General features: G+C 35.7%; 3 protein-coding genes across 3 annotated transcripts; 1 reads left to right on the top strand and 2 right to left on the bottom strand.

The window, feature by feature from the left end:
• The first annotated feature begins 2996 nt into the window (after positions 1–2996).
• mc3r (melanocortin 3 receptor) lies at positions 2997–7312 on the top strand. The gene has a single exon (XM_007231153.3). The coding sequence runs from the start codon at positions 4040–4042 to the stop codon at positions 5189–5191; it is 1152 nt and encodes a 383-aa protein (XP_007231215.2). The 5' UTR covers positions 2997–4039; the 3' UTR covers positions 5192–7312.
• Positions 7313–16816: 9504 nt separating this feature from the next.
• Positions 16817–33277, bottom strand: LOC125806141 (uncharacterized). The gene is made up of 5 exons (XM_049486084.1): positions 33173–33277; positions 27037–27188; positions 23505–23721; positions 21980–22191; positions 16817–16899 (listed from the first exon to the last, which is right to left on the bottom strand). Exons 1-5 carry the CDS (start codon positions 33201–33203, stop codon positions 16852–16854), a joined length of 660 nt encoding a protein of 219 aa, XP_049342041.1. The 5' UTR covers positions 33204–33277; the 3' UTR covers positions 16817–16851.
• Positions 33278–50185: 16908 nt separating this feature from the next.
• LOC111192748 (protein turtle homolog B) lies at positions 50186–61119 on the bottom strand. The gene is made up of 4 exons (XM_022670999.2): positions 60971–61119; positions 55316–55648; positions 53093–53238; positions 50186–51250 (listed from the first exon to the last, which is right to left on the bottom strand). The coding sequence occupies exons 1-4, from the start codon at positions 60987–60989 to the stop codon at positions 51146–51148; spliced, it is 603 nt and encodes a 200-aa protein (XP_022526720.2). The 5' UTR covers positions 60990–61119; the 3' UTR covers positions 50186–51145.
• Between the last annotated feature and the right edge of the window lie 10970 nt (positions 61120–72089).

Below are 72089 nucleotides of genomic sequence, written 5' to 3'. Positions count from 1 at the left end.
AAGCAGTTTTTTAATTATTTAATTTAATTTATTTTCATTGTATTACTATACAAAGTAATCCACAGTGGGATACTGTAATGTCACTATCCTTAATTTAGATATTTAGACACATGTTGATCAAAAGTTTACTTAGTAAAGTCCAAATAAAATAGAAAATGGATAATAATAGTACTGATCAGCTCTTTATAATCTTTTACAATTTTATGATCACCAACAGCTCTTCTTTTGAGCTCTTCAGAAACCAGAAACGTGTGCGCTGTGAAGATCAGACTCTGATAAATCCTAGTATTAAAAAAAACGGCAGTGGACAAATAGCTATTTTATTAAACGTGAGGAGACGAAACTGTGATGTGAGATGTGGATCTGGATGGGACTAAAATTACCGGAGGAGCACAGAGTTCTGAGAAAAACAGTAGATAATTCAGCCTGTAATTTTCTCAGAGGACGCTTTGAGAAAAACACGTACATGGTCGCTCTGGACGGGAGTAAAATCACAGAGGATAAAAACCCCCATAAAAGAGAAAATTACCCCAGAACCCCCTGATAAACATTTTCTCTTTTGTCTAATTTTTGTGTGAAAATCTCAAGTTTTCGGTCACATTTATAATATATAGATATAATATATAATATATAGAAAGTTCAAAAGGGTTCACAAATGATTAAGCACCACTGTGAGGTATTTTCTTCTCAGAAGACAATGTACCACATGTCCACCTGTCAGAGATGGTCTATTAATATATGTATCTAGATATCTTCCGTCTTTTAGATGGAGTAATTGTCCTAATTAGTGAAAGGATTTCACAACTGTCTCCACGTACACTGCCCTGAGGGATTAACAATGTGTCCTTGGCAACGCACTTACACTAGTGAACTTGTGTTTAGTTGTAGAAATGTATAATTAACTAAGTACAATTATAGCTGCATATACAGCTCTGGAAAAAATAAGCAAGCACTTCAGTTTCTGAATCAGTTTCTCTGATTTTGCTATTTATAGGTTTATGTTTGAGTAAAATGAACATTGTTGTTTTATTCTATAAACTACAGACAACATTTCTCCCAAATTCCAAAGTAAAATATTCTCATTTAGAGCATTTATTTACAGAAAATGAGAAATGGCTGAAATAACAAAAAAAGATGCAGAGCTTTCAGACCTCAAATAATGCAAAGAAAAAACATGTTCATATTCATAAAGTTTTAAGAGTTCAGAAATCAATATTTGGTGGAATAACCCTGGTGGTTTTTAATCACAGTTTTCATGCATCTTGGCATCATGTTCTCCTCCACCAGTCTTACACACTGCTTTTGGATAACTTTATGCTGCTTTACTCCTGGTGCAGAAATTCAAGCAGTTCAGTTTGGTGGTTTGACGGCTTGTGATCATCCATCTTCCTCTTGATTATATTCCAGAGGATTTTAATCAAAGAAACTCATAATTTTTAAGTGCTCTCTTATTTTTAGATGCTCTTATCTTTATTAACTTGCGTTTTCTGATTCTGTTAACTCTGATTAACTTTTCTGAGGTCCTGATGAGTGCCAGTTTCATCATTGTAATGTTGTTTGATGGTCTTTGCAGTATCTGCACTTGAGGATACTTTCAAAATTCAAAGTATTTTTTCCTTTATTTAGTTGAGTAGTTGTTGCTTCTCATAATCTGGATTCGAACATTACTCAAATATTCACTATTCACTGTATACCTGTAACTCTACCTCTTCACTACTTTACTTTAACTGATGCTCTCAAACACTTTATTAAGAGACAAGAAATTCAAGTAATTAACTCTTGATGAGTTCAGCACAGCTGTTAACTGAAAGCCTGAATTCCAGGAGACTCTACCTCATAAAACTGACTGAGAAAATCCAGCAGAGATGTTCAAAACTGATCATCTAAACAATATAAAATGTATTCTAAATAAGTCCATATGTTTTTCTTAATAGTTTGGATGGGTTTAGTATTAATCTACAATACAGAACATTTTAATATAATAAATAACAGCAAAATGAACAATACAACAAATGAGAGACCAGCAGAAGAGACATCACAGAACGTTCCGTGACGTCACAGAACATTCCTTGACATCACAGAACATTCTGTGACGTCACAGAACATTCCTTGACATCACAGAACATTCCGTGACGTCACAGAACATTCCTTGACATCACAGAACATTCTGTGACGTCACAGAACATGTCATACAGAACACTTGCTGTTGTGTTTTTAATGGGGATCTCCGTGGAAACGCACGCCCAAAGTGTAATTACAGTGCGCCTCAGTGGACAAATAGCTATTTTATGAAAAGTGAGGAGACGAAACTGTGATGTGAGATGTGGATCTGGACGGGACTAAAATTACCGGAGGACCACGGAGTTCAGAGAAAAACAGTAGATTATTCAGCCTGTAATTTTCTTTTTCAGAGGACGTCTGAGAAAAAAAACACATACATGATCGTTCTGGATGGGAATAAAATCACAGAGGATAACCCCCCCCCCCCCCCCCCATAAAAGAGAAAATTACGCCAGAACCCCCTGAGAACTTTTTCCGTGACATCACAGAACATTCCTTGACATCACAGAACATTCTGTGACGTCACAGAACATTCATTGACATCACAGAAAATTCTGTGACGTCACAGAACGTCATACAGAACTTTCTGTGACGTCACAGAACATTATTCCATTATCCTGATGAGAGCCAGTTTCATCATCATAACGTTTTTGATGGTATTTGCAGTTAGTTGAGTAGTTGTTGCTTCTCATAATCTGGATTAGAACAAATATTCACTATTCACTGTATACCTGTAACTCTACCTCTTCACTACACAATTTTCCCACCCTGCATTTATACTGCATTACTAAACTGAATTAATTGAAAAGCTATAGAATGTTTGACCTTCTTTCACTTTTTCTATTTTATCTGTATCTTTATATGTTTTACTCCCACACAATCTCTTTCTTTTACACACACACACACACACACACACACACTTTTCACTTCAAGGACAGAGACACACAGAGAAACACTCATTCACCATCAACCCAAAACACACACTCACACACCTGCTCAGACACACAGATCCACATGACCACACACACACCCACACACACACACACACGCACATTTAGACAGAGAGGAGAGCTGTGGAGGCAGAGCCAGTCTGCAGCTTGACAGCATCACTGCATCACTACAGGAGGACCTGATAGAGACCAGCGTGAGGGGACTTCTCTACTAAACCTGTTGACCACTGGCTGATCTTCATCCATTCATCCGTTCATTATTATTTGTTCATTTGTTCATTTATTGATTCATTTATTTGTTTGATAATTGATTTGTTCATTCATTTATTATTTATTATAATAACTCATCAGCCTCCTGTTTTATTTTTCTTTTATCCTCTTTTCTCTCTCTCTTTCTCTCTCTCTCTCACACACACACATACATACTTGGACTTGCTCTCATTCTTTCGTTTTCTCACCTATCTGTGTTTTTCCATCTCTCTTCTTGCTTGCTTGCTTTTTCTGTCTTTTGCTTTGTGTTCTTCTCTCGTTTTGTCTTGTTTCTCTTTATTTTTGACTCTCCATCCTTCTTTCTTCATTTATTTTACCTTTAAAAGTAAGTTTTTATTCTGTTTAAAACTCTTTATTCTTTCTATTTTCCTACTAATAATCTTACTCTTATTTAGATTTCTCTCTCTATTGTTTAGTCCATCTCTGTCCTTTCTATTTGTGTCTGTTTTTGCCTTTAAGTTTCAACAATCTTCTTGTTTCCTTTCTTTTTCTTTGTATTGCTTTCTCGTTTTGATTCTTTAGTTTCTTTTGATCCACCTCTTTGTCTCTTCTTTTACACTCTTCTATATCTTTCTTTCATCATTTTGTTTTTTTTTTAGTCTGCAACTTCTCATTGTGTTTAAAACTCCTTTTTTTCCCATTGTTCTCTCTTTTGTTTTCCTAACTATTGTTTTTTGCCCTATCCACTAGTTTTCTCCCTCCATTCTCTCATTTTATTTTCTTGTTTTCCATCTGCCTCTCTCGCTCGCCGGCTCCCGATGAACGGATCTCACCACCCGGTGCTCCTCCTCCTCCTGCAGGAAAGCTCCAACACCAACCTCACCGAAGAATCAGAAGCAGCAGCAGCTTCAGAACCGAGCAATGGAACTGCACCAGCACTGGTTTCCAACAGCAGTACCGCCCCTCCACCAGCGGGGGCGCTGTGCCAGCAGGTTCAGATCCAGGCGGAGGTGTTCCTCGCGCTCGGCATCGTCAGCCTGCTGGAGAACATCCTGGTCATCTCGGCGGTGGCGAAGAACAAGAACCTCCACTCGCCCATGTACTTCTTTCTCTGTAGCTTGGCGGCGGCGGACATGCTGGTGAGTGTGTCCAACTCTCTGGAGACCATCGTGATCGCGGTTTTGAGGAGCCACCTGCTGGAGCTGAGCGATTATTTCGTGAGGCTGATGGACAATGTCTTCGACTCCATGATCTGCATCTCGCTGGTGGCGTCCATTTGCAACCTGCTGGTGATCGCTGTCGATCGATACGTGACGATATTCTACGCTCTGCGTTACCACAGCATCGTTACGGTGCGGAGGGCGTTGAACGCCATTGCTGCCATCTGGCTGGTGTGCATCGTTTGCGGGATCGTCTTCATCGTGTACTCCGAGAGTAAGACCGTCATCATCTGTCTGATCACCATGTTCTTCGCCATGCTGGCGCTGATGGCCACCCTGTACGTGCACATGTTCCTCCTGGCCAGGCTCCACGTCCAGCGCATCGCCGCGCTTCCCCCCGCGGCCAGCGCTGCAGGAAACCGTGCGCCGCGGCAGCAGCACACCTGCATGAAGGGGGCGGTGACCATTACCATTCTCCTGGGCGTGTTCGTCTGCTGCTGGGCGCCGTTCTTCCTGCACCTCATCCTGCTGGTGGCCTGCCCCCAGCACCCGCTCTGCCTGTGCTACATGTCCCACTTCACCACCTACCTGGTGCTCATCATGTGCAACTCCGTCATCGACCCCATCATCTACGCCTTCCGCAGCCTGGAGATGAGGAAGACCTTCAAGGAAATCCTGTGCTGCTTCGGCGAGAGCTGCCAAGCGCCGCTCTGCGAGAGAGAGCGCGAGAGAGAGCGCGAGAGAGACACAGAAACCGAGCGGTCGAGAGAGAGGCAGCACGAGAGGGAGAAGGAGAGCGAGACGGAGTGAGAGAAGGAAAAAAAGGACTGGACTTGGTTGGCGTTTTCACACCAGCACAGTTTGGTTCAATTAAAACAGACTAAAACAGTGTGATTTTGAACAGTAATCGCACTTGGGGAGCGGTAAGAACCGACCAAGGTAGTTTGGATGCAAATGCAGGCAGGTTTTATTAATCCAAAACAATCACAAGGCAAAGTCGTAGTTCAAGAAATCAGGCAGTGTTCAAAACCAGGAATTAATCACAAGGCAAAAAGTGTAGTCAAGGACAGGCAAGGATCAAAAAAACAATATCTCGCTACTAGACTAAGCAAGAGTCCTGGAATAAATAGTCAATTTAATATATATTGTCTGACAGGTGTGTGGGAGGGCGGAGTCAGCTATTAGTATTAGTAGGAGAGGCTGATCTTAAAGGTGCAGTGCGTACAGGTGTGACAGGTGCGGCTCAAAACAACCGGTCCCAATCCGGTCCCAGACGAACTCGGTTCGCGGTTCGCTTGTGGTGAGAACATGATCCAATCTCGATCTGACCCAGTATCAAAAATATTTATTTTTATTTGAGCTAAACTGCTGAAAACACGCATTTTAATCTGATATATTAGTCAGATAACACTATAATTACCACAGCTATGAACAAACGCTGTCTCTGCTGCTCCATGCTGTTTACACATTTGATATGTGCTGTGTTCACTGCACTCTGTGTTATTTTATTCTGTATATTTACTTTTTTTTGCTCATGCATCAGACAGCTCTGACCAATCAAAGGAGAAGTTGTGCAGATATACCATTAAAACACCCTAGCAATCACTAGCAACACTTTAGCAACCACCAAACAACACCTTATCAACTTATAACAGATATACCACATGAACACCTTTACAACCCCCTGGAAAACCTTAGCAAACTGCCAAAACAACATCTTAGCAAACAACAGATATACCATAAGAACACATTAGCAGCTGCCAGGCAACATCTTAGAAACCAACAGCTATACCAAGGCAACACCTCAGCAACACCTTAGCAACCACCTAGCAAGACCTTAGCAATCAGTAGCTATATCATTGAAACAGCCTAGCAACCACTGGCAACACCTTAGCAACCAGCAGTTACGAAATAGAAACACCTTAGCAACCACCTAGCAACACCTAAGCAACCTCTCTGACCTTAGCAATCAGTAGCTATATCATTGCAACCACCCTAGCAACCACTGGCAACACCTTAGAAATAGAAAAACCTTAGCAACCACCTAGCAACACCTAAGCAACCTCTCTGACCTTAGCAATCAGTAGCTATATCATTGCAACCACCTTAGCAACCACTGGCAACACCTTAGAAATAGAAACACCTTAGCAACCACCTAGCAACACCTAAGCAACCTCTCTGACCTTAGCAATCAGTAGCTATATCATTGCAACCACCCTAGCAACCACTGGCAACACCTTAGAAATAGAAACACCTTAGCAACCACCTAGCAACACATAAGCAACCTCTCTGACCTTAGCAATCAGTAGTATCATTGCAACCACCCTAGCAACCACTGGCAACACCTTAGAAATAGAAACACCTTAGCAACCACCTAGCAACACATAAGCAACCTCTCTGACCTTAGCAATCAGTAGTATCATTGCAACCACCCTAGCAACCACTGGCAACACCTTAGAAATAGAAACACCTTAGCAACCACCTAGCAACACATAAGCAACCTCTCTGACCTTAGCAATCAGTAGTATCATTGCAACCACCCTAGCAACCACTGGCAACACCTTAGAAATAGAAACACCTTAGCAACCACCTAGCAACACATAAGCAACCTCTCTGACCTTAGCAATCAGTAGTATCATTGCAACCACCCTAGCAACCACTGGCAACACCTTAGAAATAGAAACACCTTAGCAACCACCTAGCAACACATAAGTAACCTCTATCAAAGCAGGGCCACTGACCACACGTGCAGCAGCATTGCCGTAACAGGTTTCTTTTGGAAAGTTTCAACTCTTCTTATTTTTCCTGGTTTTATCTCATGCTAATTTAGTATTTATTCTCTTCACAGTGTATTTAACTTCATAACTTAAGTGTATGTATAGTGTATAGAGTATATAAAATGTATATAAACACAATGCCAAATTGTATTTTTATTTCATTCAATATTTTGGAAAATCATGATTTTATTAAATGATTAATGACATTTAAAGCAGTCACCTTTTCACTCTTTTTTTGTTATTTTATTTTTGCTATCATTAGTTTTCAGATTTCCACCTCTTTTAGATTAATTTTTTTTATTATAACCTAATTTCTAATGTTATTTTTTTATGTCTCTAAAGAACCATAGAGCATCAAACTGAAAAGTCTATCAGATAAGGTTTAAACGATGAAATATGTGAGATAATTAAGCAATAATACTCGAGATTTGTGTTATAACGTGTCATATTGGCACTGCTGTGCTGATCTACACTACTCCTACGACCACATCACAGCAGTGCCAATATGAAGCGTTATAACACGAACCTCGAGTGTATTATTGTGATTATACCACAGTTCCATTATCACTGTTTATTGAACAATTTTAAAGTTAAAGAGGAGAAAATAGGCTCTGTTTGGTTATAAAAACTCTGCCAGTTAAAATAGTTCCATTGCTGCTCTGTTTGTAGCTGCTCTGTTTGGCTTGTAAGCTCTGCATCGTTTCTAGGTTACCTGTATGTGGCGGAGTAATACATGGAGAGCTTTGATTAGTTACAGTGCATTACCAGCTGATAACGGTACAGATAGAACGCCTCTCAGCCAATCACATTGCAGGGTCTGAACTAACTGTGGTGTAATAAGAATTATTTGAAACCTGAGCATTTTTCTGCAACTGAATTGGTTTTATATTATTAAAAATATGATCCATTTGTTAGTTTTTTTTGGTGAATAAATGAAAAATCTTTGTTGAATTTCTTCATTTCTGCTTGTGACTGATGTGTGATGGTGTTAACTCTGAAGTGTAATGCAAAAATAAAACCTGCATTCTTTTGTTAAATGCTACAGTGCTGTTTTATAGAGCTGTTTGTGCCTTTCTTTGAGTAAAACAGGCCTAATTCATTAGGAGCTCTTATAATTAATTCTATATCTTAATTTCAGCTATAGATGATCTACCTGCTGTAGTTTTACGTGTCCATATAGAGCTCCGGAAAAAATGAAGAGATCACTTCAGTTTCTGAATCAGTATCATGTTTGAGTAAAATTAACATTGTTGTTTTATTCTATAAACTACAGGCAAATTTAAAATAACAATATTGTCATTTAAAAAATAACAAAAAAGATGCAGAGCTTTTAGACCTCCCCAGTTTTAAGAGATCAGAAATCAATATTTGGTGGATTAATCCTGGTTTTTAATCACAGTTTTTTTTCATGCATCTTGGCATCATGTTCTCCTCCACCAGTCTTACACACTGCTTTTGGATAACTTCAAGCAGTTCAGTTTGGTGGTTTGATGGCTTGTGATCATCCATCTTCCTCTTGATTATATTCCATTATACAGCAGTAATGCTGAGACAATTACAGTCATTTATAACACATTAATTCTTAAATCATCCAAACTATGAAGAAAAAACATATTTTATTTTACATTATTCAAAGTAGCCCTTTGTTATAGATGACAATTTTGCACATCTCAGTCAGCTTTATGAGGTAGAGTCTCCTGGAATTCAGGCTTTCAGTTAACAGCTGTGCTGAACTCATCAAGAATTAATTACTTGAGTTTCTTGTCTCTTAATAACGTGTTTGAGAGCATCAGTTAAAGTAAAGTAGTGAAGAGGTAGAGTTACAGGTATACAGTGAATAGTGAATATTTGAGTAATTTATGAGAAACCAAAAATACTCTAATTATTAATTACTAAAGTAAAAATACTTCAAGAAAAAATGGTCAGTCAATCTGAAAAGACGAATTTCAAGAACTTTGAAAGTATCGTCAAGTGCAGTTGCAAAAAAGACCATCAAAAACATTACAATGATGGAACTGGCACTCATCAGGAACGCCCCAGGAAAGGAAGATCAAGAATTTCCTCTACATTCGTTTTTTTTTTTATATATATATTCTGGAAGACTGGAAGGTGTGCCCAATATTTTGACTGGTATTTTATCATTAAATTCAAAAATCAGTTTTTAATCCAGTTTAAGGTCACATTATTTCTTTGTTTAACGGAGTGAATGATTTAATAATGCAGTAAAGATCTGTGGCAGCTGACAGTCTTCAATAGAGTACATGTGGCTTTAATATGGAAATAATGCTGTAGTGATTAAATATTAAATTTCTCTCAGTTGTCAGCAGGTACGGCCTTGACCATCACCTTCACTCTTTCACTTTTTCTGCAGTGTTTAAAAGTGAGATTTAATCTGTATGAGTAAGTATGAGGAGGCTGAATGTTAACCTTTGAATTTTAGACTGTTTTGTTGTGTTTTTTCTCCGTTTTTGTTTTCAGTTTCTCTTTCAGGTGTTATAACACAGTAATTATATCAGACAGACACATGCCCTGATCTCTTTTACTCCAGAAGTCATACGGCTGCTCAAAAATATAATCATTTAAGATGTAAAAGGAAGCAGAATTGTTATATTTTCCTGGGAAATTTTACCAAGCGCCTTATTTTTTTTAATTATTTTTAAATGTATAGACTTTAAATATATTCACACCTAAGATCTAATCTTTTCAAAAATGTTTAGACTAGAGTGTTTATGAGTTAAAAGTATAACAATATTGATGACTGAGTTCATTACATGGCTTATTAATTATTACTTTGATAAAATACATGGAGAAACAGCTTCAGGCTGATTTATTTATTTTTCTTGATAATCAATAATCACACCTCTAGGATACATGTAGATTAAATTTATAAAAACCTGACACTCAGAGCAGCCTATACCTTTCAGTATTTTAATCAGGACACACAAAGAAAAATATATATACAAAAAATGTTAACTTTTTTTAGTTTAAATAAATAAATAAAAAAGATACTATATGTAGTGCGCACACCATACCTTTAGTGCTTTAGTTTGAGTAAAGCAGGTAGTTTCACACTGTTTTTTTTTCTGTGAACACTTTTGAGTCTTTATTTACTGATATTATTTGGTTTGAAACATCATATAAATATGTTTGAAGCACTAAAGGTAAATAATATTGGTTGGGGAAGGAGATTTTTCACTTTTTTAGGTGTTTCAATGGGTTTCTTGTAGATTTAGCTTTACCACACTGGGATGTGATCACTATTTTTAGAAAGAGTAAGCTCCGCCCTTTCTAACCATACAGTCATATGAAAAAGTTTTGGCACCCCTATTAATCTTAATCATTTTTAGTTGTAAATATTTGGGTGTTTGGAACAGCCATTTCAGTTTGATATATCTAATAACTGATGGACACAGTAATATTTCAGGATCGAAATGAGGTTTATTGTACTTACAGAAAATGTGCAATATGCATTAAACCAAAATTTGACCGGTGCAAAAGTATGGGCACCCTTATCATTTTATTGATTTGAATACTCCTAACTACTTTTTACTGACTTACTGAAGCACAAAATTGGTTTGGTAACCTCATTGAGTTTTGAACTTCATAGCCAGGTGTATCCAATCATGAGAAAAGGTATTTAAGGTGGCCAATTGCAAGTTGTTCTCCTATTTGAATCTCCTCTGAAGAGTGGCATCATGGGCTCATCAAAACAACTCTCAAATGATCTAAAAACAAAGATTGTTCAACATAGTTGTTCAGGGGAAGGATACAAAAAGTTGTCTCAGACATTTAACCTGTCAGTTTCCACTGTATATGGCTGTATGACTGTATATGGATTATGTTTATGTATGAAGGGATTCCTGAGTAATTAAGCTGAGAACACAAGGTGCGATTCTGGAGTAAAATCCATCCGTAGGGTTTTAAGGGTTAAAGGGATCTATGGAAGAGGAGATCTGAGTTCGTGGATTTCATTTTTCATAAGTCTTGATGAGTCTGAACCTATCCCCCGGATTTTTCACTCAATAAACAGCCGAGTACATGGAAAGATGGACCGTGTTAAGCATTGGTGATGACGCAGACGGTCTATTCAGCTCGCTCAGCCCTAATGAATCATGTGGGTAGCCCATTATGTGCTGATTCCACTTCTGTGATTTTTCCTGCCTTGTTTTTATGAGGTGAAGCATTTCTGCTGCTAAATTAGATAAAGAAAGACTCTAAGGTTGTTTATCTCGTACTTATTTCTATATATCCTCCAAAAAACTCAGGAAAAAGGTTTTGAAATTTAGATTTTTTTTTAGATTGAAGTATGTGGTTGAAAGAACACAGTGTATTTTTATCAGGTACATTGGCTTGCAAAAATATTTGTTTCCCATTAACTTTTGAACACAATGTTCCCTGTACAACCACAAAGTGATAGACCAACAAGAAGTAGCATATCATTGTGAAATGGAAAGAAAATGATAAATTGTTTTAAAAATTGTAATCAAATAAAATAACAGTTGTTTTGGGGTTTCTGATTCATCAACTGCTGTGGTTTTCCTTATTCTATCTGTTCGACATCTGTTACTCAGTACACCACTGACGACTTTCTTCTTCAGGTCATTCCAAATGGCTGTTCTGAAACATTTCTGCTGCTACATTAGATGAAGAAAGACTCTACAGTTGTTTATCCCGTACTTATTTCTATATATCCTCCAGAAACTCAGGAAAAAGGTTTTGAAATTTAGAATTTTTTTGGATAATTGAAGTATGTGGTTGAAAGAACACAGTGTATTTTTACCAGGTATATTTGCTTGCAAAAATATTCGTTTCCCTTAAACACATTTTAACACAAAGTGATGGACCAACACGACGTAGCGCCTCATTGAGAAGTGGAAAGAAAATGGTATTTAAAATGTTATTCAAATAACATAACAGTTGTTTTTTGGGGTTTCTGTTTCATCAACTGCTGTGGATTTCCTTGGTCTATCTGTTCGACTTCTGTTACTCAGTACACCAGTGACGACTTTCTTCTTCAGGTCATTCCAAACTGTTGTCCTGTCTGCGGCCAACATTTGATTTTTAATCTTCTCTCAGCTTCACAGTTGCTTGTTTTTCACCCATAGACTCTCACAGATCTCTGGTTTTCTGGTGTTGGGTGTTGATTACTCTTATAACTATAAATGTTCAGTCTGCACAGATAAAACACAAATCTGAAACTAAGCGTTCAGATATTCTGCGCTGTTTATCGTTTGAATAATTAAGTTCTGCCAAATTAATAAATACCCTGGAACATTTTTTTTTTTTTTTACATTTTTTCACCTTACAACCACAAATTTAAATGTAATTTATTAAAAATATAGGTGATGAATCAACACAAAGTGCCACACAAGTAAAAAGGTAAATATATGCATATATATATATATATATATATATATATATATATATATATATATATATATATATATATATATATATAGCTGAAGCTCAGTCAGGTTGAATGGAGAGTATCTGTGAACAACAGTTTTTATGTCTCTCCACAGAAGATTTTAGGATTTTAGGAATGACAGGATCATTCTAACACATGAATATTCTCTGATCTAAACCATTACAGCTCCACTGTAGCTCTGGCTGTATGTTTAAGGTCATCGTCTTGCCGGAACATCTCAAGTGTTTTGCATCCTGGCGGTTCGTGTTTATGTTCACGACTGAACCGCCTCGTCCTGTAACGACCACTACAGCATCTACAGACTTTTGAGAGATTTTAACTCCATTCTTCTTTGTAAAACAGCTGAAGATCAGTCAGGTTGGATGGAGAGCATCTGTGAACAGCAGTTTTCATGTCTCTCCACAGAAGATCAATGAGATTCAGGTCTTTTAGGACTTTGATTGGATCATTCAAACACATGAATATTCTCTGATCTAAACCGTTACACTGTAGTGCTGTATGTTTAGGGTCATCGTCTTGACGGAAGGTCTCAAGTCTTTTACAGCCTCCAACAGGTTTTTTTTTTTTCTTTTTCCAGGATTGTCCTGTATTTATCTCCACCCATCTTCAATCCATGAATTCTGTGTGATACCTCAACGTTTGACTTATTATAAGTGGTTTCTTGTAAGGGCTCACCCAGAAAGAGAATCAAACTTAGGTTATTTGATCACAGCACAACCACCTTACTGGGTGAGCTACCTAGTAAAGGCAGTTAATAGGGCAGTGTAGACAAGACTGAGAGCAGATTAAGTTGGAATAACAAAATAAACCAAAGTTTAATTGGTAGAGGAGTGCTCTACCACTCTTTTAGCAAAAGCAGCTGTGGTGAGAAATGGTTGGGATTGTTTTAGAGGAGGTGGGTCCAAAAAGGAGGTAGAAAACCAAAGAACAACCCGCAGCCAATGTGGGGGTTTTGGCGGGAAAAAGAGAACAAAGGATGCCAGGAGGAGGCTGGCTTTCCCAGGGATAGGGAAAAATAGTTAAACAAAACAAAATGGCTCCTCCAACAAAAGGAAAACTGAAAAAGATAGGGGAAAACAAAGGAGAAACGGAAGGCACAGCTTTCCTTTTACGGATAAATTATTTATTTATTTATTACTCTTTCTTTTTCTCTCTCTTTGTTGAGAGGAAGGGAAAAGGAGGGAAAGAAAGAAAGGATGTCTCAGGGAAAGTATAAAGAATTGTAGCCACTTGGCCACTCACACACACTCCCACACACACACAAAGACACAGCAACTGCCGGTCTGTGTTCTTCACTCTTTTGAAACCAACCCACAGGTGTTCCTGATTAGGCCTGATTGCTACCTGAGGCTGCCCGTTGCCCTGCTCTGGTGGTCGGAGGGTGCCTAGCCCTGGAGCCAGCCCTTACAGTTTTAATGTTATTAATGCCTCGTTTTAAATGTAAGAGCTCTTCAGATGCTAAAAATGAGGCGTGAAGATACTTTGAGTCTGATTAACGGTATAAAAAGCGATTTATCTGCAGGGGAAAAATATGCCCCCATCTCAATCATTCTAAAAGCCTGTTTGAGTGCTTAAGTGCACAAAATTACTGTATCTCAGAATGCTGTGGGACAAAGGTAAGAACTCTTTATCATGTTTTAATAAATACACCCAAAGTGCATTTCACACCAGAGTTCTCCTTTAAAACCTCCCCAGATAAGAGCACCTACATGAGAATAACTGTAATTTAAGACAAATAAAGCAGCTGTCTCCAGAACTGTGATCCTACACGCTTTTCTCATAAATATAACAGAGGATCAGTGTGATGATTACGGACTGTGAGCTCAGGAGGGAGCTATTGAGTTTCTATTTTATCTCTCAGACTGTGGTGAGCTGAGTGTGAGTCAGAGAGTCCTGGATTAACCTTCTGCAAACCCACAGCCAGACTATTAACCCCAGTCCAGCTCCCCTGCTGCAGGAAATACGCTGTACTTAATTTAGTACAACTACTCAAATTACTGTAATCATCTTACCTACAGGAACATCAACGATTTTATAAATGATTTGCTGTTTTTATAAAGATTTTAGGACCCTTTCTTTTTCATGTCTATATTTCACATATAGGACTCCAAACTCTGGTCTTGAAACAGCCAAAAAGAAACATTTTTGCAAAAAAAAAAAAATGCATTGGCAAAAAATAGACAAAATACATGCAAATTGACACATCAATGCTTAAATTAGGCAAAAAAAAGCTTTCTTAGTAGGATTTCTTAAAATAAGCTATAATCGCGAAGTTTTAAAAAATATCAGAGATGAGGAGCAGTGCAGTGCAGGAGTCTAAACCGGAGTGTCGAAACTGGAAGTCTAAACCGGAGTGTTACTGCTGGACATCGTATGAGTGCACCGTTCAGTCGTTTAGCTAGAAAACAGATTGGTGCATTGGTCGGGGGCAGGGCAGATTACAGAGGAAGTAGGAGTTAAACTTGGTGCCTTAAATAACTTGCTGATTATAAATTAACAGCGCACGTTAACGCTTTAAAGTTGACACCCCTAATATATATACATATAGTTCTTGTCAATCAAAATAATGAAAATATATCAAAATATTCTTACTCATTACTCTGTAGGTAGAGGTATAGATACTACAGTTTAATAAAATACTTCTGTAGAAGCTGAAGCATCAACTCAAGCTTTTTACTCTTTAAGTAAAGTTTTATTTAAAAAGTACTGGATTTAAATCTACTTAAAGTATAAAAGTTTAAACACATTTATGATATATGAAAATATAATTTGGGATGCACTAGGCTGATCCCTGTTTCATGTTCTTGCTGGTTTATTAGGTCTTAATTAGTCTCAGTTTATGATTAGTTGAGGCATTATGTCGTAAGTTAATGTACCCTTACCTTTCAGATCTGAAACGACTACTGTAAAAAAAAAAACTTTGTGTTAAAATGTGTTATGTATTGAAAAAAAAACATATACTTCAAACAGATTAAACATTTTATTAACCAGTTAAATAAATAAGCATTTATAATATAAATAAGCAAACATTACATTTATTCTCTTTTAATTCAAAACAATAAAAAAATCATACTGACTGTTGCTTCAACTTACAAAAACAAAGGAGGAATATTGGGTTTGAGAAAAAATGGAGAAAGGAGAAAGAATATTATAATAGAGGAAGTAAGAAGGAAGAATGTTGGGATAGAGGAAGTAAGGAGGAAGAATATTGGAATAGAGGACATATGGAAGGAAGAATGTTGGGATAGAGGAAGAAAGGAGGAAGAATGTTGGAATAGAGGATGTATGGAAGGAGAATGTTGGGATAGAGGAAGAAATAAGGAAGAAAGAGAGAAGAACATTGGGACAGAGGAAGTAAGGAGGAAGAATGTTGGGATAAAGTAAGAAAAGAGGAAAGATAAAAGAATTTTGAGAAAGAAGAAGAAAAGAGGACGAAAATTGGGATGGAATGTTGGGATAGAGAAATAAATTATGAAGTAGGAAGAATATTGGGATAGTGCAAGTAATGAGGAAGAATAATGGAATAGAGGAAGAAATGAGAAAAAAAGGAGAAAGAAAATTTGGATAGAAGAAGAAAGGAGGAAGAGCATTGGGATAGAGAAAGAAATTATGAAGAAAGGAGGAAGAATATTGGGATAGAGGAAGTAATGAGGAAGAATAATGCAAAAGAGGAAGTAAGGGGAAAGAATGTTGGGATAGGGGAAGTGAGGAGGAAGAATGTTGGGATAGAGAAAGAAATTATGAAGAAAGGAGAAAAAATATTGGGATAGAGGAAGTAATGAGGAAAAATAATGGAAAAAAAGGAAGTAAGGAAAAGGAATGTTGGGATAGAGGAAGAAATTATAAAGAGAGGGGAAGGGGGAAATGAATTTAAAGGTGGTTAGTATGTTAGAGGTGTTAGAAGAATAAGAGCTCAGTCTTCAGGAGGTTCTTGAAGGTTTGCTGTTTTGTCCCATGGGGTTTAATGTTAATAACAGGGTTAATAACAGGGTTAATAACAGGATTAATAACAGGATTAATAACAGAATTAGTGCAGTGTTTATGAAGCTCCTCAGAGTGGAAGAGCTCTGTGTGGATCAGGTCAGAAGGCGGAACAGAATCAGATGTTTGTGTAAATGTGTTGTCGTCTCTCTCTCTGATCAGAAATATGAAGGTTTTCTGTATGTGACGTTAATGTATGACGTATAATGTATATATATATATATATATATATATATATATATATATATATTCCTCTGTTCATCACTGTTGTCTCCGCTGGCTTTTTAACTCCATGTGCTTTTCCTTCTGTGTTTTTTAAACAGTACCACCCCCTGTAAACACAAACAGCAGGAGTGTAGAATTAGTTTCCATAATACGCTATACAGTGTTAATAATAAAAATGCAGTGGTTCTCCCATAACACAAAAACTCTTGGGTGGAGACCCTTATCCACCATCCAACCCAACACCACCAAGAGGGGGAATAACGCTCCATCAGGGAAACCACCACAAATAAATCCCATTTACCCACAAACACACACATAATAACCTCAAAGAAAGAATAATAGAGAGAGGTTAGTTTTTACTCTGAGTCCACCAGGCAGTCAGACTCCTCAACTCACAGATTCTCCACTATCAGACTCTTCAAGAGCTTCATCCACCAGGCAGTCAGACTCCTCAACATACAGACAGAGCCTCCACTACCAGACTCTGCAACAGCTTCTTCCACCAGGCAGTCAGACTCCTCAACACACAGACAGAGCCTCCCCTACCAGACTCTGCAACAGCTTCTTCCACCAGGCACTCAGACTCCTCAACACACAGACAGGGCCTCCACTACCAGACTCTGCAACAGCTTCTTCCACCAGGCAGTCAGACTCTTAAACATACAGACAGATCCTCCACTACCAGACTCTGCAACAGCTTCTTCCACCAGGCAGTCAGACTCCTCAACACACAGACAGGGCCTCCACTACCAGAATCTGCAACAGCTTCATCCACCAGGCAGTCAGACTCCTCGACACACAGACAGAGCCTCCACTACCAGACTCTGCAACAGCTTCTTCCACGAGGCAGTCAGACTCCTCAACACACAGACAGAGCCTCCACTACCAGACTCTGCAACAGCTTCTTCCACCAAACAGTCAGACTCCTCAACATACAGACAGAGCCTCCACTACCAGACTTTCCAACACCTTCTTCCACCAGGCAGTCAGACTCTTAAACATACAGACAGATCCTCCACTACCAGACTCTGCAATAGCTTTGTCCACCTGGCAGTCAGACTCCTCAACTAACTCACAGAGCCTCCACTACCAGACTCTGCAATAGCTTTATTCACCAGGCAGTCAGACTCCTCAACACACAGACAGAGCCTCCACTACCAGACTCTGCAACAGCTTCTTCTTCCACCAGGCAGTCAGACTCCTCAACATACAGACAGAGCCTCCACTACCAGACTCTGCAACAGCTTCTTCCACCAGGCAGTCAGACTCCTCAACACACAGACAGAGCCTCCACTACCAGACTTTGCAACAGCTTCTTCCACCAGGCAGTCAGACACCTCAACATACAGACAGAGCCTCCACTTCCAGACTCTGCAACAGCTTCTTCCACCAGGCAGTCAGACTCCTCAACACACAGACAGAGCCTCCACTACTGGACTCTGCAACAGCGTCTTCCACCAGGCAGTCAGACTCCTCAACACACAGACAGAGCCTCCACTACCAGACTCTGCAACAGCTTCATCCACCAGGCAGTCAGACTCCTCAACTAACTTACACAGCCTCCACTACCAGACTCTGCAACAGCTTCTTCCACCAGGCAGTCAGACTCCTCAACTAACTCACAGAGCCTCCACTACCAGAATCTGCAACAGCTTCATCCACCAGGCAGTCAGACTCCTCGACACACAGACAGAGCCTCCACTACCAGACTCTGCAACAGCTTCTTCCATCAAACAGTCAGACTCCTCAACATACAGACAGAGCCTCCACTACCAGACTTTGCAACAGCTTCTTCCACCAGGCAGTCAGACTCTTAAACATACAGACAGATCCTCCACTACCAGACTCTGCAATAGCTTCGTCCACCTGGCAGTAAGACTCCTCAACTAACTCACAGAGCCTCCACTACCAGACTCTGCAACAGCTTCTTCCACCAGGCAGTCAGACTCCTCAACTCACAGATTCTCCACTATCAGACTCTTCAAGAGCTTCATCCACCAGGCAGTCAGACTCCTCAACATACAGACAGAGCCTCCACTACCAGACTCTGCAACAGCTTCTTCCACCAGGCAGTCAGACTCCTCAACAAACAGACAGAGCCTCCCCTACCAGACTCTGCAATAGCTTCGTCCACCTGGCAGTCAGACTCCTCAACTAACTCACAGAGCCTCCACTACCAGACTCTGCAACAGCTTCATCCACCAGGCAGACAGACTCCTCGACATACAGACAGAGCCTATACTACCAGACTCTGCAACAGCTTCTTCCACCAGGCAGTCAGACTCCTCGACATACAGACAGAGCCTCCACTACCAGACTCTGCAACAGCTTCTTCCACCATGTTGCACCATGGTTCTGGAGGAACGTAATTTCGTTACAATGTGCACCTTTATTTAGATGTAATGACAATAAAGGCCTCTTGACTTGACTTGACTGTCAGTCAGCAAGCAATGTCTTCATTGTCAATGGTAAAGGGAACAAAAACCCTGCATCCCTACAGACTGTAACCATATCCTCTTTAGAGATGAATGCAGGTTTCTTGTTTCTTGTTTAGGATCAGACGCCTGTCTGGGTCGACTCTTGAGGACTCAGCTTCAGCTTCAACCTACGAGTGTAGAGCTACAGGATCTACAGGCCCAGCTGTAGCAACATCTGTGAGTAAATGTGCTGCAGGATCCAAACCGAACCTGTAGAACCTCCAAACCCAACCCTCTCAATCTCATTTTATATCCAAAATAGAGAAACCAAACTAAACTAAAGCATCACTTTAATAGTTTTAAACAGTTTTAATCAGTTTTACTCAATAATCTTTAATTCTTTCACTATAATATTTTAATCAGTCTAATATATCACCATTAAATTCACACAAATAAAGATTAATTAAACGCAAACACCCCTTTATTTGTGAGTTAATGGGTAAAGGACGTTTTTCACATCTTCAGTAGGTGGGCATGTTTTTTTGTCATCAAAGTGATCTGTAGTCAAGATTTTTTCACACCATCTGCCACAAAGGATGGAAATTGTTCATGTTAAAATGTCAGTTAAACAACAGAAAAACGCAGCTGTGGAACTGTGGTTAAGGGGCTTCTATTGTGTCTCAACAAAAACTGTGAATTTAAGACGGTTAGTCATTTTTTCACACGTCTGATCACTTTTATACATTTAAACAATTACCAGCCCAAAGGGCAGACAGACACATTTCTGTACGACAGATTATCACTAAATTATTATCACTAAACCAGATTATCACTAAATTATTATTACAAAACCAGATTATCACTAAATTATTATTACAAAACCAGATTATCACTAAATTATTATTACAAAACCAGATTATCACTAAATCCTTATCACTAAACCAGAATATCACTAAATTATTATTACAAAACCAGATTATCACTAAATCCTTATCACTAAACCAGAATATCACTAAATCCTTATCACTAAACCAGAATATCACTAAATTATTATTACAAAACCAGAATATCACTAAATTATTATTACAAAACCAGATTATCACTAAATCCTTATCACTAAACCAGATTATCACTAAATCCTTATCACTAAACCAGAATATCACTAAATTATTATTACAAAACCAGATTATCACTAAATTATTATAACAAAACCAGATTATCACTAAATTATTATAACAAAACCAGATTATCACTAAATTATTATTACAAAACCAGATTATCACTAAATTATTATTACAAAACCAGATTATCACTAAATTATTATTACAAAACCAGATTATCACTAAATTATTATAACAAAACCAGATTATCACTAAATTATTATTACAAAACCAGATTATCACTAAATCCTTATCACTAAACCAGATTATCACTAAATCCTTATCACTAAACCAGATTATCACTAAATTATTATTACAAAACCAGATTATCACTAAATCCTTATCACTAAACCAGATTATCACTAAATCCTTATCACTAAACCAGATTATCACTAAATTATTATTACAAAACCAGATTATCACTAAATCCTTATCACTAAACCAGATTATCACTAAATCCTTATCACTAAACCAGATTATCACTAAATCCTTATCACTAAACCAGATTATCACTAAATCCTTATCACTAAACCAGATTATCACTAAATCCTTATCACTAAACCAGATTATCACTAAATTATTATTACAAAACCAGATTATCACTAAATTATTATAACAAAACCAGATTATCACTAAATTATTATTACAAAACCAGATTATCACTAAATTATTATAACAAAACCAGATTATCACTAAATTATTATTACAAAACCAGATTATCACTAAATTATTATTACAAAACCAGATTATCACTAAATTATTATTACAAAACCAGATTATCACTAAATTATTATAACAAAACCAGATTATCACTAAATTATTATCACTAAACCAGATTATCACTAAATCCTTATCACTAAACCAGATTATCACTAAATCCTTATCACTAAACCAGATTATCACTAAATCCTTATCACTAAACCAGATTATCACTAAATCCTTATCACTAAACCAGATTATCACTAAATCCTTATCACTAAACCAGATTATCACTAAATTATTATTATTATTATTATTATTATTATTATTATTAAACCAAATTATCACTTAACTATTATTACAAAACCAGATTATCACTAAATCATTATCATTAAACCAGATTATCTCATTATTATTATTATTATTATTATTATTATTATTATTATTATTATTATTATTATTATTATTAAACCAAATTATCACTTAATTATTATTACAAAACCAGATTATCACTAAACTATTAATACTAAACCAAATTAGCACTAAACCCGATTATCACTTAATTATTATCAATAAACCAGATATATTTATATTCATACAGTTTTAATAGTTTATAAATCAATATTTGGTGGAATAACCCTGGTGGTTTTTAATCACAATTTTTTTTTATGCATCTTGGCATCATGTTCTCCTCCACCAGTCTTACACACTGCTTTTGGATAACTTTATGCTGCTTTACTCCTGGTGCAAAAATTCAAGCAGTTCAGTTTGGTGGTTTGATGGTTTGTGATCATCCATCTTCCTCTTGATTATATTCCAGAGGTTTTTAATTTGGTAAAATCAAAGAAACTCATCATTTGTATATGTATTTTTTTTTTTCAGAGCTGTATATTTTAATTTATATCACTTACCCAGAGACAGAGAGCACACAGCAGGAGTTTGGTGAGGCTGATGGTGATGAAAGCTATAAAAGCCCACAGTGCGCTCACGTCCACCACCTGCACTGCTGCTGCTGCTGCTGCTGCTGCTGGAACACTGTTTACACTAGAGTTCAACCAGTCAGTGGTGAACTGAGCAGTGAACTCAGGGGTGAGGACTGGAGTCTGTGATGTTGAAACACACTCTGTAAAAAAAACAGACAATTTAATTTAAGATTAATGCCGTGTTTCATTTGAAATCAGATGTATTTTTTCCTACATAGTAAATGAATAGTAAAGTGATCTATCAGATTATGAAGGAACACATAAGGAATCATGTAGAAACTTAAAAACAGTGTTAAACAAACCTAAATACCCTTAACTTGTGGTTTCTAAAGGCTGGAAACTTTAAAGAACTCTTGCTCTTCCTTTCCTGTGGCGGTCCTGATTAGTGCCAGTTTCATCATTATAGTATTTTTGATGGTCTTTGCAGTAACTGCACTTGAGGATACTTCTTAAAATTTTCTTTTCAGACTGACTGACCTTCATTTTTTCTTAAACTGTTTTTTTTTTTAGTTGAGTAGTTCCTGCTTTTCATAATCTGGATTAGAACATTACACCCCTTGTAAAAGTAAAAAAGTTTTTTTTTTTTTTTTGTTTACTTGTATACTTAACATGGAAAAATAGATACTTTAACAAAATTTAAATATGTACTTAAATACATACCAAATGTACTATTTTGGAACAATTTATGGCAACTTGAGTATATTTCAATTGTAATTAAGATATATTTAAACACAACAGCATTTAATTGTGCTTTCGAGTGCTTTTCGTGTAAGTATGTGATTTTTGAACATAATTTTTAATACACTTGAAGTATATTTTAAATATAAATATATACTATATATATATTGTACTACTTTGCGTATTGATGCCCATATTGTGTTCACCTTAATGCTACTGAAAAAAAAAACTACACTTAAGTGCCCTCTATATATTTTCTATCAACACAGCATTTAATTTAAATTATAGTGTAAAAAGTAAGGTAATTTTTACAGATTTGATGTGGTTTAGAACACTTTTTATAATGTTTATTTTATAGTTTAGTTTAGAATGGTTTGTGAACTTAAAAGGTCAATAGCATATATAAAATAAAAATGCTAAACAATGCAATGGACATTAAAAAGCAATTAAATATTTAAGTTATATGAATTAAATGTTTAGAAAGAGTTTATATTAAAATATTACAGTTCTGTTTTGTGTCCAGTACAAAAAAAAAACTTTTTTCACTTTTTTAAAGGTTTTTTGAAAATGTTTTAAAATAGTGTAAAATTCCCACATCTGCTCTCCAACATCAGGTAAACAGGTAAATGGGACACAGAATAACGTTAGCACATTCAGATTAATAGAAAATTCAATAATTGGATTAAAATGTGTTTTTTTGGTTTGTTTTTTCAAACTTTTAGAGGATAAATACGAGACCGAGCCACTAAAACACTATAAAACATTAGTGAAATACCTGAGACGTTGAGCAGGACGTGCGAGTCGTTATTTATCACTCCGAGTCTCGCCCTCATCATGCACTTATATTCCCCTGAATCTTTCAGAGAGAGGTTCTTCAGGACGAGGGAATAATCCTCTCTGAGAGACGCTACGTGAGCGTAGTCCCGATACGCCACTGCTGACTCTGATCCTTTATGTTTCAGGATAATTCCACTGTCTTTGTTTTGAATCACCTGAAAAAAATATTTTATTTTACAGCACTTACAGCATTTAATAAACTGCTTTTCTATCATGAACAATGATAGTCACCCACTTTACACCACCATCATGAAGCAGAGGAGTGTGTTCAGCGGTAGACTGCTGTCACAGAGCTGCACAACAGACAGACTCAGAAAATCCTTCATCCCCAGAGCCATCAGACTCTTTAACTCCTCCCATCAGGGACGGGATGCTGCTGCCGACTGAGTTTAATCCATCAAGTCACTACATGGACATTATACAACCACTTAATTATTTACACTAACACTTCCCCAACCTCACTTACATTCAAGTACACTTTACTCATGATTGGGTATTCACATATTCACAATCTCTTTTTAGAACTATATTTGTTACAGATGCATATTTATATTATATTTTTATGTCACATCAGCCACTTTCATAATCAATGTCATTGCACACTGCACTTTGCTCTGTTAATTATTTAATTATTTAATGGCCGTTAGCAACATCTACTGCACTGCTCCGTTTACAGATAGATCCTTACCTTGTATAATACGTTTTTTATAGCCTTATATATTTTCTATTCTTCTGTGTTTTAATTTATGTTTGAATATGTTTCTTATTGTATTGTGTTGTTGCTGCTGGATGCCTAAATTTACTTTGGGATAAATAAAGTATCTATCTATCTATCTATCTATCTATCTATCTATCTATCTATCTATCTATCTATCTATCTATCTATCTATCTATCTATCTATCTATCTATCTATCTATCCTGTTTGATGCTTAAAATAAAAACACTGCTCAAAATAATAAAGGGAACACAATGTAACTGCACTATAACCACACTTCTGTAAAATCAACCTGTCCAGTTAGGAAGCAGCACTGATTGTGAATCAGTTTCACCTGCTGTTGTGTAAATGGAACAGACAACAGGTAGAAATGAGAGGCAGAGTGGTTCTGCAGGTGGAGACCACAGACCTTTTCTCTGTTCTCATCCTTTCTGGATGATGTTTTTGTTCACTTTTGCATTTTGTCAGTTCTCTCACCATAGAGATTGAAAGAGGCGGAGTCTACAACCCACAGAAGCTGCTCAGGTAGTGCAGCTCATCCAGGATGTGTCAGGAAGGTTTGCTGTGTCTCTCAGCACAGGGTCCAGAGACACCAGGAGACATGGAGGGCAACAACCCAGCAGCAGAGCCCTGCAAAACGACTAATATCCATGTTTCTGCTTAAACTGTCAGAAACGGACTCCATGAGGGTGGTACGAGGGCCCGACGTCCACAAGTGGGGCTTGTGCTTACAGCCCAACATAGTGCAGGGGGATCGGCATTTGCAGGAGAACACCAAGATTGGGAGTTTTGCCATTGGCGCTAGGAGTGTGCGATATTAAGAAAAAAAAATAGATACCGATATATTCTGTAATTTTGCCCATACCGATATTAAACGATATTTTGCATTATTTATAAATGTGTTTGTAAAAGCCTTATATTGTACTAGCTTGAACTAAAATTATATTAAAATAAATGTTTACACATTATATTATTGTAAACAATTCAAGGCAATTAATTTACCTGACACAAATAACACAAAACTAAAATATAGAAACTGGCTATTTAAATTATAATAACCTGATCAATGTGTTTGCTGTTTGGTGATTTTTGCAGCAAACATATAAAACTATAAACAATATGTATTGCACATTTACAAAAAATGTTACTTTTTTTTTTTGCATTTGTAAACCAATAACCCACTGTAAACAATATGTATTGTGTAATTTGTGACTGCATTTCTTATCACTTGCCATCGGCTGCCTTTTTTGTCGTAGGGCACTTTTCTATTGAGTGACTCTTCTAAAATTTGCGGAGTTTGTGTTTTGAGTACCTTAGGTGGTTTAGGATTGTCTTGGGCAGCGGGCTCCTAAAGCTTTTCATACTCCTCATACTCCGTGCGCTGGTTTGATGGAACAGGTTAGTTGTCGAGCTATCTTTAATGGCAACCGCCTTCTTACAGAGTTTACATATTGCCGTTGTTTGAGTAATGTCCGTCCTTTTAAATCCAAACCACCTGCACTCGAGTGAAGATTACCCTCGTCTGGGAGATTAAATCCAGGGTAGTAGACTGAACGGCTGGCGGTGAATGAACTTCTTCCTCTGGGACAGCGTATTCGCTCATTTTCAGCGTTGTTTTAGCCAGCTAAACTAGCGCTAGCCTATTTAGCCTTTAGCCTATGCTAGTACAATGTATGGGCACAAGCTATTCTAAAGCTGGACGCGTGGGAGTCAATGCGCTCTGACTGATGTTTTTTTCTCAGTGATTAGCATACTCGATAATGTCAGCTTGCGCATCGTCAACGCAGCAAATAGGATAATATCGTGGACGATATTTATCGCACTCTCCTAATTGGCGCCCTGTGCTCTTTACAGATGAGGCATCGATGTTATATTGATGCATTGAAGGTATTAAAGCTATGGACTGTCCGCCCGTTCCCCAGACCTGATTCTAATACAGCACATCTGGAACATCATGTCTCGCTCCATCCACCAAAACCACACTGCACCACAGACTGTCCAGGAGTTCCTGACGCTTTAATCCAGGTCTGTGAGGTGATTCCTCAGGAGAACATCTGCCGACTCATCAGGAGCTGAATCAGTTGAATCAGCCTGTCCTTTGATTTTCCACTTTTAATTTTGAGTATGATTCCAAATACAGACCTCCGTAGGATAATAATTTTAATTTACATTGATCATTTTTTATGGTATTTCGTTCTTAACGCATTTCACTATGTAATAAATAAAGATTTTCAACTGGAATATTTTCTGCATTGAGATCTAGGATGTGTCATTTTAGTGTTCTCTCTATTTTTTGGAGCAGTGTAATATATACTATGCAAAAATAATCATCCAGAAAACATCTATTTATATTAACGTTTGTGGTGCTTAGCTGATGCTCTAATCAGATTTTAGTCATAATACAAAAATGAGCAAAGATAACCTGATAAATTATTATGGAAAATTGCAGTGAATCCCCAACAACTAAGTGTACAGTCCCCTACAAAGACGTGAACAGTCTATACTATTCATGGTTGTTTTATTTCAACAAAGAGAGAGACAAAATATAAAACATTAAATTCATGTTATAAATTAATTTGTATTTGATTAGGTGAAATAAGTATTTGATCCCTTCGTGGAGTTAGAATGTTTCTAAGAAAGCAGAGAGAAGCTTGTTAATGATCTCAAGGTAGCTGGGAGTCATTGAAAAAAGCCATCATTAGTAACACACTTCAGCGTAATGGATTGAGATCCTGCAGTTCTGTTTGGTCGTACCTTGTACCAGATGATGGATGTGTACTCGTGGCTGTATGATTTAGCAGTGCAGGGCAGGACGGCCTCATTGGCGCAGTTTGGTGTGATCACGTGGGTTTCATCAGGAACTTTCCTGGAGAAGCTCAGAGCCGGGCATATGGTCATAAACAAGGCTGAGGAAAAAGTTAAGAAATAAATGAATTACTTTATTTTTCTCTCAGAAATCCCTGTTGTGGATAAAAATCACAACTATACAAACATTTAGTGTGTAAACAGTTCAAATGAAGTAATAAAATAAAAATATATATTCAGTCGCAGCACAGTCACTGTTAATTTTATAAACCTACATTATCTACAGCACCAAAGTACAAGAGATTTGCGAGGAAATACAGATTTTGGAGAATCCATAACTTTCAGGAGGTAGTGCACTTTTGAGGGGGAATGCAAAACTTTTCAATTTAATACAATTTTGTTTGGAATAGAATGCAATTTTTGTGACGAAACACATTTTTGTAAGGAATTGTATTTTTTAAATGAGAATCCTGAAGATGGGTCATGGATGGGTCTTCCAGCATGACAATGACCCAGAACATACAGCCTAGACAACAAAAGACTGGATCCTGGATTGGCCTAGCTAGTCTTTGGACTTTAATCTCATAGAAGAAATGGGTAGAAGGAGCTCAAACTTTGAGAAAATGTCTTTTTTTTAATGAGAATCCTGAAGATGGGTAGTGAATGGGTCTACCAGCATGACAATGACCCAGAACATACAGCCTAGACAACAAAAGACTGGATCCTGGAGTGGCCTAGCCAGCCTCTGGACTTTATACTCTTAGAAAATCTGGGGGGAAAGCTTAAACTTTGAGAAAATGGTTTTTTTTAATGAGAATCCTAAATATGGGTCGTCAATGGGTCTTCCAACATGACAATGACCCAAAACACACAGCCAAGACAACAAAGGACTGAATCCTATAGTGGCTAACCAGTTTCTGGACATTAATCCCGTAGAAGATCTGTGGAAGGAGTTTAAACTTAAATTTATTTTATTTTTATAAGAATCCTGAATATGGGTCATGGATGGGTCTTCCAGCATGACAATGACCCAAAAGATAAAGCCTAGAAAACAAAGAACTGTATCATATAGTGGCCTAGCCATTCTCTGAACTTAAATCTCATGGAAAATCTGTGGACGTGGCTCAAACTTTGAGAAAATGTGTTTTTTTTTAAATGAGAATCCTAAGATGGGTCATGGATGGGTCTTCCAGCATGGCAATGACCCAAAACACAAAGCCAAGACAACAAAGGACTGTATCCTAGAGTGGCCTAGCCATTTTCTGGACATTAATCCCATAGAAGATCTGTGGAAGGAGTTTAGACTTGAAAAAAAGTGTTTTATTTTATAAGAATCCTGAATATGGGTCATGGATGGGTCTTCCAGCATGACAATGACCCAAAACACAAAGCCAAGACAACAAAGGACTGTATCCTAGAGTGGCCTAGCCAGTTTCTGGACCTTAATCCCCCCAAAACATTTTTGGACGGAGCTCAAACGTCAAAAAAATGTGTTCTTTGAATGAGAATCCTGGAGATGGGTTGTGGATGGGTCTTCCAGCATGACAATGACCCAAAACATACAGACTAGAAACAAAGAACTAATGTCAAACGACATCCTTAAAAACTTCAGTATTTGGAGATTTTCTAAAAAGATAAGACTGAGAAAAGTCTGACCTCTTTTCTTAAATACAAGGATTTCTAAACCAAGTACTAAGTCGCGTTTTCCGCTTATTCTATTATAACCTACAGCTCTGGAAAAAAAATAAGAGAGCACTTAAAAATTATGAGTTTCTTTCATTTTACCAAATTGAAAACCTCTGGAATATAATCAAGAGGAAGATGGATGATCACAAACCATCAAACCACCAAACTGAACTGCTTGAATTTTTGCACCAGAAGTAAAGCAGCATAAAGTTATCCAAAAGCAGTGTGTAAGACTGGTGGAGGAGAACATGATGCCAAGATGCATGTAAAAAAACTGTGATTAAAAAACAGGGTTATTCTAAAATCAAATATTGATTTCTGAACTCTTAAAACTTTATGAATTTGAACTTGTTTCCTTTGCTTCATTTGAGGTCTGAATTATTTCTGTAAATAAATGCTCTAAATGAGAATATTTTTATTTGGAATTTGGGAGAAATGTTGTCTGTAGTTTATAGAATAAAACAAAAATTTTCATTTTACTCAAACATAAACCTATAAATAGCAAAATCAGAGAAACTGACTCAGAAACTGATTGCTCTCTTCATTTGTTCCTTCTTCGCAAAAGTTTTAGATTGACTGTTAAAAGTCTGTATAAGCTTTTCTCCAGTGGAAAAGGGAGGGTTTAAAAACCCCATTTCAATGGAAAACGAAATCTAAGCTGTTTTTCTAACCTTTTTCCTTTTAACTGTAGTTAAAGATGCTCCTCCTGTTTCTGAGAAATTGAGAGTCACAGTAAAGAAACAGGAAGTGATCTGGCCTACAAAAGCCCTGGTTATACTCCCGAAACACCCACCACCCATCCTTCCATAGTATCACTAATATGTGCTAAAACTTTCTCTTCTCTTACTAATATCTCTCCCTTCTGCCTGGGAACTAGTGACAGAAAGCTATTGTTCATAGAACACAATACAGTATTCATTATTAAAAGTAATTTTTACATTTCTTTAATGAAAAAAAAAATAGGCTTCAGAGTTTAGTGGCTTTTTTATTTAATAATTTATAGTGATTATATTGCTAGCTATTTGCTATAATGTACTTGGTGAAGTTTAGTGAAGTGCTAAAAATACAATAAATTAAATTTGTAAAAAAAAAAGTATCTTTCTTCTACAGTATTTAACTAATATTTAAGTATTTAGTAATTATTTAATCATAATTTAAAATTGTTAAAATAAATGCAGTATATTAATGCCTTTTCTAACAATATAAAAATACAGTATTTCATAGGTACTTTAATTACAGTGGCTTGCCAAAGTATTCATACCCCTTAAACTTTTTTTTTTTTTTTTTTACATTTTGTCACCCTACAACCACAAACTTAAATGTATTTAACTAAGATTTTAAGTAATAGAAAAAGTACACAAAGTAGCACGTAACTGTGAAGTGAAATAAAAATGATACATGAAACCATTTGCAGTTTATAACCACAAGTCATGTAGGAACACAGGAAACATCTGGAAGAAGGTTCTGTGGTCAGATCAGACCAAGTTTTTTTTTGAAGAACTTTTTGGCCCCATTACCGTAAACACACCATCCCCACTGCACTGTGAAACATGGTGGTGGCAGCATCATGCTGTGGGCAAATGCTTTTCTTCAGCAGGGACAGATTTAGGAAGCTGGTCAAAGATGATAGAAAGATAGATGGAGATAAATAAGATAAATACAGGACAGATACCGGAAGAAAACCTGTTGGAGGCTGTAAAAGAATTGAGACCTTCCGGCAAGATGATGACCCTAAACATACAGCCAGAGCTACAGTGTAACAGTTTAGATCAGAGAAAATTCATGTGTTAGAATGATCCAGTCTTAAGTCTCATTGATCTTCTGTGGAGAGACATGAAAACTGCTGTTCACAGACGCTCTCCATCCAACCTGACTGATCTTCAGCTGTTTTATAAAGAAGAATGGAGCAAAAATATCTCAGAAAGTCGCTAGATGCTACTAAGTATTGATATAGGGGGGCTGAATACTTTTGAAAATCACACTTTTTATTCAGATTTTTATTTGATTCAAATTTTGAAAACCATGAATAATTTTCGTTACAATTTACTATGATCCACTACTTTGTGTACTTTGTCTATCACTTAAAATTTCAATAAAATGCATTTAAGTTTATGGTTGTAAGGGGACAAAATGAAAAAAAAAAAAAAAAACAAAGTTCAAGGGGTATAAATGCTTTTGGAAGCCACTGTAATCACAGTACCAATCAAATACTCATTTATATTGCAGCAAATGCAAGCACTGTTAAAAAGGCATTATCAGGTAATTTATTTGCAAGAAAACAAACAATAAACCAAAACTAAACTCAAAACAAGATACAAGAACAGACAGGATTACTAGAATTAACACTGAATAAACTATTAAAAGAGAAAACAAAAAAACAGCAACCTGACTGAAACACTCAAACACTCACAAAACCAGACAACTAAAACTAAAAACACAGGGGCTTTAGATACACATGGAGGGAACGGGAAACAGGAAACACCTGGGGACAGATAATGAGGGGGCGGAGCTACAAATTAACAAAGCCGGGAGCATGGGTGGAGACAAGGAGAGACACAGAGAGCCATGTGCTCTGGCTAGGACAACAGAAAAAGGAGGGGAAAAAACATGGAGTCTGACAAGGGTCAGAACAAAGACGTGACAATAAAATAATTAAATACTTTAAAAGGAAAAAAAAATGTTTTTTTTTGTTTTTCACAAATTCTGTTTATTGTATTTTTAACATAAAAAATGTATTCAGTAATGAGCTTCACCAAGTACAATATGGCAGCTTATTTAATGCATAAAATGCAATGTACAAATTGTGCATTTTGGTAATGACTGTGGTTTAAAAAGGCACTAAACCCTTTTTTTATTAATAGCTATTTTTTTTTTTGAAGTAATGAAAATTTAAATATAATTTTTTTTTTAATTTTATAAACATTTCCTAACCTTTAGAAAAACGCTTTCATTGTGGTAATTTTCGCCTCTGCAGCGCCCTCTCAGGTTAAGCTGTGCTATAGGCGAGAATGATGTTACCATGTACAATATGCAAATCAATCAATAATCCCGCCCCCTGATGACAACGTCCAAACATCTGCTTCTCCGAGATCAGAGGCACACTGCTGCTGCAGCTCAGCCAATCAGCTTTACCTTCTGTCCCGCCCCTAAACCCATACATCATCCAATGCACCTCCCAAATTACCCCTAATCTGGTTTTGTGGATTTTAACACTTTGTTAGTTCCCTGTCTGATAAAGAGACACATACTGTTAACATGAGATTTAAGATTATTGACTGAATGCAAGCCTATATACAGTTAATCTGAATAGAACAGATTACTCATCACACACTCTTCACACCTGTGGGTTGAAATTAACCACTTAGCACTGTAAAAATTACATTAAGCAAGCACACACACACACACACAAACACACAAGCTGGCACATTTCCTTTTTCCAGGTTGTTTCCAGTGTGGAATATGGAGCTACACCAGCCTCTACTTCTTCTACTAAAACTCTAAGTTATATAAACTCAGTAAAAGTGGCTTTACAGGAAAATACCAGCATTTAAAACCATATTTAATCATTTCAATCACAATTAATCAGAGAATATTTTTATTGCACTATTAATACAATACCTTTTGAGGTGTTTGGTACCACTTAGCATGAATAGAATTCAACTTGGCAAATTAAGCACTGATTCTTTTAATTCCATTTGAAAAAATATCTGTTAATATAAGCTTAGTCTTAACAAGACAAAAAAGTGAAATGTCTGAAATAACAAAAAAGATGCAGAGCTTTCAGAACTCAAATAATGCAAAGAACACAAGTTCATATTCATAAAGTTTTAAGAGTTCAGAAATCAGTATTTGGTGGAATAACCCTTATTTTTCATCACAGTTTTTTTTCGTGCATCTTGGCATCATGTTCTCCTCCACCAGTCTTACACACTGCTTTTGGATAACTTTATGCTGCTTTACTCCTGGTGCAAAAATTCAAGTAGTTCAGTTTGGTTTGATGGTTTGTGATCATCCATCTTCCTCTTGATTATATTCCAGAGGTTTTCAATTTGGTAAAATCAAAGAAAAAATGTTTAATTTTTAAAGGCAATGGTTCATAAATGGTCCATGATCTAAGTTAAAGAATACTTTGATATGTCAAACGAGTCAAAGAACCTCTTTATCCATATAGTATTTCTATTAATATTTATTTATACAGTAACCTACTACTATTAAACATTACAGTTTCTAATAGTACAAATAAATCTAATTTTTTGTATGGGCTCCTAATATAGTAGCATTAGTAGCTTTTTTTGACAGTGTAACATTTATTGCTGTTTTAAGGAATTAAACTAAAATATATATGTATAAATAGTTAAATCACTCCTGTAATAAATGTAAACTGGCGATAGCTGCTTACCCAGTGTTCCCAAGAGTCTGATTATCGTCATATTTCAGAAGCAGCTCATCCTCCAGCAGTGCAGATCTGTCATGCTGGTTTTCAGGAAGATGCAGTACATCAGCACTGCACTGAGAGAAAAGGGGCGGAGCTTCGATTTTAGGTCATTCTCACCTCTTAATCCTGCAGCTGCAAACTGCAACCAGCATCCAGCACAACTGTGTCACCATCTCTGCAGTGCTCATATTCACTCTGTGCCATCAAACCAAACTGAACTGCTTGTATTTTTGCACCAGGAGTAAAGCAGCATAAAGTTATCCAAAAGCAGTGTGTAAGACTGGTGGAGGAGAACATGATGCCAAGATGCAAATTAAAACTGTGATTAAAAACCAGGATTATTCCACTAAATATTGATTTCTGATCTCTTAAAACTTTATGAATATGAACTTGTTTTCTTTGCATTATTTGAGGTCTGAAAGCTCTGCATCTTTTTTGTTATTTCAGCCATTTCTCAAACTTCTCTTTTCTGTAAATAAATGCTCTAAATGAGAATATTTTTATTTGGAATTTGGGAGAAATGTTGTCTGTAGTTTATAGAATAAAACAACAATGTTCATTTTACTCAAACATAAACCTATAAATAGCAAAATCAGAGAAACTGATTCAGAAACTGAAGTGATCTCTTCATTTTTTATTCAGCCTGGCCAAAAAAAAGTCTCCACCTGGATTTAAGTAAGTAAATGATGTGGGGTTGGTTGGTTGATGCTGCAGTTGGTCTGCAGGTTTAGGTTCAGCAACAGTATGTGCTGAAAGAATGAGGTCAGCTGACTACCTTAATATACTGAATATAGAGCAGATTATTCAATAATCAATGGATTTTTTCTTCCCTGATGATCACAGGCATATTACAAGATGATAATATCAGGATTGATGGTGCCGGAACAGTGAAAGAGTTCAGGGTTCAGGGAGCATGAGATCATCATTTATCATTTTCACACATGGATTGAGAGAGAGTTCACCACAGAGTCCAGATCTTAACCTCATTGAGAATCTTTGGGATGTGCTGGATGGAGAAGAGCTGCTTTGTGCAGTGGTTGGTCAGACTCATCCATCATCAATGCTGCTGCAAGATCTTGGTGAAAAATTAATCCAGCAGCACTGGATTGAAATAAATCTTGTAACATTGCAGAAGATTATTGAAACAATGCTACAGTGAATACAGTGTGACTTATTATGTTATTATACACAGTACTAGTGCTGGGCGATTTTCACGATTAATTTGGTTAATTCGAATTCATTCTTTTTAATGGGATTTTTAAAATGGAGTAATTGTGATTTTACATACAGACATTTTATCTTTTCAATCTAAAAGATCTGAAATCGCTCCTCATTTCTGAAGTGTTTATCCATCTTACCTTGGTTACTGGCGCCTCCCACAGACTGACCCGCGCATATTTTCTAAACATTACTCTGAAGAGTGAGCTTGTACGGAAAAAAAGGTCCAGTACTGTTCCAGCACTTTCTATACAAACAACCGGTGGAATAAAGCATATATTTATGTAGAAATAATTCCTACGGTTTCTAAAAACTGCATAATAACCTCTCCTTCAAAGTTTCTTCTGTGACCCGCTTTGTGCATTATTTCTCTATTTTTAGTCACAAACCCACATTCTGTAGAATAATCCCGCGTCCATCAGCGTGCAAGTTTTTCCACGTGAACAAAATAAAATAAAAAAAACTAAGCTTTTTTAGGCCTTAACTGCCCAGCACTTTATTAAGTAATAAGTGACAAAATGTCTTTATAAAAGCAAACAATTGTTAATAAATTAAAACAAATGACAGGACAAAAGGAATATTTATGTATTTTATTTTTACATTTACATAAAAAAAATATTAGTTACAAAAGTTTAACATATACACATTCAGAAACAGTAGTTAAAGCTGATTCATCCGTACACCCCATCAAAAGTGTATTTTGACATCTAATGCCTTTTTGAGTAAGTAACAACGGTGCTTGTGAATATTTTACTTATTGCTATCTTGGAAACAGAAAACACAGGTGCTACACTGAATACTGACTAAATATAACCTAAATGAGATGCTGGAGCTCCTTCAAAGCGTGAAGAACGATCAGCTCAGTTTCCTCTGCTGAGAAGAGTTTGTTGGATGCGTCCAGGTAGCTGCACCATTACAATAGCAATCCACCAAAGTCAGAGCTCACCTGATCTACTCTTAAATGGAATTGTAAGTGATTGAATGACTGTTTAATAATTCATTCATATAATTAATTAATAGACCTGGTACATGTCTTTTGCACGTTTTTCAAATTGTACTTTTCCCGCTGTTTTTACAGCAATGACACACTGACACGCCCTAAATCTTAATCCTAAACCTGCCCTGTTTGCCTATAGATCTTTAATATACGCCCCAAAGTGCTGAAGAAGACAGTGATGCTACACAAAGAGTAAATACACATGGGAGTATTAATGCACTTTTTTAATATCTTACCGCTGCAGCTGCTGAATTTGCTTAAAATAAATCCACCTGTTTGGTCTTTTGAAGGCCCTTTCTCCGTCTATAGATAACGCAACCAATCACCACACTAGAAGAGATGAGCAGAGCTGAGATTATCAGGAACAGGTGAGTATTATTCACCTTCAGCCCGGTCTTCTCACCGCTCACTGCTTTACTCTGCCGCTCACGCCTAAAACAACCTGAATACAGAAAAATAAAAATAATACAAATACAAAAGAAGAAGCAGAAAAAAACATTAGATCTGCAGTGAATGCATAATTATACATGTACACATATTATTTTAACTTTTATAGAAACTCTATAGACCTGATAAAAATAAATAATATCAATTCCATTAAAGGCTAAAATTTAGCCTTTAGACTAGAAGCTAACCACACTTTCTTACTAACTAATTTACTAGATCTGTGCTATCCAGGCCTGCACATATAACCATATAAATATTTCATTCTGACTATTTTTTTTGAGTTTGAGTGTTTATTTAAACAGGCTAATCATGTTTGTTCAAACAGGCTAGAATGGGTTTTAATGGGGCATATTTTATATACACACCTCATTGCAGCTAACGCTACAGGTTGTAAACAGTGTTTTTTCATAAGCTTCTTGTGTAGTTGTAAAGTTATTAATGCCTTGTATTAAATATCAGGACTCTCTGAATTCTACCAATGAGGTGTGGAGCTACTTTGAGCCTGGATAAAGATGTAAAAAGCGATTTAATTGAAAGAGGCAAAATATGCCCCATTAAAACCCATTTTAGTATGTTTGGACAAATGGAAAAACATTGCTGTATCTCTGAAAGCTGTGGGAGAGTGGAGGTGGTCTTTTCAACAAAGGTAAGTACTCTTTTCATGTTTTACTACACCAAAAGTCAATTACACACCAGAGTTCTCCTTTACGTTAAAGCAAGCTTTAATTATTTAATCATTTTTTTTACATGTTTAAATTTTTTTTGCTTTATTAAGTTAATTAAGCAATAATACACTTGAGGTGTGTATTGTGCTATAACATGTAATATTGGCACAGCTGTGCTGCGGTGGTGAGCACGAGGCACGATTATAGCTTCATAATGTCATTATCACTGTTTATTGAAAGTAGTTCCATTCAATGGCACGTAAGAGTCAAGAACCATCGTTACCCAATAATTATTATAGAATTAAATATATACACACATAAAACTATTGATATAATTGGATTTATTTTAAAAAATAAACGATTGATATTGGATTTATTAACTACAATAAAAGTACAATAAAACGATTTAGGATATCCAATTTTTAGCCAATTTTACACCGGACTTCTCCTTTAATGTTCTGTTTTTCTCCTGAAAATAATCAGAACTCACCGTGTGTGTAGAACTCTGCGTCTCCGTCCTGAATGTAATGACCGACTGGAGGCCAGAGAGTGCAGCGGTACTGACCGCAGTCCCTCACCGTGGCCTCCGGGAGCACTAGTGAGTAATCACTGTCCACTTCGTACGATTGATTAGCGAATTTATACAGAACTGTGACCTCGGTACGCAAATCTTTCAGCACAAGACCGATTAACCCCTCAGAATCTTCCTCTACCTGCAAATAAATACATAACAGCATCAGACCACACGTTCACTTACTGTATTTTTCTTACTAAAAGTTGCACTTAAAATACTTTAATTATCAGAAAAATCTTCAGAGCTCCTTATAATCCGGTGCTCCTTATATATAAATACTACCAGTCAGGTCTTAAGGAGCAGTAAAGCCACTCCACTGAGTTATTAGGGTGAGTTTTCAGTGAAGTTTCTCCAGCACTAAGGCTGGAGCAGTATTAGCATTAGTCGCTAACTGCACTAAGCACTAGCTCTTTCACAATTCAGAGGTGAGTATTGTCAGAGTGTAGCCTGCTGCTAACCTTTGGCTAGCATGCTGGAGCAGCATTAGCATTAGCCTCTAACCTTGCTAAGCGCTAGCTCAGCAAGCTCAGCCTATAGCCTGCTGTTGCCTACTCCAGCTAGAACTACTGGAGCAGCATTAGCATTAGCCGATATCGGTGCTAAGCGCTAGCTCTTTTGCTGTTCAGGAGGTGAGTATATCAGACTGTAGTCTGAGTGTTTACTGTGTTAAAACAAGCTACGTGGGACGAACCGCTAGCTAATATCACCCTGACTTACCAGAACACTCAGGGTTCCTCCATTTATCAAAATAATTCAATATATATTTCAAATAGTCTCAGCCCTGGACCCACATTTTCTCATGGTCATTAAGTCACAACCCATTTTTACAGAATACAAACAAAATAAATTTATTTTCTGAAAAAATAGCCTTGTAAAACATAAATACAATTTTAAAAAACATAAAAAAATGAATGTTCCTATGACTTTGTACTTGTCTTTTATATTGGTAAAAAAAGAGACAGAGACAGTTTCTTATTAATGTACTCTGAACGCACGCAAAGTGAATTTTAAAAAGCAATTTTTACATTTAAGAAACTGAGGAGGAGCATGACAACTACATGTATAAAAGTTACTACAGTAAAATAAAATTTCAGAACTGTGCAAAATAAAGGCCAAAAAAAGAAGTATTTCGCTTTTCTGTTTATCTCTACATTCAGAGAACATTAATAAGAAACTCTCTCTGTTCCCCAAATATAAAAAGAGTACAAAATTAGATGAGCATTCATTATTTTTATTTTTACTTTTTAAAAATATATTTATGTTTTACATGCTGTTTTACATGTTTTTTAGCACCTCCAGTTTACTGCTTATCTTTGTATCTTTGTAGAGTATTAGTTAAATGTTAAAACTGTCCAAATGTTTAAAAAAAAGTGTATCAAACTTCTTTCCTGACTTTAAAGTGACTCTTTTTCTCAGTTAAGCGCAGAGTAAAGCTGCTCTGATCCTGTTTTCTGAGGGAGTTCTTTGTTTTGTTTTCTTATGAAAGCAGAACTGTTGCATAATCGCAGAGTCTGAACTTCCTGTTCCTGTTTTACAGGCTGTTGTTTACTCAGACTGACGGCAGAGCTGCAGAGTTTCCCTGTTTTACTGTTCTGTTTGTTTAAATATGTTTAGGATTGTTTGTCGCAGGTAAGAATTAAAAAATTCTTAATTGGGCTATTCTAAAAACTAAAAAATTAAATGGTCTTATTAAATGCACAGTTATGTTGCCAGTGTTAAATCCTGTACAGTTTTGCACTCAGTTGTAAATTGTGTGATAAACAAGTGTTAAAGTGTTAAACTTTAACATCATTAGGGCTAAGCAATATGGTTTTAAAATAATATCACAATATTTTAGGGTACTTTTGCAATAACAATACTCATGGCGATATGAAAAAAAACTGACATTTACAAAAAAAAAATAAAGAATCAAGAATATTCTCTCGCACCAAAATAATAATAATAATAATAATAATAATAATAATAATAATAATAATATATTTTTTATTATTATTAAAGCTTTATTTCCCTTGTGAAAAGGAATTGCACTTAAGAGCAATACAAGTATGTTTAAATTAGGTAAAGAATACCTAAAGTACATTTTTAAATGTAATATATATATATATACTTTTTTTTATCAAAATACTCATTAAATATATATTTTTAGGCAATATGCTTTAAATTAAATGCTGTGTTAATAGAAAATAAATATGTCTTTGCGTTAAATACTGCTTAATGTGCATTTTTTCCAGTAGCATTTAAGTGTACTACACTATATGTGCACCAATACGTATAAAAGTACATTTACAATATGCTTTAAGTGTATTAAAAATGACGTAAAGACACTTTAGAATAACTTTTAGCCCAAAGTAATCCCCCACCAACCAGGTAAGATCCATAAATGCAAATTATTAATTTAACACTAACTGTGTTGGAAAAACTGTGTACTGATACTACAGCATAAAGCACTCACACCTATTTACTATATTAGCACTATAGCAGGGATGCTTCAAGATGATTTATAATATGATGAAAACTGCTATAAAAATAATATAATAATAACAATCCCGTTAGTATAGTATAGGAAATAGTATAAATTAGACTTTAAAATAAAAAAATAGTTCTAGTAGTTATTTTATATATTTTGAGCTTTTAAGTTGAAGGTTCTACAGGAAGGGTTTTGGAAATACGGAGATATTTGAGCTGCATCATTATTAGTATCATGACTGATCATTCTGGATCATTGACTTCTGTTACAAATCTCATAAAATTCTTGTATTTTTAATATCTCAGTTAGTTTGGGGTGTGCCATATCATATTATATCATATGCAATAATAACATTTCAATTTCATTTTGTTGCAGAAGTGTATTCTTGAAATATATATATATATATTTTAATTCAGTGTTTTGTCATATCGCCAAAAGTATCATTATCACAAAAATACCCTGAAATATTGTGATATTATTTTAGGGTCATATCGCCCACCCCCTCATTACTATTATTATTATTATTATTATTATTATTATTATTATTATTATTATTATTATTATTAATAAATCTAAAAACGGTTTAAAGAACAGTAACTTACTACAAAAGTAAAGTAATGTAACAACAAATAATTACCACAAAACTGAAGTGTAGCACATTTAGTGCAAACACACTATTAAAAGTAAATACAAAATATACTGATTTCAACAATGTCACAAATTTCACAATATGGATTTTTTTTGTAATTTGTCAGAATTTTTACAGATATTATTTTGTGCGATATGATAATAAATGTTGGGAGATGGGCCACGCCTTAATTACTACCTTATCTCCTCCTCCCTAGCTTATATATATATATATATATATGTTGAATATATATATTGAAATCTCTTTCAATTTCACTTTAGCCTCCATATATATATCCATATCCATAATAGCAAATCATTAATTTAACACTAACATAATAATAATAATAATAATATAATGAGAAACAGCTATACAAATAATATAATAATACAATGCAATTATAAAAATATTTTTTATAGTATAAATTAGACTTTAATATGAAAAAATAAAAGTAGTTCTAGTAGTAATTTTACTGTTTTTATCCTTTTTATATATATTTTGACAGGCTTTGGACTGTGTAGATTTTTTCCCGATCTGGCAACCCTGATTGTCATTATCAGCTGTTTAAAAAAATGTACCTTATACCAGCTGATCTTCCGGTACTGCAGACCTTTCTCAGTATCAGCTGTGCAGGGGATCTTCTTCACCATTGTCTCACCATCATTATCACCATCATCCTGCTGCACTGATAAAGAGAGTCTCAGCAAACTCAGCACTGCAGAGAAAAATACAATAAATAATCAATAATCAATCAATAAACCGTGACTGCGCTGTTTAATAAGAGTAATGCTCTGTATCTATCAGTCTCTCTACAGTTAAGTATCTGGATAATTATCTATATTAATATAATTGGTGAATTTGCTCTGAATACAGGAGTTTTCAGTAGTTTCGCTTTCTTGTTTACATACATTTCTGGGAAACTCCCTGCTTCTTGCAGCACAGACAGAGCTCCGTGCTGCGCGCGCGTCAAATTATATTAAATAATTAAATAATGCATATTCATAACCAATTAATCAATTAACCAATCGACTCACGTGTAGCAGTGAGAAATCCGCGCATATTCGGTATTTAATACTTTATTCTTGGATGTTTTGCAGCACGTCGTGTTCCTTAGCAGCTTTTTAAACCCCGCCCACTTCAGCTGCGTAGGGCCGTCTCATTGGCTGTTCTAAGCTGAACGCTGTCGCTCATTGGCTGTCGCTAAGCCAAAACAGTGTCACTCATTCTCTGTTTTCAACCAAAACATTGACACGTCATTTCCTGTGTGTAAGCGCGCTTTTTTTTTATAAAATAAGGAACTGAAACAAAATAAAACAAACAAAAACTCTTATAACTTAAAACTTTTGCAATAATATTCATAAAAATATAAAGTTGTGACTAAAATCATGTTTTGTGACTAAAATCATGTTAAAATAATGTCTTATTTTTAGGCAATTCGCAATATAAAATCATCACCACCAGCTGCCACAGTAATAGTAGCAGAATTAACGCAATAATTAAAAAGATATAAATGAATTATCTAAATATATATATTATTAGGCAGTGCTACCATTAAAAAAATTAAAAAATAAAAACTAGCAATTCCAATGCTTTTTAAATATATATTTATAGCATTTTAGTTAATTTAAAATTAATAAACATTAATTCAAAAATGTAATTAAATGTTGATGTGTTCATAATTAGGACTAAATTGATAAGTATATTTCATAGAGTTATCATAGGCTTACAAAATATTTACTCTTATTTTAAAATATTTTTAGATAATTCCAAAATACATTTTACATACTTTTTTACACAATTTCGAACAGTAAAATCAATTAAAAAATAATTTAATCTGTACTTAAATACATGATTGTAGAGAGGATAAGAATAGAAGGATGTAAATGCAAGTAATATGAAATATATGAAAACAAACACAATACAAAAAATATACCACAAATTGTACCTTTATTTTGAGTATTTTTTTATTTCATTCTAAAATACATTTTACGTACTTACTTCAGACCTGACTTATGTTCCAGTGATAAAACTATATAATATTGCACTTTTTTCTATAATGCACTAAAACAGGTTCAGCAAATAAATAAAATACTAAATAAATACATAAGTATAAAATTTATTGCATTGTGGAATTATTTGTGCAACACTGTTATTTTTATTCTGTAACTTTTATAAAACTTTTGTTTTATTTCACAGTAATTCCTAAGCATTCCTAAACTCATAAAAAGTGTTTTCTTTGTCTCATTAGCTGGTATGCTTCCATGATTTACTTCACCAGTGTGCAGATTTTTATTTTTTCAATGCAGTGGGCGGAGCCTAACTGCTGTTTGATTGGCCAATGAATGTCTATTCTGATGGACAATAGATTTTAATGTGTGTAATTTCAGGAATACACAACAAAATAAAAACACAAATTTTGTCCATTGCAATGCACACAAGCTCTAAAAGGGATTTAAAAAAATAAGGACTAAGCATATTTTTTTATATTCATTTGTTTATCAGTGACTTTCAGAGACTCGGAAAAAGTCAAAATCATGTTTAAACAGGGTGAAAGAGGATGTCATGGCTTTCCATTTTCCACAACAGTATATGATATTTACCCAGGAATAATGATGTTTCATCTTAAATTATGTTGTTATAAGTAAAATTAACAACCAAAAAATGGATTACTATAACAGACATCCCAAGTTGCAAAGTTCATTTACTCCCCCGTGAATAATGCTAAAATCACTATTACCAACTGTACAGCAAGCAAGACTTCCATTGTTTTTATATTTGCCGGACATGGATATACTTTAGAGTAGTCTGAGGAGAAATGAGTTTTGATGGGAGCCATGATGCTCCTGAATGCATCCCGGAAGAAAGCACTCTTTGGAGAGAACGGGCCAATCAGAACTCTCTCTGTTTTGCACGGAGAAGACTTGGGAAGTCTGCTATAAAAGCAATGAAAAAATAAACGTAAAATCTCTATAAATCATCTATTCAGAAAGTCACTGAAAGGCTATATTGCTGTTACTCAATCTGCCAACTGTGGCTAAAAGACAAAACAACTGCAGAAATTATTCTAGCAAAGAAAGAGTGTTTTTTAATGTCAATTCTTACATTTTGCTGTTGGAGAAATCATTGGAATACCAGTCAAAAGTTTGGACCCACCGCCTCAATCAATGTTTTATTTTATTTTTTTCCGTACATAGATAATGAACACATAAAGAAATCATGTAGTAACTTAAAAGTGTTAAACAAACCAAAATACTCTGTTAACTTGTAGTTTCTTTCCTGGGTCGGTCCTGATGAGTGCCAGTTTCATCATACTACTTTCAAAGCTCTCAGTGAAAGCCTTGTACTATGACACTTATTGTTCTAGAATTTCCCATCTGGATCAATAAAGTATCTATCTATCTATCTATCTATCTATCTATCTATCTATCTATCTATCTATCTATCTATCTATCTATCTATCTATCTATCTATCTATCTATCTATCTATCTATCTATCTATCTATCTATCTATCTATCTATCTATCTTTCTGTGTGTCTGTCTGTCTTTTAAATATCAGGGCCCTCAGAATTCAACCAGTGAAGTGTGGAGTTACTCTGAGTGTGTTAATGGTGTAAAAATAGTGATTTCTTTGCACGGGTGACTACATGCCTCTGTTTTTTAGCATAGTACCCCTTAAAGTACTTCAGCAGCAGCAGCAGTTTGTGGGCAGGTTATTTTGACGTCAGTATAAAGGCCTGGATGCTAAACTGACACCCATATATCTCACTATATATCGGTAAAGCTGTGTGGGTGAAGTTTCCACATGTATAAGCAGCACACTGTCACTGACTTGTTTTCGCAACCTGAAAACCTTCGCTTTAAGGTCTAAAGCGCTAACGATGCAAACAATACAAAAACACCTACAATCGGAACATTACACTTCTCTTATTTATTCAGAGATTACATAGATTTAGATTTATCTGGATAGGGTTTCTTTGAATGGCGAAAAGCCAGAATGAAAACAAGCTGAAATGAAATAGGAGTAACGAGGCTATTTTTAAAAAGAAAATTAAGATAATTGTGTGAAAATGTAAAACAACTACTAATATTTTTTACAAAATATTTATCTGTACTTCATTACTTGACACCAGGGAAGAGGCCTGGGTATGTAAAGATCAGGGGCTCAGCCCAGTTAATTACAAATATATCTATATATATATATATATATATATATCCTCAACATCCAGCTTCTAGCTAACTGCTTAGTTAAATAAATTTTGGTTAATTATAGCTTACAGTAAGTCCCGCAATCCTACATTAATAAAAAAAAAACAATTTAAAAATGAAATAGTTATTGGCTGATCAGGTACTTTAGGGCAAGTTAAACATATATCGTTTTTCTTTTCTTAAACATTGACAATCTATTTAAGCTTGCTAATTCTAAAGTTAAGCTAACTGACTGTAACAGGCTGTAATTTATTAAGCACACAGCGGGTTTAATCTGTGTGTTTTAATTCAGAGACAAGTTTTTTTAACCAGAAACAGTCTCATCACAGTTTAAATGGTCAGTTCCGTTACCTTTCTTTTAGAAAAGGTAAAAAAAAAAAAAGTGGTGTGCCGCGCTCCGCAAAACCAGCGAGCTGATTGGCCGTTTCTCCTCAGAGGCGGACATTAATCCTTGAACTGTCTCCGTTATTAGCGTTAAGAGATTTTACATTCACACATGGCTAGTGGACTATCTCCTCACTAATAATACATCTGAGCTGAGCGAAAAGATTCGGGGCTACTGGAAAATTATTCGGGGCTAAAGCCCCAGAAGCCCAGGCCAGGCGACGCCCCTGGTTGACACCTCAATTGTAGAGAGGTTAAAAATATTTTCATACTTTGTATTGTTTTTATTTATATATATATATTCTGGTATATCGTCGCTGCCCAGCGAAAAACAAATATCTCCATTTTTTTATTTTTAATCAATTTTAGTTTACTACATAATCGTTACACACACACTGTCCCTTACACTGTGCCAAGATTTATTGATAAATGTAACAATAGAAATACTTCAAAATGACCTGGAATAAACTCGTTTTACATCGACTTCCATTGAAAGTGTAGAAGGTTTTTTCTCTCTCCTGTAAAGTTGCTGGTTTGGAGATACTTGTTTTTTTATTGGACAGCGACGCAATATATTCTTGATATCACTTTAAAATAAGACTACCCTTATAAAGGGGTTATAAACAGTTTATAAATTAGATTATTCATTATTATTTATTTGGTTGTAAATGGCTTGAAAACCTTTGATAAGCAGTTACAACATTGGGTTGAAAAGGTATAAGTGATCCGTTGTTTACTTAGTCATTTAATTCAAGTTAATTTATTTTAATGTATAGTAAATAGTTAAATATAATTACAAATATACAGTGTTAATATGACAGGTTTAAATGCTGATTGATGGAAAACACAAAGTAAGATCAGGATCTAGAAAAATATGAGATTTGACAGAATAAATGAGTGTGGAATCAATATTTTGCAAATCAGCTCACTGTTGCCTTTTTTATTTGTGTTGTTATATATTTATTTACTGCTTATTAATGGGTTTTAAAGTATTCACAACCTAATTAATAAATATTAATAAAGCCATTATAAAGGTAGTCTTATTATAAAGTGATACCATATTCTTTGACTACTGTAGTAGATGAGATTTTTATTTTATTTTATTTATATTTTATTATATCTTATCTTATAGTTATTTGTTTAATCCTCAATGAGCACCTATTATAGTTTAATGTTTCTTACTGTTTCTTGTGGTATCATCCCCCCCCCCCCCCCTAGTCTGTCTGTCTGTCTGTCTGTTGTACAAAAGTTAAATATGAGAAAATATATTACATAAACATATCTATTACTGAAATATACGTCCTGGAAACTTTCCATACCCACACATAGGCAGTTATCGGAAATATATACATACGTACATATTGACACATATTGGGGTTTAGAGTGGGAGGTGATGGTAGATAATATGTAATGTTATTTATTTCCTGCCCTCTGCTGCAAAACGACGTAACCTAAAAATAGAAATCAGGTACTTTTATAGATTGGACAAAAGTCATTGTGTTTTTGTATGTTTTCCCATGTTCTACAGAGGCACTGTAGAAAGCATCCTGAGCACCTGCATTACCGTCTGGTTTGGGAATTGCAACACCTCAGACCGCAAGACCCTACAGCGGATAGTGCGGACAGCTGAGAAAATCATCGGAGTCTCTCTTCCCTCCATCACTGAGATCTACACCACACGCTGCATCCGCAAAGCCACCAGCATTGTGAATGACCCCACCCATCCCTCACACGGACTCTTCAGTCTGATGCCGTCCGGCAGAAGATACAGGAGCATCCGAGCCTCCACTACTAGACTCTGCAACAGCTTCATCCACCAGGCAGTCAGACTTCTCAACGCACAGAGACAGAACTGAACCCCCACCCCACCCACCACTCACCCAACACACTCGCACAAAACTAAACTGCACACCCCCCCCCCTTTACACAAAACTAAACTGTACACCCCCCCCCCCTTTACACTCACAAGAACTGAACTTCACCCACACACACACCCAGTCAGCACACAGAGGCTGACATGACTTTATTTGCTGCACTCTTAAAAACTATAAACTCTACCTCAGTAACTGCTGTGATTATATATGTTCTATATGTTACAGTATGTTACACATCTCTGCACCTTATCCCCACTATACACTTTATTATACCGTATCGGTACTGCACTGTCCTGTCTTTAAATTGTCTCGTCTTTTGTATTTATTGTATTTATTGTTATTTAGTGTTATAATTTTATAATTTTATGTTGCACTGTCGTCACTCCTGCACTTTATGTTGTCTATTGCTTGTTGTTCTATGTTGCACCATGGTTCCGGAGGAACGTAATTTCATCACACTGTGTACCTGTACTCAGATGTAATGACAATAAAAGCCTCTTGACTTGACTTGACTTATAGAAGATTCCAGGAACACAATGTTTATATGGTTTAAATGACATTATCAAATGATCTTAATCTGCACTAGTGTATTTAAATTCATTTTCTTGTTAAATGCACTGTTTACTGAAATTCTGATTCTGTGAAATACACAAAATTTGTTTTTTTTCTTTGGGACAACTTTTAATCAATATTTTAACAAATAAAAAGTTTTATTTAATACAGGAACAAGTAGCAACATGAGTTCTGGTGAGGTAAAGTGAAGTAGAGTAAAGCAAGGTGGAGAGAGGTAGAGTGAATCAGAGTTATGTTAAGTGAGGTAGAGAGTAAGTAGAACGAGGTAGGGCAAGGCACTGTGCGGAAGAGTGAGGTAGAGTGAATATAGAATGAGGTACAGTGAGGTAAAGCAAGGAAGAGTGAGGTTAAGCAAAGTAAATGGAGGTAGAGGTTAGGTAAAGTGGGGGAGAGCAAGAGAGCGAGGTAGAGCAAGGTAGAGGGGAGGTAGAGTGAGGTAAATTAAAGTAGAGCGTTGGTAGAGTGGGGTAGTGCAAGGAAGAGTGAGGTAGAGCAAGTAGAGTGAAGGGTAAAGTGATGTAAAGCGAGGTAGAGGGAATACAGAACAAGGTATTGTGAGGTAGAGCAAGGAAGTGTGAGGTAGAGTAAGGTAGAACAAGGTAGTGTGAGGTAGAGCAAGGTAGTGTGAGGTAGAGTGAGGTAGAGCAAGGTAGGGTTGAGATAAGGTGAGGTAGAACAAGGTAGTGTGAGGTAGAGTAAGGTAGAACAAGGTAGTGTGAGGTAGAGCAAGGTAGTGTGAGGTAGAGTGAGGTAGAGCAAGGTAGTGTGAGGTAGAGTAAGGTAGAGTGAGGTAGAACAAGGTAGTGTGAGGTAGAGTGAGGTAGAGTGAGGTAGAACAAGGTAGTGTGAGGTAGAGCAAGGTAGTGTGAGGTAGAGCAAGGTAGTGTGAGGTAGAGTGAGGTAGAACAAGGTAGTGTGAGGTAGAGCAAGGTAGTGTGAGGTAGAGTAAGGTAAAGTGAGGTAGAACAAGGTAGAGTGAGGTAGAGCAAGGTAGTGTGAGGTAGAGTGAGGTAGAGCAAGGTAGTGTGAGGTAGAGTGAGATAGCGATGATATAGAATGAGGTACAATGGGGTAAAGCAAGTAAGAGTGAGGTAAATCGAGGTAGAGGTTAGATAGAGTGGGACAGAACAAGGAAAAGTGAGGTAGAGCAAGTAGAGTGTAGAGTATAGTGATGTAAAGTGAGGTAGAGGAGATACAGAATGAAGTACATTAGCATAAAGCAAGAAAGAGAGAGGTAGACTGGGGTATAACAAGATAGAGTGAGGTAGAGTGGGGGTAGAGCAAGGACAAATGAGGTAGAGTAGAGTGCAGTAAGATAAAGTGAGGTAGAGGGGATATACAATAAGGTACAGTGACGTAAAGTGAGGTAGAGCAAGGTAGAGGTGACACAGAATGAGGTACTTTTGGGTAAAGCAAGAAAAAGAAAGGTAAAGTGAGGCAGAGCCAGAAAAAGTGAGGTAGAGCAAGTAGAATACAGTGAGATAAAGCGAGGAAAAGGGGATATACAAAAAAGTAGAGTGGGGTAAAGTGAGGTAGAGTGGAGGTAGAGTGAGGTATAGGAAGGTGGGTGAGGTACAGTGGGGTAAAGTGAGGTAGAGTGGAGGTAGAGTGAGGTATAGGAAGATGGGTGAGGTACAGTGGGTTGAGGGGAGGTAGAGTAAGGTATAGGAAGGTGGGTGAGGTACAGTGGGTTGAGGGGAGGTAGAGTGAGGTATAGGAAGGTGGGTGAGGTACAGCGGGGTAAAGTGAGGTAGAGAGGAGGTAGAGTAAGGTATAGTAAGGTGGGTGAGGTACAGTGGGGTAAAGTGAGGTAGAGGGGAGGTAGAGTGAGGTATAGGAAGATGGGTGAGGTACAGTGAGGTATAGGAAGATGGGTGAGGTACAGTGAGGTATAGGAAGATGGGTGAGGTACAGTGGGTTGAGGGGAGGTAGAGTGAGGTATAGGAAGGTGGGTGAGGTATAGTGGGGTAAAGGGAGGTAGAGGGGAGGTAGAGTGAGGTATAGGAAGGTGGATGAGGTACAGCGGGGTAAAGTGAGGTAGAGGGGAGGTAGACTGAGGAATAGAAAGGTGGGTGAGGTACAGCGGGGTAAAGTGAGGTAGAGGGGAGGTAGAGTGAGGTATAGGAAGGTGGGTGAGGTATAGTGGGGTAAAGTGAGGTAGAGGGGAGGTAGAGTGAGGTATAGGAAGGTGGGTGAGGTATGGGGTAAAGTGAGGTAGAGGGGAGGTAGAGTGAGGTATAGAAAGGTGGGTGAGGTAGAGTGGGGTAAAGTGGGAGTGAGGTAGAGGGGAGGTAGAATGAGATAGAGTGCATATTGAATGAGGTACAGTGGGGTCAAGCAAGGAAGCGTGAGGTAGAGTGAAGTACATCGTGGTAGAGGTTAAGTAGTGTGGGTTAGAGCTAAGAAAATAGATTAGATAGAGGAAGTATAGTAGGGCACAGTGGGGTAAAACGAGGTAGGGGGATACAGAATGAGGTACATTTGGGTAGAGACAGAGTGAGGTAGAGTGGGTGTAGAGCAAGGGAAAGTAGGGTACAGTGGGGTAAAGTGAGGTAGAGCAAGGTAGAGAGAGTAGAGTGGGGTACAGAAAGGTGAGGTAGAGTATGGTATAGTGAGAGTGAGGTAGAAATAAATAAATAATGAAGCTGCAAATGAGGAAAACCTCTTTTAATTTTTTATTATTATTAATTAATGAGCTGATTGCTCAATTAACTAATTTTTTTAAATTATTTTTTGTCTTTTTAAACTCTGAAAATAGTAACACATTGGTGAGATTCTTCACTTGTCACAGCTGGATAATTTTTCCAGTACTGGTTTTACTCAGTATGATAACCATCAATTTCTACACTACAGTTTATCTATAAACAGGATACCACAGCAGCCCCAGCGCAGGTCCTGCACAGCAGTGCATCACTGTGGGAAAATGATGCTTCAGGCGACATATTACAGAGAATATATTCATTTTTTTAATAAGTAATGAAAATGTGATGTACATTCACATATTAAATTAACAAAACTGAAATCTGCATTATTTACCTTTATTATTGACATTTTAATGAGTGTGACATGAATTGATAGAACAGTAATGGTTTAACTGGTTGTTAATGATCTTTAAAGCATTTACATTATGTATAATAAACATTAATAAACTATTTATAAACCATTCATAAACAATTCACTTTTATTTTACAGTGGAACCAAAACAGGGAAACGCAGAACAAAAGGGGAAATGCAGACATAATAATGCTTCTTAACAAATTAGAATATCATTGAAAAGTTACTTTATTTTAGTCATTCTGTTCAAAATGTGAAACTCATATATATTATATATATGTATTAAACACAGGGTGATCTATTTTAAATGTTTATTTATTTTATTGTTGATGATTATGAAGATTACAGCCAATAAAATCCCAAAAATCAGTGTCTGAGAAAATTAGAATATTATATATGATAAATTGGTACGTTTGGCAGTGTGGGCAGTGTGACAAGTCCTGCTGGAAAATGAAATCCGCATCTCCATAAACATTTCCAGCAGAGGGAAGCATGAAGTGCTGTAAGATTTGCTGTAAGGGGAAACAAAACTGCACTGACTTTAGAGGAAGTACCAATTGGTCTTATATAATATTCAAATTTTCAGAAACACTGATTTTTGGGTTTTCATTGGCTGTAAGCCAAAATCAATAATCAACAATAAACAAATAAACGCTTAAAATAGATCACTCTGTGTGTTTAATACATCTATATAATGTACCAGTTTAAAATTTTAAGCTGAATTACTGAAATAAAGTGACATTTCAATGATATTCTAATTTTATGAGATGCACTAGTATATATAGAATATTGATATAGAATATACATATAGGATATAGATATATATATATATATATGGAATATATATAATTATCTGCGTTTGCTTGGTCTGGGGTTCATTTGCTGTGTATATTTGTGGCTGGGTTGTCGGCTCGTACTGCCACTTCCTCGTCTTCCTCTCACTTTCTTGCATACCTAAGCATAAAAGCCTTGTCAGGAAATGATTATAACAAAACAACCAAACACATATGACACCTAAACACACACACACACACACACATATATATATAACACCTATACAGACTGAGCACAATGGGCAGGATGCTGCAGGAGGTTAACAGCATCTCGTTTCTTATGTTATTGCTGAATGTGCTGAAGAAAGAATCACTGTTTGACAGTATTTTGGCAATAAAACTATCAATTCTGACCAGAAAAAACACAATTAGAAGTAGATATACAAGGCAATACTAAAATACACACAATTTAATGTTAGAATGGATCTGATATACAGTATATAAGATCTTAGCAAATTTAATCTGAACCAACACTTTTATCTTGTAAAGCAAGATAAAAAAGGTTTTCAGGAAGGGGGGGGGGTTTACTCCCTTCAGTCTCCTCTTTAGCAGGTGAAATGCTGCATGATCTACAGGGTTCAGGTCTGAAAATTGGCCAGGCCAGTCTTAAAGCTTTCACTTCCACTTTTCTCCTCCTTCTTTCACGCTGTTCTTCAATATTGTCTATTATTATTATTATTATTATTATTATTATTATTATTATTATTATTATTATTATCATTATTATTATTATTATTATTATTATTATTATTATTATTTGGGTGGTGTGTGGTTATTCTCAGCACTGCAATGATTAGCAGTGATTAGCAGTGATTAGCATGGTGGTGGTGTATGAGGTGTTAGTCGTGGTAACAGACAGCTGCTGAATTGATTAGGCAAATATCTAACTAGTGACCAAGCTAGCTCTAATGTGTAATTGCCCAATGAATTCAGCAGCTAGCCATTAGCTAGCTTCAGCACAGAGCCTAATTTATCACTGTTGGCTAGCCTGGCCAATAATGGTGGCGTTGGTGGCGTTGGTAATGGTGCTAGCTCGAAAATCCAAGCCTGGTCTATGGTGCGACTAAGGGTGCTCATTGGTCCAAGCCTTGTCCCCACTGTCGCAGATGTCGCAAATGGATGCTCCAAGCTGGATCACTGCCAGCGATAGTGCTGCTAGTTCGCCACTGCAAGCTTGGTTGCTCACATCGCTAATGGTGTTCGCTAGCTTGTCACTCCAAGACATTGCTAATGCTGCTAGCTTTACGCTCCAATTCCAGTTACCACCTTTGCTGATGCTGCTAGCTTGATGCTCAAATGCTTTAATCATGCCAGCTCTTCGCTTCAAACATAGTCATTGGCGTTGCTAATCATGCTGGCTCTCCGCTTCAAACATAGTCATTGGCGTTGCTAATCATGCTGGCTCTCCGCTTCAAACATAGTCATTGGCGTTGCTAATGATGCTAACTCTATGCTCAAAGCCCAGTCATTGGCGTTGCTAATCATGCTAGTTCTCTGCTCCAAACACAGTCGTTGGCGTTGCTATTGATGCTACCTCTATGCTCCAAGCCCAGTCATTGGCATTGCTAATGGTGCTAGCTTTACTCTCCAAGCCCAGTTGTGGGAGTTGCTAATGCTGCTAGCCTGATTCTCCAAGCTGATGATGCCAACACATTTTTTTTAAATAAAGGCATGTTTTAAAACTCAGACTAAATGTCATTTTAAGATGTTTAGTAGAAATAACCAAATAACATAATTTGTAGATTATACTTTAAAATATGCCACAACATTTTTGCAGCCTTGTTTTTAAATAATGGCAGTTTAAAATTGTGCTCTGTGGTTATAGTTAAATATAAGGCTGCAGAAATGTTGCACTATGTTTTAAATAAAACTGGCACATATTTTTTGAGTGCAAGTGAGTGACACATCATCCAAACATATGAATATATGAGAGGAGGTGAGGAACTGGAGCACTATTACTCACGAGTAAAGCGATGAAGCACAGACCGACTTTAACCAGGCAGAAGAGAGAAAACGGCAGGAGCGCCAACAGAGAGGAGATCTCCAGTATGTTCACCGGACACATAGATAAGGGGTCCACAGTGGGGGGCGGGGTTGGGACCATGCATTCTGAAAACGAGAGAATACAACACCTGCAGTGACTGTTCTGAATGGATTTATGATTTGGAGGAAAAGGAATTATTGAATAAATATTACATGACTTTATATATGTTATATTCAGCCAGATGCAAAATTTGTGCACAACATATTTTTATATGAAATACAATATTATTAATAAAAAATTGAGAGATCACTTCAGTTTCTCTGATTTTACTATTTATAGGTTTATGTTTGAGTAAAATGAACATTGTTGTTTTATTCTATAAACTACAGACAACATTTCTCCCAAATTACAAATAAAAATATTCTCATTTATAGTATTTATTTGCAGAAAATGAGAAATGTCTGAAATAACAACAAAAAAAGATGCAGAGCTTTCAGACCTCAAATAATGCAAAGAAAACAAGTTCATATTCATAAAGTTTTAAGAGTTCAGAAATCAGTATTTGGTGATATAGCCCTGGTTGGTTTTTTAATCACAGTTTTTTTCATGCATCTTGGCATCATGTTCTCCTCCACCAGTCTTACACACTGCTTTTGGATAACTTTATGCTGCTTTACTCCTGGTGCAAAAATTCAAGCGGTTCAGTTTGGTTTGATGGCTTTCAATTTGGTAAAATCAATCAATCTTTTTTTAGAGAAATATTTAATAGTTTATTTATTTCCATTACATTGGAAGCCTGTGTTTAATATTTTATATTTCATATTAACCTTTTTATTTCACAATCCATCCCTAAACAGTAAAAAATATACTGTTATTTTAGCAGGTTCTTTAGCTGTTACTTTGCTATTACTCAGTGTCTCTAGTACTACTGGTTTACTAGTGCTTTTCCAGTGGTTTCAATGGTTTATAAACTTGTTTATTAGCTGGTTCATGGTCTATTCTGATGGACAACAGCTCTCAAATAGTTTTATGTGCTCCAGAAAAACATGATGGTCCGAAAGGGTTAAATTTCCTTTAAATGCTTTGCCATATTTCCTCCAAAAAATAGGGAAGGGGGGTTACTCCCTTCAGTGTCCTCTTTAGCAGATCTATAGGGGTTAGGTCTGGAGGTCGACTACATCAGAACAGAAACTTTCACTATAAAAGTAATAAATAATCTTGCAATAAAATTACTGAACAAACCAGACAGCCTGGTAATCCAGGGGTAAATCTGCTCTGCTACTGATGATTTAAGCTGCACTGTAAACTCAATGAAGGCAGTCTGAGACAACTGTTCTGGGGGAAGGGAGCAGGTTTATCAGGTAAACTCTGGTCTTTACTGAGGTGGCTGACTCATTGCTCATTGGCTCATTGTTAATTTGACAATGTGAAGGACAGTTTTGGTTTCATTACTGAAGAACAGAAGGGAATTTAACCACTACATACAACTATTTACAGTCACTGGGTCAAATAGAAACCTACAGCTAGTGTTAGTGACTCATTCTCAACTTTAAAGGAGAACTCTGGTGTAAAATAGACTTTTGTTGTAGTAAAACATGATAAAAAAGTACTTACTTTTGATGCATAGCACACCTCTGTTCTCCTACAGCGTTCAGAGATCCAGAAATATTAACATTTTGTCCAAAAACCCTTCAGACTGGGTGACATGGGGCATAATTTGCTTTGATAAATATTGCTCCCATATTTGTACTGATAATGTCATATACATATATGCCTCCTGGCACCGTCTGCTACACTATACAGAGTATATGCATATATATGTCTATGTCTATGACATTATCAGTACAGTGATGGTGGCGCTCGGAGCTGAAGCTAGTAGCATTGTAGGATGTAAGCAGTGGTTTTAAATAAGCTTCTTCTGCACTTTTTTAAGTTATTAATGCCTCGTTTTAAATGTCAGGGCTCTCCAGATTCTAGCAAGGAGGCAAAGTAGAGCTACTTTGAGCTGGATAACAGTCTGAATGGTGTTTGGATAAACTGTTAAAATTTCTAGACCTCTGAACGCTGTGGGAGAACGGAGGTGTGCTGTTCATCAAAGATAAGAATTTTTTATTATGTTTTACTACAGCAAAAGTCCATTTTACACCAGAGTTCTCCTTTAAAGTTCAGTCGAAGAGTAAATAATAGTGAACACCTACATACCCGACACAGTGAGCGTGACCTGAGACTTCGCGTCTTTAGCGCCGATATCCGCTGCCAGGAAACACTGGTATTTTCCAGAGTCGTAGGGCTTCACCCGCCACAGCACCAGCGACTCTTTCACCCCCAGAGAGGCGGTGGAGTTATTAAACAGCGTCAGGTCATTGTTCTTACGCTTAATGATGGCGGAGTTGTCTCTGTACCAGACGACGTAGCGATACTTTTCAGTTTGGTCTCTTACTCTGCAGGGCAGGATGACGTCATCGTTGCAGCTTACTTTAAAATGGTCCATGCCCTCCAGTGTCCCACAATGCAAAGCGACCATCAGAAAGCACGCTATAAAAAAAACGATAAAGAGTAGATTTTGTGTTTGGTGAGAGAGATGATACAAAAAAAACTAAAAAACAAAATCTACTTCAGACTGGATTGCAAAAGTATTCATACCCCTGGAACTTTTGTACATATTGGCCCAATCCTATTTTACCCCCTTGGTCCTGTATGGCGTCACATCAATGTCAAAAGTTGGGGGCGCAAAAATACCAAAAATATGTGTGTAAATTAATTTCTCTCGTGAGCTAAAAAAAGGGGAATTGTGTGCACACTGAATAAAATATCGCTCTTGAGCTTCATTTTTCTTTTCGTGAGTGTTTTTTCTTTCCTTTCGAGTTCACAGTTCTCCTCTATGTTGTTTTTGCCCAGGTTAGTTTTTTGCTCTTGAATGTAGAAAGGGGTGGTTTTGACAGTTTGGGGGCGGGGTTGGGGTCACGTCCCTCAGCGAATGTTATTGGCTGATATCTCCAAGTATGTATTGCTGCAGACTGGAGCACCTCCAACAGCCGGAGGAGGGTGGAGAAAGAAGGACAGCAGAAGAGTTAGCTAGCTAGCTATGCTAAAGTCCAAACAACCCGCTCTCTGGTGCTGTTTGCCCAGGCTACCCGCCCCAGGTGTGGTCGTCCTGTAAAGATGACTGCAAGAGCACAGCAGAGGATGGATGGATGGCTCAACAGAGGATGGATGACGCAACAGGACAACGACCCAAAACATAGAAGTAAATCAACAAACGAACGACTTCAACAGAAGAAAATAAAGAAATACGTCTTCTGGGGAGTCCTGGCCTCCTGAACCCAATTGAGATGCTGCAGCATCATGACCTCAAGAGAGAGATTCACACCAGATATCCCATAATATTATAGCTGAACTGAAACAGTTTAGTGAAGAGGAATGATCCAGAATTCCTCCTGACCATTCTGCAGGTCTGATCTGCAGCTACAGGAAACGATTGGTTGAGGTTTTTGCTGCTAAAAGAGGATCAACCAGTTATTAAACCCAAAGATTCACATACTTTTATTTACTCTCACTGTGAATATTAACATGTTGTGTTCAATAAAACCATGCAAACATATATATAATGTTTTGTGTGGTTTAAGTTTAAGCAGACTGTGTTTGTCTATTGTTGTGACTTAAAGATCAGAACACATTTAATGACCAATTTATGCAGAAATCAAAGAAATCAAGTAATCCCAAAAGAATTTCACATACTTTTTCTTGCAACTGTACAGATTTCAGGCTATGTTTACATTACCAGGCTAAAGTGACTTTCCAATCAGATTTGAGTCACTTTCAGACACGTATCCGATTCCATGGACAAGCGACATGAATGTAAACGGTCAAATCGGAATTCATGCGTATTTTTGCTTGCTTTTGCTTCCTAATAGGGTTTGAGTGTTTGGATTATATATATTTTAAATGCGCACTGGCTTTGTGTTTATACTAGGGCTGTCAATGTTGAAGCATTAATGCGCGTTTTTATTTTTTTACACATAACATATTTTCACCAGGCCATTTAAATGGTCACCCCCCTCCATTTATTGTGAGCATGTGTGCAATAATAGCAAACACTTCCTGAGATGTTTATACTTTTATACTAGCAAATTAAGTTCTAATTCAGAAATACTTACAACCAAGCAGAGATGTTTACAATAAAGTAAAAAAAAAGAATGCATTCTTTATTCCAGCGCCCCACATTAGCTTTATCTCCCCTCAAACATACAAGTATATACTAGTATTTTAACTGACACCACTAATATAAATATAATTGCATTTTAACTTTCTTTCTTGCATTCATTCTTTTAATTACCTTTATATAATTATCCAGTATAAAAGATTGCATCTTAAGAAGAACAAGTGCGATTTTTTTTTGTGATTTTTATGTGAGACTTAATCCAGATTTAATCTGAATAATAGTAACCGTGCACCTGCAATAAGTGATATGTGGATATGGGGTCACACTGTGTATAAATGATCCTCCTAAACATACATACTAAAGGTAAAAACAGAACTGAGGTGACCACAACCTGTTCAGGGCTTTTTGAGGCTTCCTCTTCACCGAAAAAAACGCAGAGTTTCCTATAAACTGTGGTCATAAGCTCATGCAAAAACTCTGGCCAATCAACAAACACTTTCCTCTACCTTCTACTGAAAAACAGAAAGTCCCTAAAAAGTCGTTTCTGTAAATGGTGTAAAAAAAACCCTTTAAAAACGTTTTAGTTCTATAATAATTACAAACTGTAATTCAGTTGATTCTCAGTATACTGTATTATTCTCCTCCTTATTTTCACCCTTAAATCTAAAACTTAGTTGTGCCACTCTTGGCAGCAACAACTGCAATCAAGCTTTTCAATAACTGGTAATAACTGGAGTCTTTCACTTAATCTCTGTGGAGGAATTTAGTTCCATTCTTCTTTACAAAAATATATTTTTTAATTTAGACACATTGGATAATTTTCCAGCATAAACATCCTGTTTAAGATCATCCACAGCATCTCAATCAATCAGACTTTAACCAGACCCTCCTAAACCTTCATTTAGTTTAGTTTTTCTTAAGCCATTTAGAGGTGAACTTGTTTGTGAGCTTTGGGTCATTGTCCTGCTGCAGAACCCAAGCACTCCTGAGCTTGAGGTCACGAACAGATGGACGGATTCTGATTCTCCTTCAGGATTGTCTTGTAAACAGCTGAATTCCTGCTTCCATCTATTACAGCAAGTTAAAGTCCAGCAGCCCCAGACCATCACACACACTCACACACTACCACCACCATGTTTTATGTTTTACTACATTCAGTATGATGTTCTTTTACTGAAATTATGTGTTAGTTTATAGTTTTAGGCCAGATGTAACAGATGGACTTCCAAAAAGCTCCACTTTTGTCTCGTCAGTCCTATAAAGAATATTTACCCAAAGTTCTGGAGATCATCAGGATGTTAGTGGGTAAATGTGAGACGGGTGGTTGTGTTCTTCTGTTTTTAATCAGCAGTGTTTTTTATCTTTGAATTCTTCCATGGAGACCATTTACACCCAGTGTCTTTATTCTTATTATTGAATCATTAACATAAACTGATCTTAACTGAGGTGATTGAGATCCTGCAGTTCTTTAAATGTTTAAATGTTGTTCTGGGTTCTTTTAGGATCTCCTGGATGAGTTCTTCATGCCCTTTTGGAGTAATTTTGTTTGGTCGGCCGGTCACTCCTGGGAAGGTTCACCAGTGTTCCATTTGTTTTGTTTTTTTCTCCATTAGTGAATAATAGTGAATCACTGTGGTTCTCTGGAGTCTCAAAGCTTTAGAAATTACTTTATAACCTTTTACAGACTGATAGATGATCAGATTCTTCAGATGGGGGTATAATAACAATAATGTGCTGCTTTTAAAGGAGATATTTTATCTATTTTAAGTGACTTCTTAATTCTACAGGTCTGGCAGTAAAATCAGGCCTGGATGTGGTTAGCAATGAATTGAACTCAACTTTCCAAGAAGTGTGATTAATCATTGTTATTTTATATGGAGGGCTGGCAAACACTTTTTCACAAAGAGCTTGATTGGTTTGGAATGTTTTTTTCCCATAATAAATTAAATCATCATTTCTCAGGTTATATTTGTCTGATATTAAAGTTTGTTTGATAATATGATAAATGTAAGCATGACAAAAATGCAAAAACACACAAAAAAAATCTGTAAATTACTGACTTTCTTCCTGTGCAATAAAATTATTAGTATTTTGTTTATATATATTTATATATATATATATATGATCATGAAAAAAATTGCATTTTTTATCTGAGCTGCCAAAGCTGAGTTTCCAAAGCAAATTCCACCCAATTACCATAAAAAGTAATTTCCTTACCATTTTCCTTCCTCATTTTTATATAAAAAAATTCACAAACACGGTAACACTTTATTTTAAGGAACACAAATTAGGCGCTTATTAATGTCTTATTATTTGCTTAACAAAGCCAAAATTAGTTATTAGTTAATTACTTATTTGGCTTCATTCTGTGTAAGTGTTATTGGTGCTTAATTAGTGGTCTGTTATGTAGAAATGATTAATAATGGCTGTATTAGTTCTTAATTAGTTCAGAATAAAAGGCTTGTACTCTTGGGAATAATTTGATATATCTTAATAATTCTATATATTTAGGAATAATTTAGAATATTTGGGAATAATTTGATATATTTGGAACAATTTAGTATATTTAGGAATTATTTGGTATATTTGTTTACTTTCTGGTGCTATGTAACTAATATCCCTTATGAAACATAATAAATGGCAATATATTGGAAAATATAGTGCAATATATTAAATAATACGTTTTCATATATGGAAAAAATGACATCTATTGTTTAATATATGACAATTTATGCATGGACCATTTATGTCTATATATTGGTAAATATAAAAACATACCACAATAAAGACAAAATCTCTAAACTGCTAAACTGCAATATTTTTTTAGACCAAATGCTTTTTTTGTATTTATTAGTGTCTTTCTTAGTTAAGCATTTCACAAAAGAGACAAAAGCGTACCATGGTTTAAAATACATCCTGAATGTGCCAATAAAGGTCCACAGTTACAAACCCAATAAACAAAATACATTTACATTTACATCATCTACAATTACTTAAATAAAGCAGTCATATTCATGTTTGCATATTAAAAATTTTAATGTAACAAAGATTGACAAGTTATTACATTTTTTTTTGCCCAAATGCTACATACATTACACAGACCTAGCCCAAAATCTTATATTTAGGTGTATTACACTTATACAGTCTATTAATTTTACTTTGTGATTTATCATTAATTTTGTGGGTAAGGGCATACGAATATTATTATATTATATTATATTTGATTTTTATTATATTGCTAATAATGTATTACATTTTTAAAATCATTTTAAATAATTGCAAGAAAAAAAGCATTAGCTATGGTCAGTGTGAGTGAATCACCACATACAACAGTTCCTGTAAATGTGCTGTGTCTCAGTTGTAACCTGCTGAAAATACCCTCCCTCTCCTTAAATCATAATTGTTACATTTTCAGTTTGAAGATTGAGCAAAAATGTACCCGTGGTTTTCAGACAAGCCAAAATTTAACTAGCTACCTTTGCTTTAATTTAACTAGCCAGCCTAGCTTTAATGTAACTACACTGTACACTGTAGTTACAGCACTCAGACAATAATTAGGACAGATTATCAGATAAAATAAAACATATTTGTTTCATATCCACAAGTTTTAAGTACATGAAACAGAAAATATTAACAAAATAATACTAAATAATTAAATAATTGAATGCTTTGATTTGTTTAAGCTGTTTACCTACCCCAAATCCATTCCTGCATCGTGAGGTCCTATCATGTGTGTGATGATCACACCTTGGTGTGGTGTGGAGTAGAGGGGCTGGGTGTCGATTTCTTATAAAATGAACCGCATTGATTGAGCAGAAGCAGCTCCCTCTGGTGGAGATATATATATATATATATATATATATATATATATATATATATATATATATACATATATATATATACGCTTCCCTCTGCTGACAACTTTTATGGAGATGCAGATTTCATTTTCCAGCAGGACTTGGCACACTGCCAAAAGTACCAATTGGCCTTAATATAATATTATAATTTTCTGAGACACTGATTTTTTGGGTTTTCATTGGCTGTAAGCTTCATAATTATGAACAATAAAAGAAATAAAAGCTTAAAATAGATCACTCTGTGTTTAATACATCTATATAATATATGAGTTTCAAATTTTTAACTGAATATATATATATATATATATATATATATATATATATGGCTTTGACATTAACATTTATTCATTTATTTTGATTAATTAATGCCAGAAAAATATTATGTTAATGTCACACCTGCTCTAGTCCCTGTTAGCCTAAAAGACTCTAACTCCCAGCATGCTCTACCTATGGACTACAATGACTTTGTCTTGTCCTTTTTTTTTGCTTTTAACAGGTTTCCTTTCTGTTCTTTTTTTCTTTTTTATCTTTATTTTATTAAATTATATCTGTGTTTATGTATTTCCTCTCATCCCTCCTATGTGACAACACCAAAGAAAATCAATGCAACTCTATTAAATTTTAAATCTAAATGATTTTATTTTACATTACTGAAATGCAGATCCATTCTTACCTTCCAGAGGATAAAGTAACTGTAACTCAAAAAATGCTTCGTCAAACAAATCACCAAATCACACATGAAGAGTTTTCAAGTATATAAACTACTGGAACTAAGTAAGTAAGTGCAAATCGCTTGCTGGTCATACTGGAACTAGAGTGTACTTCGGTCTCTGTTGGTACTTTAGTGCAAATCTACACAGAAGAAGCAGAACTCCAGCTAAACACACCAAAAGAACCACGACTCCAACAAAAATATAAACATGGTCAGATGATTCCAGGCCCAGTCCCTCGTCCATCACCTGGTTGGAAAACTCTGGCGCCCTTTCAGAAGGGACTTGGCAACCTGCCGACAGAAGGAAACAACAGAGACTGAGATTTGCATCTGTGGTTGAAGTGGCTTTATTTAAAACATCCACCCAAATGCACAGACCACACTGCTATGGTCTGTAAAAATAGCTAAAGTAAAAATAGAAGTAAAAGTGTTCTTTGAAAAATCCAGCTTTAGTTTTAATAAATCATAAAAATGACAGATTTTGTGTAATGTGTGTAAAAATACAAAGAATCTGATTAATAATAATTAATAATGTTTAATTATTGTTTAAAAAACAAGAGACCACCTAAAAATGATGAGTTTCTTTGATTTTTACCAAATTGAAAACCTCTGGAATATAATCAAGAGGAAGATGGATGATCACAAGCCATCAAACCACCAAACTGAACTGAGCTTGAATTTTTGCACCAGGAGTAAAGCAGCATAAAGTTATCCAAAAGCAGCGTGTAAGACTGGTGGAGGAGAACATGATGCCAAGATGCATGAAAAAATATATATTTTTTGAACTCTTAAAACTTTATGATTATGACCTTTTTTGCATTATTTGAGGTCTGAAAGTTCTGCATCTTTTTTGTTATTTCAGCCATTTCTCATTTTCTGTAAATAAATGCTCTAAATGAGATTATTTTTATTTGGAATTTGGGAGAAATGTTGTCTGTAGTTTATAGAATAAAACAACAATGTTCATTTTACTCAAACATAAACCTATAAATAGCAAAATCAGAGAGACTGATTCAGAAACTGAAGCGCTCTTTTCATTTTTTCCAGAGCTGTGTATATATATGATTTTTTGTGACTGCATTTAAAATGTTTTGAATTTACTGTCCTTCATTTTTTAAAGTTTTTTTTCTTTATTTAGTTGAGTAGTTCTTGCTTCTCATAATCTGGATTCGAACATTACTCAAATATTCACTATTCACTGTATACCTGTAACTCTACCTCTTCACTACTTTACTTTAACTGATGCTCTCAAACACTTTATTAAGAGACAAGAAATTCAAGTAATTAACTCTTGATGAGTTCAGCACAGCTGTTAACTGAAAGACTGAATTCCAGGTGACTTTACCTAATACTACCTCTGTTTTCACACCTGTTTTAAATCCATATGTATGTTTTTCTTCATAGTTTGGATGAGTTTTTGTTTACATTCTATATAGGCCTGTCACAATAACTATTTCTGAGTGTATGGTAGAGGTGGGTGATATGGCCCTGAAAAATAATATCACGATATTTCATGGTATTTTCGTGATAACGATACTATTGGTGATATGATAAAACAATGAAAATTACGTTATTATTGCACACGACGTGATATGACACACCACTAACTGAGATATAAAAAAATACAAAAAATGAATTTTATCAGATTTATAACAGAATTCAATGATCCAGAATGATCAGTCATGATATTAATAATAATGCACTCCATATATCTCTATATATATTCAGGATTAAAGTCAAATAAATGATACTGGACAGATATAATCTGTCTCTAGTAGATATATAATGGGAAATGAGAACAGTGTGAATTTTTCTTTTACTAAAAACAGTAAAAAAGTAGAACCCTTTGTAATAAATAGAGGTAGGTAATATGGCATGATAATTCAGAGTGTATTATCATTCATGATATTCAAAAACATTGGCGATATTATTGAGTACAATACGATATGGCACACCCCTAGTGTACGGTATATTGTCCCAGAATTTATTGCGATAACCAATATCATTGTAATTTATAATTTTATAATTTATAATTTTATAATTTATATTATTATTATGTTATATTATATTATTATTACAAGGAGAAGCTGTATGGGAGAGTGATGCGAAAGAAGCCATTTCTTATTATGCAAAATATATATTCTCAGTATGCAAAAGCACACCTCAGGCGACTCTGTTTGTGGCGTGCTTTCAGAAATGGCTTCTTTCACATCACTCTCCCATACAGCTTCTCCTTGTGCAAAGTGCGCTGTATTGTTGAGCGATGCACAGTGACACCATCTGCAGCAAGATGATGCTGCAGCTCTTTGGAGATGGTCTGTGGATTGTCCTTGACTGTTCTCACCATTCTTCTTCTCTGCCTTTCTGATATTTTTCTTGGCCTGCCACTTCTGGGCTTAACAAGAACTGTCCCTGTGCTCTTCCATTTCCTTACTATGTTCCTCACAGTGGAAACTGACAGGTTAAATCTCTGAGACAACTTTTTGTATCCTTCCCCTGAACAACTATGTTGAACAATCTTTGTTTTTAGATCATTTGAGAGTTGTTTTGATGAGCCCATGATGCCACTCTTCAGAGGAGATTCAAATAGGAGAACAACTTGCAATTGGCCACCTTAAATACCTTTTCTCATGATTGGATACACCTGGCTATGAAGTTCAAAGCTCAATGAGGTTAAAACAACAATTTTGTGCTTCAGTAAGTCAGTAAAAGTCAGTTAATGATTAAGATTAATAGGGGTGCCCAAACTTTTTTAATATGACTGTATCTAATCATGTAAAATAAGGTATATATGCTGAGTTATAGATCAGTTCTGACCTTGTGGGAAGCTGTAATCACTCTCCTGTATTCTATATCCTACAGGAGGCCAGACAGAGCAGCGGTACGTCTCACAGCGCCTCTCTCTGAACTCCGGCAGCAGCAGAGACAGATCCTCCCCGACCCGAAGAGACGGATCTACAGATCTGTACAGAACCGAGCTGTTCCTCAGCAGATCCTTCATAACCAGACCTGAGAGAGAGTTCTCACTCGAGACCTGAACACGAGACGAGACGAGATAAAACGAGATGAGACAAAACAAGATGAGACAAAATAAGAGAAGACAAGACAAAACAAGACAAGAGAAAATGAGAAGAGACAAGACAGGAACAGACAAGATAAGACAAAGCGAGATGAGCCAAGACAAGAAAAGACAAACCAAGAAAAGACAAACCAAGACAAGACAAACCAAGACAAGACAAAACAAAAAGAGACAAAACAAGACAAGACAAAACGATATGAGACAAATTAAGACAAAATGAGATGAGACAAAACAAGACAAACGAGACAAAACGAGATGAGACAAGACAAGACAAAATGAGAAGAGACAAGACGAGACAAGACAAAGCGAGATGAGACGAGAGAAGACAAGACAAAACAAAACAAGACAAGACAAAACGAGACAAAACAAGACGAGACAAGTTAAAACAAGACAAAAACGAGACAAGACAAGTCAAAACAAGACAAGATGTGACAAGACAAGTCAGAACAAGACAAGATGAGACAAAATAAGGCAAAACGAGACAAAAGGAGATAAGACATAACAAAACAAGACAAGACAAAACAAGACAAAATAAGATGAGACAAGACAAAACAAGAAAAAATTAGATAAGACAAAACAAAACAAGACAAGACAAAACAAGACAAAATAAGATAAGACAAGACAAAACAAGACAAGACAAAGCAAGACCAAATAAGATAAGACAGGACAAAACAAGACAAGACAAAACAAGACCAAATAAGATAAGACAAGACAAAACAAGACAGTGAAATATGAATCGAGTTGTGTAATCACTGTGTCTCAGCCTAAACTGACAGCAGTCTTAACTCAACTATTTAACAAATCAAAAGTTTTCACAAATTACTACTGATTAAAACTCTAATTTAGACCAGTAAAATGACCAGTTTTAATTATTAATAATAATATTACTGGAAAAATCTCAAATTGTAGATATGTTAAATGATCTTATAGAGTTTTAAAAATGCCTCATAAATTAAAAGGACATTATAAATGAATAGTAAAGTGATCTATCAGACTATAAAGAAACACATAAGGAATCATGTAGAAACTTAAAAACAGTGTTAAACAAACAATAATAGTCTGTGAAGAAGCTTTTAAATGCTCTTATGTGGGAAGCTTTTAACTTGCGGTTTCTGAGGCTAGAAAAACTCTTATTAACTTATCCTGTACAACAGAGGAAACTCTTGCTCTTTCTTTCCTGGGGCGGTCCTGATGAGTGCCAGTTTCACCATAACATTGTTCTCATGGATTAGAACATTACTCAAATATTCACTATTCACTGTATACCTGTTACTCTACCTCTTCACTACTTTACTTTAACTGATGCTCTCAAACACTTTATTAAGAGACAAGAAATTCAAGTAATTAACTCTTGATGAGTTCAGCACAGCTGTTAACTGAAAGCCTGAATTCCAGGTGACTCTACCTCATAAAACTGACTGAGAAAAGTAGAGTTTTATACCATTAAAAAGTGAGTTAGGACTTTTGTCTCCGTGTGATTTTAGCATAAAACTGTTTGCCATATATAATAATAGTGCTGTTATAAACTGAAGCATATTTACCTTATACCAGATGATTTTACGGTACTGAACCCCGGACTCCAGCTGAACTTTACAGGGGATTTTTAAACTGTTACTGAGATCAGCAGCAGCCAATAGCAGCATTAGGATAAACACTGTGGGGAGAGAAATGAAAACATAATGTAGAATATAGCCTGAGGATCTGATGTTTGAGTGAGGGTATTTCTGTAAGGAAGCTTTCTGAAACTTAAATATTTTAAACGTATTGTTTATATGTTTCCTTAACATATGGTATTAATCAGTACAACACAACACTAACACTAATATTTGGTCTTACATGTACTTACATTTTGGTACAAATAAAGATATATAACCAGAAACAAGAGTAACATTTGTAGACTGTCCGCCAATCAGTTTTTGAGCCTAAGCTCAAGCGTACTTGGGCTCTGCAGCAGGATAATGACCCAAAGCACACCAGCAGAAGGTTTTAGAGTGGTCTAGTCAAATCTGAATTAAAACATAGTGGTTAATAATAATAACCATCATTTTTGAATATGGTGAACGATGTTATACCCTGAAATATGGTGAAATATGGTGCCATATCACCCACCCCTACTTATCAAATCAGGGTTGTACTTTTTTACTGTTTTTAGCAAAAGAAAAATTCACACTGTTCTCATTTCCCATTCTGTATGTACTAGAAACAGATTATATCTGTGCATTATCATTCATTTTACTTTAATCCTGGATATATGGAGATATTTTGAGTGCATTATTAGTATTATTAGTACCATGACATTCTGGATCATCGACTTCTGTTACAAATCTGATAAAATTCTTGTATTTTTTAATATCTCAGTTAGAGGTGTGCCATATCATATCGTATGCAATAATAAAGTTAATTTTTTTTTATTTTGTCGCAGTAGTGTATTCTTGAAATATATATATTTTTTATTCAGTATTTTTGGTCATATCGCCAAAAGTATCATTATGATGAAAATACCATGAAATCTTTCTCTTTCTCTCCCTCTCTCTCTCTCTATATATAAATATATATAAATATATATATATATTGTGGCATGAGGAGGCGGGGGAGTTGTGGGTCCGCCCCACGCCAGAGCGCAAAGCCATGCCTGTCTCAGCTGGCCCGCATGAGGGCTGATTGAGCCGCCAGTTGAGACAGGCATATATACTCAGCCTCCGTCATCATTTGGGAGGACTTTGACTGGGGAGCTGAGGGCTGAGGCTGCACGGACGCTAAAACAAAAGAAACTAAAGAAACTACTGAACTATAGAGCCCCACTGGGCTAGCATTATGTTTTGAGTTGTTTTTGGGTGTGGTGGAGGGCATTTAAAATAAAGGTACGTTTGAGTTCATTTACTCCCCGTGTCTGTGTTCTCTGTGAGCTTCCTCCTTCCGGGTCACAGTGGTCACGCCCCTAACCCCTACTGACTTTAGTTTTATTTTCATTTTGCTGCATTAGTGTATACTTGAATTTTTTTAGTACTTCTTGAAATTTTAGCATCGTATCACATACCATTAAAAATATCATGATGTTATTTTAGGGCCCTATCGCCCACCCCTAGTTTAAATACTTTTTTTTCACTTAATAAATGAAATCATCATTTAAAAACTGCTTTTTATATTTAATCAGGTTATTTTCATCTTGTATTAACATTTGTTTGTTAATTTGAAAAATTTAAGTATGAAAAAGAAGCAAAAACTAAAAAAATCTGTAGGAAGGAAATACTTTTTTACAACACTGTAAAACACATACAAGACAAGTTCACTATAAAGTTTGTTAAATTACATGGTAAATGTTAAAAAGTAGAAGATACTCAACTGTTACTCTTTTTTTTTTTTCATTTGTACCTACAATGTAATTTAATGTAATTTTATTTAATTTCCTGGTAATTATTCTCGGTGTATTGTTTTATACAGGGAAGTTACATCAGGCTTTAAAGGAAATCACTATAAAACTCTATATTATAAAGTGTTACTAATTAATTACAGTGAATAATAGTGAATATAAAGATTGTACACAGTGATTTAAAGCACACAGCTTATTTTCACACGTGACACTGGATTACTTACTGATAAAAGCTCGCATGTTGGCTGATTTCTGATTTCAGGGTCCAGCGTTTATAACAGATCATTGCCAGGAAGTGTGGAAACCGAAACTAGACTGTGTGTGTGTGTGTGTATGTGTCATCTTGTGGCTGGGTTTTAGAAGCACCTGATTGGCTGTTGGCGGTTTCGACTCCAACACAAAAGTCACAAGATACAAAATACAAATTCAAGCCAATAAGAGACAGTGTGGGCGTGGCTTCAGCCAGTTAAAGACTATAAAAAAGAGGAGTCTAGACTGACTGTCTGACTGACACGTTGGCAATGCGAATGTTGCTTATCTCTACTTTACTGTAGTAATTATTTTACATTTTCACACAATTATCTGAACTTTCTACTCCTTACATTTTAATAAAAACAGCTCGTTACTCCTTGTTATTTCATTCATTGGATGAGAAGTATAAACATATACCATAGCAACACCCTACTGGTGTATACTAAGCTTCTTTAATATATTTACATTGTTCTGTATTTAAAATACATTAATTTTTAATAAGCATATATGCAGCTGAAACAGTAGGGAACAGCCTAGTGCAAAATCCTAAATTATATTATCAACATTAACATTTTTTATGTTTTAACATTATAGTCATTGTAGCTTTTAGAGAGCACTATAGGACTCTGTGGGCGTGGCCTAATCTTTAGTTCTTAATGGCTTTGGCTTTAATTTTTCCCTTTACATTACTTTTACACTTTTATACTTTAATACATGAGTAGTTTTAAAACCAGTACACTTTTACTTTTTCAATAGTTTCATATCTTTAGTCAAATGTTTTCCCATTTCTTCAGATCCTTTTATTTTACAAATGCTAATGTTTTGACAGATTATGAGCAATAAATAATAAAGCAATGCATCGTGTTTGTGATTTTTCTATGCAAAAAAATTAAAATAAAAACTGTTACAACGCTTTGCATCTTTTTTTTTTTTTTTAAAGAAGCATTAAACCCCCTGATTTTAGCTGACTCCACCCTTATCTCAAATTTGAAAAATGCTAATAAAAAATGTGTGGAGTCGTTTGGGAGGGGCACTGGGTGATGTATGGGTAGAAATGACCAAAATATATATATATATTTTTTTTTTTTTTTTTTTACAGGTTAGGAAAGATTTTATAAGAATTTTAAGTAGTATGATTTTTTTTATTCAAAGTAACAAATGCCAAGCTATTAATGAAAAATTATTGTTTAGGGTTTAGGGTAATGTTGTCATTGGTTACCTGGCAACAAACTGTCATGCCTGACTGTAAACAGGCAGAGAGAAAATAAGAGACACTGCTGGGATGTAGAACGAAGCAGTAAAATTTATTGAAATAAACAACAAAATAAACAATATAAAAGAGGACTAGAGCAACACACTAAAGTCGGGCAAAACTGAAAACAAATATAAACACTGACAAAGTAAACGGGACTGGGCCAAAAGAAACAGGGACTAAGGAATAAGTGGAACGGCCAAAACAATAAAACCAGGAAGTAGTAAGGGGAATGGGGAAAAACAAAGGGAGCACTAGACTACAAAATAGCAAACAGAAAACTACTAAGCAGAGCTTAGGAAAATGGCTAGACTAAGAAAGTAAACAGGGCAAACAAACAAAACAAGAAATAAAACAGGGATACTTAGGCCGGGAGGAGTCCAAGGAAAAAACAGGAACTAGGGAAGACAGGCTTGGGAGATAGAACGCTTTGTAGAGTAGCAAACAGGCCGGAACCACAAGGAAACACAGACCATGAGAGCGACCAATACTCGGCAACAGCAGAGAGGAGCAGCGTGCTTATAAGCAACTCTGCCCAGGTGAAGCTGATCTCTAATCAGGGCTGGATGACTGCATGAGCGTGCCCTGATTAGAGGAAGTCCATATATGGGCATGGAGTGCCTCTCAGAGTGTGTGTGTGTGTGTATGTGTGTATGTGTGTGTGTGTGTGTGTGTGTGTGTGTGTGTGCTCTAATTAGGGGAAGTCCTTATTTGGGCATAGGGTGCTTGGCTTGGCTGGACGGGCCTGACACAAACACAGTTCTAAGATCAGAGATCAGATTTTTATCTCTCATTTAGAAACATTTGAGGATAAAGCGTTCTGATCTCAGATCAGCTGCTTTTGCTTTTTTTTGGATGAAACCTTCAAAAACTGATAGAATGAAACCTGTTTGAGACAGTCACGTTGTTTTTTTTTCGTGTGATTCAAATGAATCGATTTCTTATGAATCTGAGATTCGACTCTGAACCGCTAGAGGGAGCCCGCGAAGGAGTTCAAAATGAATAGGAGTGAATTGAATGGAGCTAAACAGCAAAAAAAAAAACTCCAATTAAATATAGTAACCAATCTATTAACTAGGAAATTATTTATTTTTTATGTTATATTAAATTATATATAGGCACAAAATAATGTAAAACAACAAAAAAAAAGAGTTTCTTTCTTTATTTTATTTATTTCGTATTTTTATTTTCTGTTTTGCCTTTCTACTTACTTATGTTGCAACCAGTAAGCAACACCTTAGCAACCGCCTGAAATACCCTAGCAACTGCTTAGCATCAACTTAACCACCGTAACCCCTTTAGATATGATATTAGCAACTGTCTAGTAACCAGTTAGCAACACCTTAGCAACATATAACATTTCATTCTCAATTAATTCATTGAATTATTCCTTATATCTTAATTGTTTGTTTGTTTTACTAACGATTTTGTTTAACGCAGTTAATTTTTAAGCTCTTTATTTTATTTTAGCCTTTAGATAAAAAGAAATCCTTCTTTTAATTATTTCAGTACTTTTAAAGGCAGGGTCCAAATGAAACGTTTGCTGCATCTCTAGCAGATAGAATAGTGATTTTTGTTAGTGAACAAAAATTCATGAATTCACATTTTGAAGTGTTTGCTGTTTTTTGTGAGAGAGATTAGTATGGAGTAATACTATAAATAAACACTAGATGGAGGTGTGTATCTGTTTTTATGGACTGCTTAAGAGCGTAATATCAAAGGTGAAGAATAAATTATATAAATAATCATCAATCTAATGGTAAATGGATTAATAGTTTAAATGAATATAAGTGTATTGTGTTTTATATAAGCAGATATATTGGATTAAACACAGATAGCCAAGTCATTCTGATGAGATGCTGTAGTTTACAGAATTGGCAAAAGACCCAAATTCAGTTAAATAAATTGTATTAATGCATCATTAATTATTGTGCGTTTAGAGGTAAAAAAAAAAAAAAACAACAAAAATGAATCAGTATCAGTATAACATGTATTTATGTGTATTTATACTGATAAATACACATTTCAAGCTTAATGATTAAATGTTATTCATACACTGTGTAACTTTACATTTATCAACATTTACTCTAAATGTTCATATTATTACACATATAGAGGAACATTAACCTCCACTTTAAACAACTTTTATTTTGCCTTTTTAAAAAACAAAAACTTTATTAAGGATTCTAACGTACATTACAAAATTACATCATACATTTCTATACATTTCTATTACAATCAACAAATTAAAGCATATATATCATTTATGACATTCATTTACATACATTAAAC

Source organism: Astyanax mexicanus, chromosome 12 (genome assembly GCF_023375975.1).
Source record: "Astyanax mexicanus isolate ESR-SI-001 chromosome 12, AstMex3_surface, whole genome shotgun sequence".
Lineage (NCBI taxonomy): Eukaryota > Metazoa > Chordata > Actinopteri > Characiformes > Acestrorhamphidae > Astyanax > Astyanax mexicanus.
The sequence above is the reverse complement of the archived record's forward strand: the minus strand, read 5'-3'. Positions and strand labels throughout refer to the sequence as shown.

Excerpts from the sequence above, each read along its gene's own strand:
- LOC111192748 (XM_022670999.2), bottom strand. Across the intron at positions 53,239-55,315 it reads GGTCACGCTCACTGTGTCGG|AATGCATGGTCCCAACCCCG; the intron begins GTATGTAGGTGT and ends TCTCGTTTTCAG. Across the intron at positions 51,251-53,092 it reads TGTGCTTCATCGCTTTACTC|GTATGCAAGAAAGTGAGAGG; the intron begins GTGAGTAATAGT and ends TTTTATGCTTAG.
- LOC125806141 (XM_049486084.1), bottom strand. The coding sequence starts at position 33,203 with ATGACGATAATCAGACTCTTGGGAACACTGG. Across the intron at positions 27,189-33,172 it reads CAGACTCTTGGGAACACTGG|CCTTGTTTATGACCATATGC; the intron begins GTAAGCAGCTAT and ends CTTTTTCCTCAG. Across the intron at positions 16,900-21,979 it reads TGTGTGCTCTCTGTCTCTGG|GGGGTGGTACTGTTTAAAAA; the intron begins GTAAGTGATATA and ends TTGTGTTTACAG.
- mc3r (XM_007231153.3), top strand. The coding sequence starts at position 4,040 with ATGAACGGATCTCACCACCCGGTGCTCCTCCTCCTCCTGCAGGAAAGC.